The 72,089-nt window shown below is 38.8% G+C and overlaps 3 protein-coding genes and 1 pseudogene across 6 annotated transcripts; 2 read left to right on the forward strand and 2 right to left on the reverse strand.

Annotated features, from left to right (window-relative positions):
* Window positions 1-24,216: 24,216 nt before the first annotated feature.
* Window positions 24,217-29,102, forward strand: LOC148849064 (Basic-leucine zipper (bZIP) transcription factor family protein). The gene is made up of 4 exons (XM_088950428.1): window positions 24,217-26,129; window positions 26,212-26,344; window positions 26,425-26,509; window positions 28,585-29,102. The coding sequence occupies exons 1-4, from the start codon at window positions 24,838-24,840 to the stop codon at window positions 28,869-28,871; spliced, it is 1,797 nt and encodes a 598-aa protein (XP_088806554.1). The 5' UTR covers window positions 24,217-24,837; the 3' UTR covers window positions 28,872-29,102.
* A 3,611-nt stretch (window positions 29,103-32,713) lies between these two features.
* Window positions 32,714-33,949, reverse strand: LOC148849065 (ABC transporter G family member 10 pseudogene; annotated as a pseudogene).
* A 7,403-nt stretch (window positions 33,950-41,352) lies between these two features.
* Window positions 41,353-50,092, reverse strand: LOC148849066 (protein BASIC PENTACYSTEINE6-like). 4 transcript variants are annotated; one of them, XM_088950141.1, is made up of 3 exons: window positions 49,759-50,092; window positions 43,384-43,495; window positions 41,353-42,748 (listed from the first exon to the last, which is right to left on the reverse strand). In XM_088950141.1, exons 2-3 carry the CDS (start codon window positions 43,447-43,449, stop codon window positions 41,825-41,827), a joined length of 990 nt encoding a protein of 329 aa, XP_088806267.1. In that variant the 5' UTR covers window positions 43,450-43,495; window positions 49,759-50,092; the 3' UTR covers window positions 41,353-41,824. The 4 variants fall into 4 exon arrangements, with proteins under 4 accessions (XP_088806267.1, XP_088806266.1, XP_088806265.1 ...); XM_088950140.1 differs by having other exon boundaries at window positions 43,384-43,500; XM_088950139.1 differs by having other exon boundaries at window positions 43,384-43,543; window positions 49,759-50,090.
* Window positions 50,093-63,177: 13,085 nt separating this feature from the next.
* Window positions 63,178-64,295, forward strand: LOC148849067 (histone H1-like). The gene is made up of 2 exons (XM_088950142.1): window positions 63,178-63,432; window positions 63,680-64,295. The coding sequence occupies exons 1-2, from the start codon at window positions 63,247-63,249 to the stop codon at window positions 64,130-64,132; spliced, it is 639 nt and encodes a 212-aa protein (XP_088806268.1). The 5' UTR covers window positions 63,178-63,246; the 3' UTR covers window positions 64,133-64,295.
* The last annotated feature ends 7,794 nt before the right edge of the window (window positions 64,296-72,089 follow it).

Below are 72,089 nucleotides of genomic sequence, written 5' to 3' on the forward strand. Positions count from 1 at the left end.
GTAGGGTGTTGGAACATCGTTAGTTGTTATCAACCAACCAACCACAGCTATCAATTCAAAGGTTAATGATTTGTAAGTTGTTTGCACGTAAAAGCAAAACGAAGAAAAGTCCCTTTCGGCCTTGCCTTACATGATAAATAGCTCTCCACCGTCCACACTTTGAGCCGGAGAAGGAAGCTCCCGGCCCGGAAAAGAAATAAAAGATTGGTGGTTTCACTTCCACCGGAGTGAAGCGGCTCAACCACCAATCAGATACTCTGTTTTTAAGTCAACAGAATTTTGATCGGACGGTCTGACCCAATAATGATGAAAACCACCTAACCCCTGTACCATGAGAACCCACCGTATCATTTAGGTTGATTAATTATTGATAATGGTCAGAAGTTATATAAAGGTGATGATTCCAAGCGGACAGGAAGCCCGAAGCCCCTTGAGTAGGTGGTAGATGGACTACTTGGTCTAACCAATAAATAGACCAAATCTTATGGCTACGTGGATGGCAATAAGAAACGTGTGTTGTGGTCTTGTGGGTCTAGATTAGTTGAACCGTCGGAATAAATTTTTAACTGTTTGTGTTATGAAATTCTTCAGGTCGGTGCATGCTTATCAGAAAAGGAAAGATGGGGTCTATGACCAAACACAGAAATTTGAGAGCATCATATCTTAATATTGATTTAATTGCTTACATTTACTCCACTGGACCAGGTTAGAGGCGATTAATAGAAAATCAACCCTAAATACATCTGAACTGATGCCAACAACCCAAATTTATCAAACCAAATTTTTATTCAACCCATGCATTGCATGAATTTACGTGCTAGTATAATTTGATTTATGACAGAAATGTAAAATTGATAGAACTAAGAAACGAAATGGATTAGATTTTTTATGGGCTAGTTTGGACATCAAGCCAAGTATCAGCATTATATAGTAATTAAAGAGATGAAATGACTTCTTAGGAGTGTCTGACTTATAATTTGGATGATGTTTGGTAGAAGATTTATTAGGTCATGTTGAAGGGCATGGGCCATCATTATTTGTTCTAAAATTACCCTTAATACTTATTTATATAGAAAATAAAACTGACCAAATAAAATGGTTGTTAATATTTTATTAGGGGCAGAAATGGTATTCTTATTTTTATTTTCTTTAAATTTAAGGTTTTTTGATAAAACGAGAAAAAAGAAGAAGGTTTATACAACTTTGGGAATAATACGTCCCCAAAAATCTAAACAAGAAATTAACGTTAGAGGTCTTGGAATCAGCCCATTCGAAATAGAAACTTCATTACTAACCAATCTGCAGCTATATTTGCTTCTCTAAACACGTTGATACTGAATCCAAGCTATATCTCATGGCCCTACAGTCTTCAATGATAGGCTTTAAGCTCCACGGCGGTTTGGTTTTATCGTTGAGGTAGTCGATGACGAGAGGGAATCACCTTCGTACCTATTAAAGTTGCTTGTAATATTGTGGGCCTCCCAATCAACCCAAGTTTCAGCTAAACTAACAGTGACAAATCCGATCTTGTAAGCTTTTAGTCAAGAATATTTTCCAAATAGTCCCTTGCAACATAGCCTATAGAGCAGTGACCATTAACACACAAGGCATAGGAATTTATTTCAAGATCCATCAATCTTCATTCCTCTATTAAGCATGTTCATTTGCGATGGTACTTTATTACAAAGGAGGAGGTACATAAATGTATACACACATTTGCAATCTCACAAGGAGGAACACTATATAAACTACTTGCCTTTAAGTAGACAGTTTTAATTGTAAACTCCCCTTCTGTATTTGGTCCCCATATTAATCTATCTTCTTTAGGAGCTGAAGGAATGAAAATTGTCCTTATCTTTTCCCATACTTGGTGTAGCACCAAGTTCCATCCATACTCTTCTTACTATATCTATCACCTCACTCACTTTCGAGTTTTCATTAGATATGGCTTTCCTATTCACGCAATTTATTATTGGGGTACATCAGCCCAAACATTATTCCAAAATTTTATTTTCTTTTCATTGCCTACTTCCCATCTAATAATGCGTGATCTGGTAACTCCCACTTAGCAGGTGACTCCAATGCCGAGCTGGAGATTTTTTAGTCGTAAGGTGATTTGAAAGCCAAGCTAAGTAGGGTCGAGCTGGACATAGCTCAGATGCCGGGCTAGGTAGCGACGAGTTAAGCAGTCTTATTAGTAAACCCGCAAGGGGACAATATTAGAGTGCTTGGATTGTTTTACTTGGGTGGGCACTCCGATACTTAAGTCATTGATTTGAGAGTCTTAGAGAGTATTGGGATGCTAGAAGCTTAGAGTATGCGAGAGCTGAATCACACGTACCTTCTCTCAGGAGAATGATGCCTCTATATAGGTGTGAGGGACTTGAGGCCCCTTGTAATGGATTCGAGATTCTCGGGGAGCCACTTCCGCTAAGTTGGGAGAGAATATCTCTATTAGTTACGTGATCCGCGTAGAGGGCTAAGGTCTGTTCGGTCGACTTTGATGCGGATGGTGCTAGTGCTCGCTTAACGGTCGAGCACTATTACCCTAAAGAACTTGGTCTTGATAATGGATCTATAGGAAAGGTCGGCAAGCATGTCTCATACGTTGCCACTTGTACCCTACTTAGCTCGGCCGGTCCCTGAAAGAAGTTGCTCCTCACACAGAGATCCCTTAGGTCGGCTAGGCCAAGGTATTTCAGGTTGGCCTTAGACAAGGTGCTACCAGCCACCTTACCCAAGTGATCTGTTTATTGGTTCTACCACGTGTGGTAATGCCACTCGGAGAATCAAATTACCCTTCATCACCATCCAATGCCTTTCCTCAGACGATTTCTAGCTAAGAGGATTGCCAAGCCCAATAATTTTCCTCTCTTTTTGACTTCCCAAAAATTCTCTTTATTTAAGGTACATGCTTGTGACAACTTGGACCCACAAATTGTCCTTTTCCTTGACTATTTTCCGGCCAAGCTTAGCTAAACTAGAATTATTTACCCATTCAATGTTTTGGAGACCCAAACCACCCGATTTTTTGGCGGTACATACACGAGTCCAATTAACTAAGTGGAGGGGGTTTCTCACTATTATTTGCCCATAAGAATTGTCTTTGATATTTGTTGATGTCATCAATCACACTCTTAAGAATTTTATATGACATCATTATAAATTAAGGCATCATGTTAATTGATGAATTATGGGAGTTATTCTTCCAGCCAGGGAGAGAGAGTTCTTCTTCCACCCCTTAAGCTTTCCACTAATTTTCTCCTTGATGAATTCAAATGTATTTTTATTGATTTTACTATTAAAAAAATGGAGCTCCTAAGTGAAGGACAATATTCCTCTCTACCGGAATTTTGATGACTCTTGATAAAACTTTTTTCAATCTATGATGGTGGATATTTTTTAAGAAGAAAATATTAGATTTTGAAAAATTTGGAGATTGTTCAGAAGCTCGTGCAAACTTTTCTAGAAGATCCTTAATTGTGATACTAGCATATGCTTTTGCAAAGATGAGAAGCAATCGGATAAGAATTTTCCAATCTGTGAAGGATGTTTTTTAGAAGAAAATATTAGATTTTGAAAATTTTGGAGATTGTCTAGAAGCTCCTGCATACTTTTCTAGAAGAGCCCTAATTTTGAGATAGGCAAGAATTGATGTGCAAGCCATTAAACCTTCTTTGACTTTTTTGCTTTTCATGGTGTGAAACCAAATTTCATGGGAAAAAGGGTGTCAATCAATCGATTTTGGTTTGGATCCAAACCTTATCAAATTGAATTTGGACAGTCCATTATAATTATTGGATTGGGCCAATCCAAAATAAATTGGTCCATATTCTTATTGGTTTGAATTAGACCTTAACAAAATTTCCAATAATCCGATCATGATGCCAAACCCTTGTCCAATTTGAAATCAATCAAAAATGAAAACAACATAAAATCACTTTCACGAAAGCACTTGTCTGAAAACATTTTTGTAAAAGCACTTTTGTAAAAGTATTTTTACAAAAGCATTTTTATAAAAGTACTTTTACGAAAGCATTTTTACAAAAGTACTTTTATGAAAGCACTTTTACACGAAATACTTTTACGAAAGCACTTTTACAGAAGCACTTTATTGAAAAAGCGCTTTTATGGAAGCACTTTTAGAAAATCACTTTTACGAAAGAACTTTACAAAAGTACTTTTATGAAAACACTTTTATAAAAATACTTCTACGAAAGTACTATTAGAAAAGAACTTTTACAAAAGCACTTTTACGGAAGTACTTTATAAAAGTCTATGAAAGTACTTTTTGAAAAGTGCTTTTGTAAAAGTTCTTTCATAAAAGTGATTTTTGAATAAAGTGCTTTTGTAAAAGCACTTATGAAAATATTTTTATCAAAGTACTTTTATAAAAGTGCTTTTATATAATTTTTGACATTTCATTCGGTTTGTATTGGATCCAACCAATCCATTTACATTTTAATGGATTGGATTGGATTTGGACTGGATTGGGTCCAGTCCATTTATAAGTGGACTCACATTGGATTGGATCGGGTTGGACCAAATCCATCAAATTGACACCTTTAGCTATAAGGATATTATTATCAGTGATTTATCTATTTGGAACAAAAGCACTCTGGAATGGAAAAATGATGTCATCTAAGAAAGGCTTAATCCTATTTACTAGGATTTTTTAGATAATCTTATAAATAACATTACATAGGCTTATTAGCCTATAATTATTTGCAACCTCAGGATTCTAAATTTTGGGAATGAGAGCAAAGAAGGTCTTGTTAAGGATCCTATTCATTCTTCCTGAGTGAAAGAAAGCTTTAAGTGTATTACAAACAGACCTCCCAATAATAGGCCAGAATTTTTTAAAGAAAAGAACATTTAAACCATTTGAGTCATTTATACAGGGTTTAATATTTGCCATACACTCTTCAGTGCCATCAATGCCACCCGAACCGAATCTGGATTCAAAAGAATTACTCAAAAAATCAGCTGTTTCTTCTTGGTTGCTTAAGAAATTCCCCTCCTCATTTTTTATCCTGACTATTTTGCTCTTATTTTTCCTTATAGTGGTTGTGGTATGGAAAAAAGTATTGTCTTTATCTCCTAAATTAATCCATTCAATCCTAGCTTTTTTAGCCCAATAGACTTCTTCACGAGTCAAATTGCTTATATATGTCATGTACATTTGAGAAACTACTTATATAAGCCTACAACTTTCAAAATCTACTTATATATACATTATTGATTGGCCCCAAATGACATATCTAGGACATCTATCATCGTACTATTTAGAACCGTTAAAAGCTCAATCCAAATATTTTCTTAATACTAGTTTTGCTCCTGAATGCCTCAAATGAATCCCCTAAGTCCAGCTCCATTCGCCAGCAACAATTAATCAGAAAATGCCCGATTCTCTCCAATATTGAGCCTAAGTAGATTAAAGTCTGGTTTTAAAACCGAAGGTATTATTGAATTCTGCTGCTGGTTGCACTGATGTGTCTAGCAGAGAGAACAGTGAGCACTTTTTGTAGCATCGTTGTACTATTGGAGATCCCAACAGTAGTGTTTGCAATGTCAAAGAAGAGAAGGGGGAAGAGAAAAAAAAAAGAAAGAAAGAAAATGGCATATTTTGAAAATGATTAAGGATATATTTTGCCTTTTAAGTTTTAAACCGTTAGACTTAGGCTGCATTTAGCATTCCTTATTTTAAGGATTTATCTCCTTTTTGCAATTAAAATTCTTCTATAAACATTGAACTTTTAACGGCAAAAATCAGATAAGTCCTTAAAGTAAGGAATGCCAAATGTAGCCTTACTCTTTGAAAGGTCAATAAGGTATATATAAGGAGATTTGAAAGTTCATAGTTTCATACATAAACAGGGTATATATAACGAGTTCAGATCTCCTACACATCACATTGATACTGAACATATTCCTACACATCAAATCAGAAATCAGAGGATGCCATGTCAGCACCTTCTCATGTGCGAATTAGGCATGTGCAAGGGAAATTAACGGACATTTCAAATGTCCTCCCATCTTATTTTTTACATATTAAAATTTATATTAAATTTTAAATCAAATAAAAATAGAGGATAAGTTTTCTGCCTTTCTAAGAAAGGGTTTCTTCTGCCACTTTCCTTCATAGCTTTATCCAACGAACTAAATACGCCACAGGAAAAGCACCACAAACCATGGACAAAGAACCAAATGCCTAAGACGATTCTCACCTCTTTCTCTCAATTTCGTTAAATACCAATGAAACGACACCACTAAGATCAACAATCAAAAGTATTGAATTGGCCTCTTCTTATGATTTCAATAAGTATACATAAACAATAAAAAATTTGAAAATACAGGGGAAGAAGAAACCCTCATCCCCTATTTTGTATTGATGTATTTCGCCTCAAGCATTCGATTCTCTGTTGGTGGTACAAGGTGCTCAGGCATGTGGTTTTGCATTAATTCATCTCAAGCATGTTTAGTTCATTGGAGAAAGCTTTGAAGGAAAGAGGAAGAAGAAACCTTTTTTTCAAAAAGACAAACCCTTATCCTCTATCTTTTTATTTGATTTAAAATTTAATATAAACTAGTGGAGATCCGTGTGATACATGGGATTTATTAAGCGAAAGATAAATAATAGAATGGGTCATTTACTAAAATACCTTTATAGTATCATAGATTTATTAAAATCTATCCTATATTTAGCATTTTACTAAAACACCCTAATGTTCATTTAAATAAATTTAATCAAAAGAAAATAGAAATAAAAATACCATTCTTGCCTTTAATAAGACGCATGCAACCACTCTATTGGCTATAATTTGCCAATTTTTCTTTCTGTATAAAAAAGTGTTAAGGGTGTTTTTGGAATAAAAAATCATAGGCCTAATGGCAAAACAAACACTCCTTAACGAAAGTTTAATTAAGTAAATAAGTTGTAAAATATATGAGATGTTTTAATAAAATGAAAACTATAAGGTAGATTTAAGTAAATATGTAAAACTATAAGGTCTGTTTAGTAAATGACCATAATAGAAACACATAAGAGTATACAATTGTTTTATATTTTCAACTTTTTAAAAATTAACAATATTCATATTTTATATACTACTTTTAATAATTTTTTTATAATACAAAAATAACAATAATTAATTTCAGCTAAGTTTATTCATCAAACTTATGAAACCGACCAACCCGATCAACTCGACCCGAGTTGGTCGATTTTCTAGTAATTTAGGTCGGCTTTGGTTAAAAAATTTCTCAATTCGACCAAGTTGGATCAGCTTCACTTTGACCATTTGTAAACTGACCAAAATCAAACAACCTAAAATGTTTCTCATATTTCTTAGTCTAAAATGTTTTATTTCATAAATCTAATTTTTAAATTTATTTTTTTAATAATTGTACTATAATTTTTAAAATTAAATTAAATTTTTAATTTTAAATCTTTTGAACTGACTAACCTTTTGTGAAAACCGACCCAAACCGGTATAACTTGAGTGGGTCGGTTTTCACAAAAGGTCAATCGGTTTCAGCTGACGAACTCCCCAACCTGACCAGGTCAATTTTGTTGGCCAAATAGCCTACGAACGGACCAAACCAATTCACGGACACTCATAATTTTAGCTAAATTAATAATCTTATCTCTGATAAATAACAATAGTTTAATCTCCAATAACTATTATAAATTTATAGCGAAAATACATAATTATTGAAAATATATTGATAATGAAAAATACAATAATTACAAAATTACAATAAGTACTAAAAATATATTAACTTAGTCCATAAATAGTATAATCTCAAATAATAGTTTAATTTCTAATAAATATTAATTAATCAGTAAGTTATAATAAAATACAATAAATACAACAGGTACTGAAGGAGGGTGATTTGACTCGACCTCCTAAGAAGGCGACACATGGACGTGATTCAACGTAAGCAATAGCTCAGCATGACAGCCTGGCTACGACTGAGTAACAAGCTCGTTAAGGTCCTCGCATGACAGCTCGCTACATTACAGCTCGCTACTATGCGAGCTCAGAGACCCCGGTAAGTGGAAAGGGAATATTCCAAGTCAAGTCTATCCCAGATTGCAAGTTGAGAGAATCAACTCGCTCCAATACTTAGGCAAGAAGACTGCCCCAAAGGCAACCTCAGGCAGAATCACCTCGGGACACATCCAAGAGCTCGCTACAAGGCAGCTTGCTATGGGATAGCTCGCTACAAAGCAGCTCGCTGTTAAGCGACGCAGCGTTCTCAGGAAGCTTCTTATCTAACGAGACCATACCCATTAGATTGCATCACGTCTCCTGACTGACAGCGTAGTCCCTGCCAGTCCAGCAGACTGCACCCACGTCTCTCGACAAGTGGTGGTGTGTCTGTCCTTTCTGGGTCCTGTCTCTCATCCGATTGGGCAGTACCCTGCAACAGCCACCTGTGCAGCCCTGGAAAATAACGGCTGCAACAGAGGGACAGTGGCGGTTACGCCCGATTTGACAAGAACATCTGCATTTAAAGGCCCCAGGGTTGAAGGGGCGAAAGTAATCTTGAATTTTATTGATCTAGCGCTATCTGCACTCTTAGCTCTCTTTGCATCCCTTACAACTCTCCCAAGTATTCTAACTTAAGCATCGAAGTATTCCCACCGGTCGAGTTCCCCGGGAATCCTTCACCTTCCTCTCCTCAGGTACCATCCATCGCTAGCTAGGAGCCAAGCATCCGCCAGCTAGGAGTGTCTGGATTGCGTTGCATCATTTGGCACCGTCTGTGGCAACGCTTCAAAAAGCCTTGCAACTTTCTCTAAGAACTCAGCATTCATGGCTTCCTCTAGCAATGCCGGACGTGGTGCCGACCAAAACGCTTCTAGGGAACAAACTCAGCTCCCCACTGTCTGCATTGGACAGTTTACAGTCCCCCTCGTTGTGGACAAAGTTCCCAACTTGAACGTGCCTCACATAGTGGCACCTTTGAACGCTTCACTCCCTTCCACGGTTGGAGCAACCTTTACTAAACCTTCCGGTGTTCCCCTAGTGAGCAACCAAAACCAGCTTGAAGACCTGGAGCAATGCATGTGAGCCATGCAATCTCAAATGCAACAGTTCCAGCCACAAAGCAAGCCAAGCCCTCCCACCGGAGTGAACGTCCTCGTCGGGGAGAGGTCTCTCAAACCCAGAATCCTTCCAACAGCCAAGCCTCATCCCACGACAGTAAGGAGAGACTAGTCACCCCTACCTCGCAGCCTACAGGCAGGTCGGGGGCCTCCCAGCCGGTCAAGCCCGCATCGCCTCAACACTCTCAGTTCGAGCTCTCGCTCGCTGAAAACCAGTTTGAGGTCCTAGCCGCATATTACAGGCAAGGCCCTTCGGTTCACAACTATCACCAACCGTCCAAGCCCATCGAGCTCGGTAATACTGAAGCAAGCAGCACCAACTCTGAGCCGACAAGGCAGCAGTGGAGGCGCCGATGAGCTCGCCGAACTGCTACCCGCGTCCTGCCCGAGCTTAAGGCTCAGATAAAGTAAAAGCTACTCCCCTCCTTTCAGTCCCTTCCCCTCTGTTGTCAAAACTTCTTGCAGTCCCTATGCCAAAGGACTTCAAGCTTCCTCCCCTGGATAAGTACGACGAATCCTTCGATCCGAATGACCATGTGGATGCCTTCCAATCCCAGATGCACCTGGCAAGGGCCAGTGAATCCTGTATGTGCATGGCTTTCTCCAGCACCTTCAAAGGGGTGGCCCACACATTGTATCGAAACCTTGCACCCGGATCGATAAGAAGCTGGGCGCAGTTCGTGCAAGTCTTCACCTCCCATTTTTTCACCAGCAAGAGGTGTCCAAGAACTCAAGAGATCCTCCTTGGCATAGTCCAGAAGGAAGGGGAGTCCATTCGGAGTTATATCAAGTGGTTCAATGATGCTTGTTTGCAAATACCCAACCTGGAACCTGCAGTTCGGCTCACTGCGGCCAAGCGAGGCATTACCCACAAAGAATTCAAGTAGCATGTGGTTGTTAATCAGCCCAAGACTATGACCAAGTTCCTCAAGCTCGCGGATCAATTTATAGGGACAAAGGAGGAGATCAACCAGAAAGGTGAACAAGCCCTCGAGAAAAGAAAAAGGGAAACAGAGCCCTGAACCTAGGGTGATGGCAAGAAGCAGAAGGACCAAGCTCAAGGGGCAAGGCCGAGTCAGCCTTTATGAGCTCCAACAGTCGAAAAAATAGACTACACGCCCCTAAATGTGAAGCGGGCCGAGATCCTTATGGCGATCAAGGATGCCTCGTATGTGAAGTGGCCACCTCGGCTAAAGGCAGATCCTGGTGTAAGAAATAAAAATTTGTATTGTAATTTCCATAAAGACCACGGTCATAGCACCAAAAGTTGTAAAAACCTCCGCGATAAGATAGAGGAGCTCATTCGTCGCGGATACTTGAGAAATTTTGTACAAAATAATAATAATAATAATAAAGCAAGTAGGTAGGGGGAGCAGAGTAAAGATGCTCCTGAATCCAGCAAGCAGGCATAACAACCGCAAAGGCAGCCCCCGGAAGAGAGACCAGTTCGGGGGACTATCCACATGATCGTCGGAGGTTCGATTGTCGCGGGTTGTACCACAGTTGCAGCTCGGACATCATCTCGCGAGGCCGCCAGGGAAGAACAGAATCGCCCGAAACGGCCAAGGATGGAAGATCTAATCTTCTTCACAGAGGACGATGCGCACGGGTCCACTACCCCCATGATGATGCGCTCGTCATAAAGATAAAGATTACTGACTTTGAAGTCAAGAGTGTTCTCGTCAACTCTGGTAGCTCGATAGATATCCTCTTCAAAACAGCATTCGACCAGCTCCAGCTCCAAGAAAGCGACTTGAAGCCCACAAATACTCCCCTGATAGGCTTCAGTGGAGAGGAAGTCAGGCCCCTGGTAAGGATTACAGTACATGTGGAAGTCAGCACCTGGCCTAGCATTGTGAGGCTCAACCACGACTTCTTAGTGGTCGCAACCCCCTCCCCGTACAATGCCATAGTAGGTCGGCCGATCACCCATGCCCTACGTGCAGTGGTCTCCACTTACTATTTGGCAATGAAGTTCCCTACGGACTTCGGAATTGGGATAGCGCAAGGTGACCAACTTGAGTCTCGCAAGTGCTATATCGCCACCCTCAAAGGGAAAGCCAAGGTGGCCGACGACCTCGAGCTGGAGTGACCTACGGAGCAATGCGAGGAGCGAGCTACACCCACATGATACAATGCCATAGTAGGTCGGCCGATCACCCATACCCTACGTGCAGTGGTCTCCACTTACTATTTGGCAATGAAGTTCCATACGGACTTCGGAATTGGGATAGCGCAAGGTGACCAAGTTGAGTCCCGCAAGTGCTATATCGCCGCCCTCAAAGGGAAAGCCAAGGTGGCTGACAACCTCGAGCTGGAGTGACCTACGGAGCAATGCGAGGAGCGAGCTACACCCACATAAGAGAGTGTCTCTATCTCGGCATTGACGAAGGACCCAGCTCGAACACTTCAGATCGGTGCTTCCATTGAGGAGACTCTGCGATCTCAACTAGTACGCTTCTTACTTGAAAATTTAGATGTTTTTGCATGGTCTGAGGCAGAGATGCCCGACATAGACCCTAGCATCATAACTCACAAGCTTAATATTGATCCTGTAGTTAGGCCCGTTAGACAGAAGAAACACAACTTAGCCCCAAAGCGATGGAGGGCAGTCAACAAGGAGGTCGGGAAGTCCATTACCCGAGCTGGGTGGCCAACCCCGTTCTGGTAAAAAAGGATAACGGTAAATGGCGCATGTGCGTTGACTACACTGACCTGAATCGAGCTTGCCCAAAGGACTGCTACCCACTCCCCAGGATCGACCATCTGGTGAACGTGACCTCAGGGCATGAGTTGTTAAACTTCCTAGACGCCTATTCGGGCTACAACCAGATCAGGATGGACCCAACTGATGAAGAAAATGTTGCCTTCATAACCAAGCTTGGCCTGTACTGTTACAAGGTCATGCCCTTTGGGCTAAAGAATGCCGGGGCAACATTTCAGAGACTTGTAAATAAATTGTTTGAGCCATTGATTGGCAGAAAAATAGAATGCTATGTAGATGACATGGTCATCAAAACCCAATTTTTGCATAATTTAATACAAGACTTGCATTCAGTTTTTTGAATTTTGCGTAAATTTAACATGAAATTGAACCCCGATAAGTGTGTATTCGATGTCACATCGGGTAAATTCCTAGGGTACATCATTAATCGGCACGGAATTGAGGCCAACCCGGATAAAGTAAAGGCCATCTTAGACATGAGACCACCCCGGAAACTGAAGGAGGTTCAGAGGCTAAATGGCCGAATAGCTGCTCTGAGCCGCTTCATGTCCAAGCCGGCAGACCGTTGTCTGCCTTTCTTTAAGGTAATTAAAAGCAAAGGTTTTGAATGGACTGAAGAGTGCCAGCTCGCATTTGACGAGCTCGAAAGGTACCTCGCTAGTATATCGGTCTTAACCCGACCCGAGGAGGGTGATGTTTTAGAGTTGTATCTCTCGACAAGTGACGAGGTGGCCAGCTCAGTACTGATAAAAGAGGTAGATTGGGTCCAACGACCTATCTACTATGTTAGTAAAGTGTTGCAGGGAGCAAAGACGAGATATCCAGAGATAGAAAAGTTGGCCTATGCACTAGTTATTGCAGCCCGTAAGCTCCGTCCGTACTTTCAAGCTCACACTGTCATCGTCCTCACCAACAAACCTCTGAGGTAAGTTTTACTCAAGCCTGAAGTCTCCGGTAGACTGACGAAGTGGGCTATTGAGCTCAGCGAGTATGACCTCCAATACAAGCTGTGAACTACTATCAAGGCCTAAGCCTTGGCAGACTTCGTCGCAGAATGCACTTTCAGATCTGAAGTCCCCAAGCCGATTGAGCAAGAGGCCCCTAGCTCAGGCGAGCCCAAAGTTCCTAGGCCGATTGAGCTCGAGCACCGTGATGTAGCAACCAGTGTGACATCTCTCCTAGTTAGGCCAAGCGCGAACTGGGATGAGGAGCCCTATATCCTTCACGTAGATGGCTCATCAAACCGATAGGGTAGCGGAGCCGGAATCGTTCTGTATGGCCCAAGTGGCACAAAACTGGAGTACGCACTACACTTCGAGTTCACGAAATCCAACATTGAAGCGGAGTACGAGGCATTAATAGCCGAGCTGACTCTAGCCAAGGAAGTGAAAGCCAAGCATATCATCATCTATAGTGATTCCCAGCTCGTGGTCAATCAAGTCACAGGCGAAAGCTCGCGAACTAACCATGATCGCCTACTTAGCCAAAGTAAGAGAGGCTCCGCTCAACTTCTAGTCACACTTCGTCAAGCAAATCCTGAGATCGGAGAACGCTGAGGCCGACGCCCTGTCCCGATTAGCCAGCACCAATGATAATACCATGAGAACCATGTACATAGTGAACCTGCGTCGGTCTAGCATTCTCGAGGGGGGGGGGTAGAGGAGGTCGCAACTATCATACAAGCAGAGTCGAACTGGATTGATCCACTCACAAGCTTCCTGCTACACGGGACCCTCCCTACAAACCGCAAAGCTGCCAAGAGGGTGGAGCGTCAGGCGGCCAAATACGTCATAATAGACAAGCAGTTGTACTGAAGATCTTACACGCTCCCCTACCTGTGTTGCTTGCGACCTTTCGAATCTGAGCTCGTCCTCCGCAACACTCATGAGGGCCTATGCTGTGTACACTTGGGGGGTAGGGCCCTCGCCCAAAAAGCGCTACGACAGGGGTACTACTGGCCAACAATGAAAGCAGATGCGATCAAGCTTGTTAGAAAGTGTGACAAGTGTCAAAAGCATGCCAATATCCATCACCAACCTGCCGCCGACCTGAAGTATCTCACTAGCCTGTGGCCTTTTGCACAGTGGGGGATCGATATACTCGGACCGTTTCCACCAGCAGTAGGCTAGAGGAGGTTCTTAGTGGTAGCAGTTGATTATTTCACCAAGTGGGTAGAAGTCGAACCTCTCGTAGCAATCACAACTCGGAACGTATAGAACTTCTTTTGAAAAAGTATAGTGTGCCACTTCGGGCTACCTCAGGTACTGATCTGTGACAATGGTAAGCAGTTCTAGGACATTAAATTCTAGAACTGGTGCCAAGACATGGGAATTCGATAGAACTTTACCTCAGTTGCACACCTCAAGCAAACGGCCAAGCGGAAGTCACGAATAGAGCTATCCTCCGCAAAATAAAGGCACGCTTGGACCAAGCTAAAGGACTATGGGCAAACGAGCTACCCAGTGTTCTATGGGCTTATCGGACCACAGTGAAGATCGCTACAAGCGAGACCCCCTTTAACCTCACCTACGGTACTGAAGCAATCATCCCAGCCGAGATCGAGGTTCCCTCGCTACAACTAAAAGCGTATGATGACAAGGAAAATGAACACGAGCTACACACCAACCTCGACCTGCTTGACGAAGTACGGGACCTTGCATATATTAGAATTGTGGCCTACCAGTAGAGAGTAGCTCGGTACTATAACGTCAGGGTCAAGAGGCGAAACCTCCGTGTCGGCGACTTGGTCCTTCGTAAAGTTATGGTGCCTGAGCCCAGTGTTGGTAAGCTCGGGCCAACATGGGAAGGACCCTACCGAGTAAAGCGAATGCTCGGGTAAGGAACATACGAGCTCGAAACCCTAGAAGGGAAACAAGTACCTCGGGCATGGAATATTGTCAACTTAAGGCAATATTACCTATAAACTACTGAGTAGACCACGAGTCACTCCCAAAGCCTAAGGGTCAAAATGCCAAGCTAACGACGACCTCGGCGCGATAAGACCCAGTCGCCTCTATGGCATGGGCGAACTACTGAGTAGACCACGAGTGACTCCTAGAGCCTAAGGGCCAAAATGCCGAGCTAACAAAGACCTCGGCGCGATAAGACCCAGTCACCTCTATGGCATGGGCGAACTCTAAGAGTGGACTATAAGTCACTCCCTCGGCCTAAGGGCTAAAAACGCCGAGCTAACCAAGACCTCGGCACTGTGTAAGACCTAACCGCTTCATCGGTGAAGGCTAAGTATTAATACCGAAGGCATAGGCAGCTCGGGCGGGAACCCCATGAAGCGTAGCCCGCCTAAGGAACAACCCATGTCAACTTAACCTAGTTGCATATAGCTCGGGCTTACTATGATAACCACCTCGGGGTATACCATAAGACTACCCCAAGTATGGAGAAACAACTCGAGGTAACAACTACCGAAAGATCCTACTTCGTGTATGTAGCTCTAACAGCTCAAGTGATAAAGTCGCTTTGACAGAAAGTAAAGAGCACACAACACTTAGCAGGAAAAACAAAACTACTAGTTCTTATAAACAAAAAATCGGGGCTTAACAGCCCGAGAGAAGTTCATCAAAAAACAAATAAAAATCAGGGCCTAATAGCCCGAGAGAAGTCATCAAAAGAAGAAATATTTAAAATCGGGTCCAAACACCCAGGAACAACCACTTTAGAATACATCCGAGAAGAAAGAAAAACAAGAGCAACCAGCCTCAAGGATCCACCGCCTCCACGTTCTCATCATCCTCCGAAGAGTCAGGCTCCTCCTCCTCTGCCACGTCCGCTGTCTCTGGATCCAGGCCCTTCATCGTTATGCCCTCAAGGTTGAGCCCGAAGAACTTCTTCTAGACCAGCCAATGGCAGAGCTTGAATCCAGAACGATAGGAGCTCGAGCCATACTCCACCTGGAGATCATGGTACTCCTAGGAGTCCTTGAAGTCCCACATTGCCTTAGCTCGCTTAGCCTCCACCATGGCGTCGAAGTTCCGAGTTCGATCCTGAAGCGTGGACTTCAAGTCCTGGACCTACTGGCGAAGGAGCTCCCTCTCCGCTATCACCCTCGATGACTCCTCCCGGTAGCGAGCGCTCTCCACAGATAGTCGGGCGATTTGTGCTTCCTGGTCCCAGACGAGCAACTCCTGGGCCTTGCTCCCCTTGCGAGCTTGAAGGACTTCACCTCCGGCTTGGTCGAGCTCGCCCTGGTGGTAAGTGTCACCGGAGTGAATGTTGGTCTTGAGGGCCATGGCGTGAATGACGGAGTTCACCTACCAACAAAAGGTCGAGGTCAAAAAAAGAAAAAAGAAGGACAAGAAGGGAAAAAAAAAAAAAGAAAAAAGTAGCCACTTACCACCATGCAGTGAGCGGAGGCTAGCCTGTAGAGCTACTTGGGGTCCATCCCTCCCCAGCTGGCTACCTCCTCGTGGGTGACCCCCTTCGGGCTCCTTTGCGAAGCGGAAGTGGAAGCTTGGTCAGGGTGCGACCTCTTTGCCCTACACTTCTGGTTGCTTGACAGAAGGCGGCGTGCGTCTACACCAGACATGTTGGCTGCCAAAAATCACAACGCATTAGTCCAGCAAAAAAATTACAAGGCATTGTGTGACCCAAAAGGCAACCTACCGAGGCTCAGGCTGGCCTACGCGAGCTTGTCCTCGGTCAAGTAGTCCAACCAATGGAAGCCAACTGCTGCCCAGGATTGCAGCATTTCCTGAACTTTGGGATCCAAGTAAACACTCAAATCTTGGATGGTGGCCCTCCAGTGGGTTGGGAAGGGCCACCCTTCGGGGTTGCGAACTATAAAATATTCCTGTTTCCATGTCGGGATCCTGTTCAGCAGTTCGTGCAGGAGCTTGAAGCCGGGATGGGGAGAGAAATATTAGGGACGCCTTTCTGGAGGCACTTCGGGGGAAGCATTCTTGATAGAAAGGATGGTGGAGAAGATGTCGAGGTCAAGAGGAAGACAATATTCATAAACTAAAGAAATTGTCCCAACTACATTTCGGATTGAGTTGGGGTGAAGATGGTCTATGGTAACATTAAAGTGGTTTAAAACCTCCACTATTAGAGGATGTAGAGGAAGATGAAGGCCAGCGATGTGCTGTTCCTGGAAGATCACGATCTCATCGTGACCGTGTTCCCAAGGATAGTCACCGAATGAGAGACTATAGATGAGGTTTCTGGGAAGGTTGAATTGAAGGACCAAGGTCCTGAGTCTCTCCATCGACATGGAGGAAGGACCAAAGCTGTCCGGCTTCCTACCCCGGTAGGTGGAAGCCATTTCGTCGAAGGCCCCCCAAGCCTTCAGAGCCTGCCCCCAAGCTCTCCCTGAGCTTGAAGGAGCGTCATCTTGGTTACCACCCTGGGGAAAGACATTGTATGGGTACCCTGACATTGCTGACAAAGCGATAAGACTCACCAGGAAAAAGTTGAACTGAAAAGACGGTGTGAACAAGAGAAGAGCTCGAGCAGCTAGGTGAAGGTGCGACCTTAGAATTCGAAGGCAAGGCAAGTTGGCATGAAGGAAATGAGGCCTGAGGCCCTCCTATTTATAGCCTTTGTGCCCACAAACCGATGACTCAGATTAAGGCGAATCCGACGGTTCGCAGTCAAGCTAACCGCATGCCTTTTGAAACCGAAATGTGACTGGCTGCACATCTTCCATGATTAAGGTAATGCCGGATGCACGACTTCCGGAGGTGAGGGCCGTTTTGGTGCACTTTTTGGCATTTGAAAAATCCAGAAATCGCTTGACATCTGTATGTGTATTTAATGCGATTGGTCAATCAAGTTTGAGTTTCGGGTCAATTCCACTTGTCACACTCCATGAACTCCTCGCGCTAGGATAAAATCCTTAGCCCAAGGAGTGGGGGGCAATTGATGGAGGGTGATTTGACCCGACCTCCTAAGAAGGCGACACGTGGACATGATTCAACATAAGCAACAACTCAGCATGACAGCTTGGCTACGACTGAGTAACGAGCTTGTTAAGGTCCTCGCATGACAGCTCGCTACATTACAACTCGCCACAGAATGAGCTCGCTACAGCGCGAGCTCAGAGACCCGATATGTGGAAAGGGAATACTCCAAGTTAAGTCTATCCCATCTCACAAGCTGAGATAATCAGCTCGCTTCAATACTTAGACAAGAAGACTGCCCCGAAGGCAACCTCAGGCGGAATCACCTCGGGACGCATCCAGCAGCTCGCTACAGGGCAACTCGCTATGGGATAGCTTGCTACAAAGCAGCTCGCTGTTAAGCAACGCGACGTTCTCAGGAAGCTTTTTATCTAATGAGACCGTACCCATCAGACTGCATCACGTCTCCTGACTGACGGCGTAGTCCCTGCCAGCTTAGCAGACTGCACCCACATCTCTCGACAAGTGGTGGCGTGTCTATCCTTTCCGGGTTGTGTCTCTCATCCAATTGGGTAGTACCCTGCAACAGTCACCTACGCAACCCTGACAAATAACGGCTACGACAAAGGGCCAGTGGTGGTTACGCCCGATTTGACAAGAACATCTGCATTTAGAGGCTCCAGGGTTGAAGGGGCGAAGGTAATCTTGAATTTTACTGATCTAGCGCTATCTGCACTCTTAGCTCTCTTTGCATCCCTTACAGCTCTCCAAAGTATTCTAACTTAAGCATCGGAGTGTTCCAACCTGTCGAGTTCCCCGGGAATCCTTCACCTTCCTCTCCTCAGGTACCGTCCGTCGCCAACTAGGAGCCAAGCGTCCGCCAACTAGGAGTGTCCGGATTGCGCTGCATCAGGTACAATAAATTAAATTTAAAAAAATTCAATAATAGTAGTTTAATCTCCAATAATTATAGAAAGTTTTCTATTAAATGAAAAACAAAATAAATTTATACATAATCATTGAAAATATATTTATCACAAAAAATAATAAATAATTACTAAAATACAATAAATATTAATTTTAGTATATATAATTATATAATAAATACAAGTTAAGAGTTTAAAATTATTATTAATAAATATTAATTTTTTGATAGTTATTTTCTCAAATCATTACTTGATATAAGTGAAATTAGTTATTTACAATATTATGTAAAAATATTAAATTATTATTAATTTCAATATTATGTTATAATTATTTTTCTACTTTTTAGATTTTTTTTAAAGATCATTTAAAAGATAAATAGGAATTAGAGATAAATCTGAAGAAAGTGGGAGAGGTAGTTTACGATAAATTTTAAGAGAAGAGAGTATTTAGGTTATTGGGAAAGTGCATCTCATTGGTTGTTTCAAAAATGACAGAATAAAAAAACAAAAAAAAATCAGAAAATTCAAAAACTTTCTTGATCGCTTTATATATATATATATATATATATATATGTATGTATGTATGTATATACAGGTTTTAGGGTAAATTACAAAGACCCCTCTGTACTATGACAATGAGACAAAGACCCCCTTCTATTAACCTTCCATTCAAAAAGGCCTTTGCAATATTTTTTGATCCCCATACTACCCTTGTGATAACTATTCGAACAATTGGGAGAAAAACACTGTTCATCTTCATTGACCTCACGATACACAAAGAGCAATGACAGTAATCCTCTCTACCTCAGATTCCTTCACATTTCTCTCTCTCTCCCTCTCCCCCCCCCCCCCCCCCAATCTTTCTTCTTCCCCTTCCCCGATCACCATCTCCATATATATAACTCTGAACCATATCAAGTATTGCCTTCCAAATGGGGATCGTGGGATCATCAAGACCCTTGATGTCCCAATATTCATTACCAAGATTTTTGTATAACACCATATTTTGCTTGGATCGGGACAGAAAGAACCACGCAATAGTAATTGATGCAATAGAGTATGTTTTCAAGCTCTTCCTTTTAAAGAAGAGATATGATCAGGTTATGAGCAAGATCAGGAGCTCACAGCTCTATGTGCAGGCCATGATTGCCTATTTTCTACAGAAAGGTTTCCTAGAAGTTGCTCTTCATTTTGTAAAAGATGAGAGAACTCAATTCAACTTGGCACTTGAGAATGGTAACATTCAGATTGTTGTTGCTTCAGCTAAGAAGATTGATGAGAAAGACCACTGGTATAAGTTGGGGGTAGAGGCCTTGCACCAGTGCAATGCGAGTGTTGTAGAATATGTGTGCCAGAGAGGACAAAGAACTTTGAGAGGTTATCCTTCCTGTATTTGGTAACAGGGAATATGGACAAACTATCTAAAATGCTGAGAATTGCTGAAATAAAAAATGATGTGATGGGCCAAATTTCATAATACCCTATACTTGGGTGATGTCAAGGAGTGTGTCAAGATTTTGGAGAATGATGGTCATTTGCCCCTTGCATATGTTACTGCTTCTGTCCATAGTCTCCAAGATGTTGCTGAACATCTTGTAGCTGAATTGGGAGATAATGTTCCAACCTTGCCAGAGGGGAGAGTATCATCGCTTCTGATGCCTCCATCACCTATTCTCTATGGAGGAGATTGGCCCTTGTTGAGGGTTATGAAAGGTATCTTTGAGGGTGGGCTGGATAATGCAGGGAGGGGTGCAGAGGAAGATGATGAAGAGGCTGTTGATGGTGATTGGGGTGAGGACTTGGATATTATTGATGCAAATGACATGCAGAATGGTGACATTACTATGGTGGTAGATGATGGAGAAGGGGAAGAAGAGAGATCCGGGGGGGGGGGGGGGGGGGAGAGAGAGAGAAAAGGAGAAATGTGAAGGAATCTGAAGTAGAGGGGATTATCGCCGCTACTGTTCGTGTATCGTGAGGCCGGGGAAGATGAATAGTGTTTTTATCCCAATTGTCCGAATAGTTATTACAAGGGCAATATAGGGATTAATAAATATTGCAACAACCTTTTTGGACAAAAGGCTAACAGAAGGGGGTCTTTGTCTCACAGTCATAATACAGGGGGTCTTTGTCGCAAAATAAAGTACAGGGTCTTTGTCAAAAACCCCATAGTACAGGGGGGTCATTGTAATTTCCCTAAATTTTAATATGTAAAAAAATAAGATGGGAGGACATTTGAAACATTCGTTACTCTCTCACATGAGAGGGTATTGTCATAGCACCCTCTGATTTGATGTAAATGAATATGTTAGGATCAATGTGCAAGAGATCCGGACTCATGTACAAGTAATTAATCATGAACATTAAGGTCAACACACTGTCATTTTCTATTATCATTTAATAGATCAACATCAAGTAAATAAATGGATTATAAACTATAAGGGTGTTTTAATAAAACACTAACTATAAGGTAATTTTTAGTAAATGACCCCTTCTTTTTCTTATTGCATGTCTTCATATTGTTTGGTGTAATTAGCATCGGAGTCATGATCGGACAACCAACACAGCAGCCAACATGATCCATAGCTGCATAAAACTTTAATCTTTAAGTTTTAATGCATAAACATCATTATACCTAAGGTTTTTAAAACTAAACCAGACAACGGACCTGTCAAGGGTCAAGTTTCCAGGTTAAACGGTCCAATCATTCGAACCGAATGAATGACCCGGCCCATTCTGACAAAAAAATAAAAAATTAAAAACAAGACCAAAATCATTGGACGATTCGAATGATTTAACCACCTAGGTCAACAAGATATGGCCAAATAGTAGTTCTGGAGTAAAATAAAGCCTGGTCCAATCCAATTTCGAAAACCATAATTATACCAATAAAACAAATTTCATGTCAAAATGGCTATATTAACATTTTGACAACGATATCAAACATGGAGGAACCTAGATGCTTCGTAATGATCGAATACCAGATTTTCTTAACCATAGATACAACTTATAAAGTAACACAAACGCAAATTTGGATTACTTGTAAGTTTCAACGATAGGGACAAGGAGACGATCAATCAATTCATTAACTATAGAACGATCAATGCATAACCGAATAACACACGGAGAATATGCAAAATCGTTTTAAATCAGGGTCCATTTTCACGTCGGCATCTTACAGTGTAAACAATATTTTTAAAATATATAATATTTATTTTGTCGATTTTATTACAAAATCCAAAGTTTGGGGTAAAATAAATGGATAAAGTCCACTGTAGGGAATATTCAAAATTTTCGTCCCAACAAATGCATGCTGAAGGAAAAAGTGTTGGATCCCACCGTCGTCGGACATTGACGCGAAATAAATAATGCTATGAAACAAATTAAATTATCACCAAATATTAAAAAGTCACATTGACAGGTTCAAATCATGACGAGGATAGAATTATTACTCTATTTGAATTTGTCCATGTAAATTCATGTAAGGTTATGTAAGGCACTGGCTTGTCTTAATTCATTTTATAATATTATAATATTTTGATCATTTTTGTTTAATTCATGAGGCTAAATACAAATATATAGTTTAAAAATATAAAATATAAGGTTTTACACTATGCATATTTTTGTACTTGTATTCTTTTCCAGTACAAATATAAACATGTATAAAGCAAAACCTTATATACTTTATTTTACACTTTGTATTTGTATTGTATATATTTCGTATTTATATTTTCCAGAATTAAGGCTCAATGTGCAAAATCAGTTCAAATGATTATAATTCAATTAAAACCAAATATTAGCATATCACATTTTTTTTTTGAGGATTTTATAAATTTCTCCACTTCATAAATTTTTTATTGGTTTGTATCTATTACAATACAGAATGTACTATAACATAGATAAAAATTTTGGAAAATACATTCAAAAAATCAATAAAATTTTGTGAAAAGAGTAAACCATAATTCCCCCCACCAACCACCATTTATATATCCCCCAATCGCCAAATATATTTCCAAACACAATCAATTAGACTTGGCAATTGAGTTGGGTGGGTCGGGTTTGGGTTAGGTCAAGACACTTTGGGTTGATTACGGGTCGGATTAAACTTTGGGTTGGGTTGTCAAATGCTAGACCCTAACCCTAAATGTTTGGGTTAGGGTTGACCTATGGGTCAATTCGGGTCATCCCAAAAAATAAATGAAATTTAAAAAATAAAGAAAAACTACATCAAAATGCCAAAATTTAAAGAATTAATCTTAAAATTTCAAATATAAAATAAAAAAACTTGAACATTTAACAATTTAAAGAGTAAACAATAAAGAGTAAAGACTAAATTAGACTTGGCAATAGGGTCAGTAGGTTGACCCATGACCCAACCCAGTTTTTCCGAGTTGGGTCGGGTCATTCTCACATTCAAGTAGCTAAATATGAGACCACTAACCCTATTTTTTCTGGTTGGATTGGATCAGATTCGCAGGGTGGGTCAACTTTTTGCCAGAATTGTATATCAAGAAAAAACTTGGGGGGGGGGGGGGCTCAAACTCTAAGACGAAATCAATCTAACTCGCAATTTTAAAGTATACATTTATATTAAAATTTAGTACATGCTTGCCTTGAATTGATAGATCAAACTTGACTTGGAGCTCAATTTAGGGTTTGACCTTAGGGGTGGCCACGAGCCGAGCTTCTCACAAGTTATTCGAGTTCGGCTTGATTTAAACCAAATTTCGAGTCAAGCTTGAGAATGATATATGGGCTCGTTTGCTAATTGAGCCCAGTGAAGCTTGGCTCGTGAGGCTTGCAAGCCTAATCGAGCCTAGTATAATAAATTAATATTTCTTTTATATACATACACATACATATACATATAAAAATATTTAATAAATAATTTTATTATATACATTATAATATTTTTTTATGTATAATAGTAAATAACTTTTATAATTCTTTTTTTTTGTATGTAAAATAAAATAATTTTTTATATGTATATATTTATTTTTATATGTATAATAATAAATAATTGTTATAATTCTTAATTTTTATATATAAAATAAAAAATATATTTTTATATTTATAATTTTTATTATTTAAAAAAAAAACTTAACTTGTAATCGAGCTCGAGTCAAACCAAACTCAAACTCATAAACTTTGAACCGAACCGAACTCGAACTCAAATATCTAGCTCCAATCGATTTTGAACTCAAGCTCGAACCTAACACAATTTCAACAAAGCGAGCACGAATAGCCACTCGAATCCACCCCTAGTTCGGCCTAACTTCCAATTCATTCTTAACATTGAACTAAAGCCGGTCCAATTCATTGTTGGATCGGAATGACCGAGCAGCTCTCTGCAATCGAGGGTTCGATCGGGTTTCAACACATTGCTTTGCTTAGCTGCTACAGGTGATGAAATGAACACACATGTCAATGCTCTAAAAGCGGGAGTCATTTCAGACACAAGAATCGAAACTTCCGGTTTAGAATCCTAGATAATCTGCGGAAAAGAAGGCGATGATTGGACCGGATGGGGGCGAAAATTGGAAATATATGAAAATAAATCAATAAATGCCAGTCGGAATGAAACTCAAATTCGGCTCAAATTTAAATCGAAATTGGGGTCAAATGAAATTCTACTTAAATTTACGCGGAATCTAGATAGGAAACTCGGTGAGGGAAAGAAAAAAATAGGGAAAAGAAAAATATTGTGTAGTTCTTTGAGACAAGTTTTCGTGTGGGCGAGCGCCGGCGACCTCGGCTTCTCCGTCCGAAAAATTTCTCATATTTGGACGGTCCTTGTTTTGCTGGATAGCCTGGATTGAAAGAGGAACCCTCCTGCAATCTGGCTTGAATTTCGCGTTTACTTGCGCTGATCTGCCGGCATTGTTCTGCTTCGGCTTGAAATGTTGGACCCACGATGAGGTAGGGACCTTATGTTTCTTCCGCTGGATAATCTAGGGCTGCTAATCAGGTGATGAATCCTGAGTGGTGTAGTTTTATTTAAATCTATTTATTGAGGGATTCTGGTTATATGATCTTCAGCATTTTAGGGTTTAGTCATCAGGATTCCCTTTTCATGAGGTTCTGAAAGAGAAAGAAAAGGAACTCACTTTGAACTGAAGTGGAGTTGTAAGTTGTAACTGCTTTGATTCTGGTCCCAACTAGTATTCAAGTTTTCTATCCTTCCTTCGTTTTAGTATCGTAGTAGTTAGAGAGAGCAAAATGGAAGATACCGAAGAAGCTCGTAATGATACGTCGCAACGGCTTCAATCCTCGTTCGGAGCTTCGTCTTCCTCTGTTCCGAAACAACACTTATCGACCAATCGACTGGATATTCCTCAGTTAAATGCTTCGCAAATCCGTGCTCCCATGAGGTCACTTCCCCAGAATTCTAGCCCGGATAGCAACAAGCGCCCGGGTATACCTCCATCACACCCAAATATTCCTCCCGCCTCACCTTATTCGCAGATCCCAGTCTCTCGATCCAATGCTCAACCACTGGGTTCGCAAAATTTTAGCCCGGCACCTTCGCATTCTAGATCTCTATCTCAGCCTGCATTTTTCTCGTTTGATTCTTTACCCCCACTGAGTCCTTCGCCTTACCGAGACTCTCCGTCTACCTCGCTCTCCGATACAGCTTCTGCTGATGTTTCCATGGAAGATCGTGACGGCAGCTCAAACACACCAATGCCTCCTTCATCCTCACCTTTCTCGAGAGGTAATTCCGTGAGGATGGGCGAGAGCCTGCCTCCTCGTAAAACGCACAGACGGTCTAGCAGTGATATTCCGTTTGGGTTCTCGACTGTCATGCAATCTTCTCCGCCACTAATCCCGCTCAGGGGCCCTGGCGTTTTGGAACGATCGGCATCTGCAAGAGACAATTCGGGAATAGCTAAGCCAATTCAGTTGGTGAAACGGGAATCCGAGTGGGATAGAGATGGTGATATCAATGCAGAAGGGATGGGTGAGAGGAAATCTGAAGGGGAGGTGGTAGATGACTTGTTCTCCGCATACATGAATCTTGATAACATGGATACCTTGAACTCATCTGGGACTGAAGAGAAGAACTGTAACGCGAACCGCGAGGATTTAGATAGCAGAGCCAGTGGCACAAAGACGAACGGAGCGGATAGCAGTGACAATGAAGCGGAGAGCAGCATAAATGAAAGTGGCAGCAGTGTACATCGAACAAACAGTTCCTCAACTGAGAGAAAGGAAGGCCATAAAAGGAGTGCGGGAGGAGATATTGCTCCAACCACCCGTCACTGTAGAAGTGTTTCTATGGATAGTTTCATGGGCAAGATGCATAGTTTGAGTGATGAATCACCAAAGTTGCCACCTTCTCCGGGAACTCGGCCAGGTCAACATTCGCACAGCAATTCAATGGACGGCAACTCAGCTACATTCAGTTTGGATTTTGGGAATGGGGAGTTCAGTGGTGCTGAGCTTAAGAAGATTATGGGAAACGAGAAACTTGCTGAGATCGCAATGGCAGATCCCAAACGTGCCAAAAGGTACAGTACCTTGCTTTGTTATAGTTGTTTTATCACCAATGATGACTGAGATATACTCTATTGCATGATGATGTCACCTTAGGATTTTGGCTAATCGGCAGTCAGCTGCACGGTCCAAGGAACGGAAAATGCGATACATTTCAGAATTGGAACACAAGGTACAAACGCTACAGACAGAAGCCACCACATTGTCTGCACAGCTGACACTTTTACAGGTGAGTGTCTAGAGCCAGTTGGTATTCTTTTTTGTTTTTCTATTACTGCGGCTTCCACTTCTCTCATTTTTTTCATTCAGAGAGATTCTGCTGGGCTTACCAGTCAGAACAATGAGTTGAAATTCCGTCTTCAAGCCATGGAGCAGCAAGCTCAACTTAGGGATGGTAATGCTTTTTGTCCTTTTGTAGCTTCTCATGCATGTATAAACACATTTTACCAGCATATTAATGCATAATAGGCTTTCAATACATGCTTGCTGAGTTGGGAAAGAGAAATTACTGCTGCAGAGTGTTCAATTTACAGAACCAATGATCCTTCAAAATAAAAAATATTTTATTATTTGCTAACACAATATATTTAGAAAAGAAAAGGTGCATTACTTCTGGGTGAACTGCTTGGCACCATTTTTCTCTTTATAGACCTAATGCCACTGTACTAGTGTTATCTTTGCTGTCTGGTTGTTTATTTGTTATAGTAAACCAACTTAATGTTCTTTAATTTCCATTAATCTAGACTTGGAGCTCTATAGCAGGTAAGCAGGATCCCCCCTCCCCCCTGTACTAGTGTTATCTTTTTTGTCTGGTTGTTTATTTGTTATAGTAAACCAACTTAATGTTCTTTAATTTCCATTAATCTAGACTTGGAGCTCTATAGCTGGTAAGCAGGATCCCCCCTCCCCCCTGCAGTGTGTAAGTGCCTAGATTGAGCCCTATACCTTATGTTTCGAAAATGTGGAATGCTGCGTTGCGTGACTTCCTCACTATGGATTTTGCATTTTAAGTGTCCCTCACATGCATGAATCTGATTTCAAGTACTCTGAAAAGGCAACTTTTTTTGTTTTGATAAATTCTGAAAAGGTGACTTTTGCAGCAAGAAAATTTCAAATTACTAGATTATTGTTGTATTTCTATATTCTTTTCAGCACATCTTCAAAATTTGTATTCTGTGGAGTCCTCCTTGGAAGTAGCCTTAATTATAAGAAGCTCCAGAGTGGCTAAGATTCATCACATGAGCCCTAAAATGAAGGTGCTTAAAGGAATTGCAGCCTTCAGTCAGGTTAAAAGAATGACAACTTAATTAGAGTATGTCATGCCTAGTCTTGATTCATGGATTAAGTACACTGATTATGAAAGAAATTCATGTGTTCTTCAACTGATTATGAAAGAAGCTTCTAATTGATTATAAAATAAATAAATATGTGCGTGTATTTGAATAGAGAGGCTGTTGGGGTGGTGATCAGGTCATGTTTGGATATTGTTTCAAACTTTTAACTCTTGTGTAGGATTAGGAGGAGGGGGGAGGGATACATGAACTACTGGATACCCCACCTTCTATTGGTGGTTTTGACAACTAATAATTTTAACTAATGTTACACAACTTAAAGTAGGCTTTCTTGCATACATGACAAGGTTTGTGCCAATTCTTTTTCGATAAACACAGGGTGGGGAGAGAAAGTTGGTCCAACTCCTTTTGAGCTCCAAACTAATTTGTCATGTCTAAGATTGCTTGGCTGTTTCTATATGTATAAGAGAAATTATGTTAATAGATCTAGTTCAGTTCTCCAATTGCTATACCACCTCAGAAAATCATTCTTTTCTTAGTACAATAAAATACCTATATTTAAGAAAGCACAGTCATGTCTTACCAAAAAGTAAAATACTAAAATTAAAACAACTGAGCAGTAATCATGAAATCTTGGACAGGAAGAGCCGCTACTTGTCTTGGCCTGGCTTTCTGTTCTAGAGAGCCATTTCATCTAGCTATACACCTCCAGCTCCAGTGCAACAGGATAACCACCATTATGAATCTTCCTAAATGTTTTATTTCTTTAAAAATCACTTTCTACCTTATTGTTTAAAAAATGTTTCCCTTGTTTATTTTCAGCCTAGTAATGGCTCCATCTGCTATAGGTTAGATGCAAGTCATGCGAGACTGCGAGTTGATAGTCCTGTAGCTTTCTAGTATATGTAATTAGATTCATTTTTCCAGCATCAAGAAATAGGACCAAACTGATTAATGTGGAAGATGCATGCATATGAGAAAATGGTAAAATTGTAGGTAACTTAAATATATTGGTTCTAGCCGTGGAAATGCCATCTGAAAATTTCTTCCTGTTTGCTTGACGTTTTGTCATTGGTTCTGGTTCTTCTATGTATGCTCATCAACATGGGTAAATGCATTTTGAATGGGTTATATTTAGAAAAAAAGTATCTATATTTATTTTGGGTGAACATGGCAGCTTTAAATGAGGCACTGACTGCGGAAGTTCAGCGGTTGAAGTTAGTCACTCAAGAGTTGAGTGGCGATGTGTCCAGTTGTTTGGCTCAACAGTTATCCATGAATCCTCAAATGTTCCAGCTGCAGCACCAGCAGCCTCCCCAGATGAACATTTATCAGTTGCAACAGCAGCAGCAGCAACCACAGCAAGACCAAGCACAGCAGCAACCACAGCCACCAGGCCCACAACCAACACAGACACAGCAGCAGCAGAATAGTTCAGCCACTAAGCACGAGCTGAACCAATAGGTTTTGGTGGTTGGTGATGTCTTGCATGTCCAAGTGATTATAATCATTTATGAATTGTGGGTGCAGTCTGGTTTCTTTGTTCAACTTACCTATACTTCGTGTCGAAGGTATATGTCTGTCGCCGACCAATTCAACTTACATTACGCATCCACTCCCGAACTGATGGTGGTACAAAGTGTAGGCTATAAATATTTTATATATATATATATATAATTTTTCTTTTGGTATGCATGTTTAATCTGGAATATAAGCATTATTTCATCTACAGCTTTTGTTGATTCCTTTTTTTCCCTCTTTTTGGGTGTCACAAAAGAGTCAAACAACTAATCTCTTTGGTTTTGGAAAAGATCAACGTACAGTTAATTGTATTCGTTCTTTTGTTAGTTGGATACTTGGATATTGATGCCTGCCAGTAAAAAAAAGGCATAAAATGCCATGAAAAGACGATTTTAACCGACAGGAAAAAGGATGCACAATAACGACACATAGCTCTTCCTGCAATTAAGGTGATTATTGATTGTTGCATTGGAAGGGATGTTATCATTCGATCACGGCTGTAAAAATCCATCCCATGTGTGGACAGATAATTTGATGGCTTGGAGGCAAGATAGATCTGATAAAGTGTTTATATCTTCAACTCGTATTTGTAGGGTTAAGCCTTAGATCTATTAATATGTTTACTTTCTATTAGATCCGTTAACCAGAATAATTAAGCTCTAATATCATTAAGTGATTAACAAAAGTACCTTCTCTTTTTTCCTCTTGGCCTTTGCCTTTGCCTTAAACGTTAGGCTTTGAGGTCAATGAGGATGACGGTTTTAACCAGTGTTTAGAAAACTGAATTGGACTGGCCGGTTCAGTTATACCTCCAAAATTGTTTTGTCCCGTCACTCTGTCCGTTCTCACTGTTTCTAAAAAACCTGAAAAGTAGCATATGAACTCTCTCCTAGGCCACATAAACGGTGATCTCCAAACCCACTTCATTTCTACATTTAGAACAGGCTAAACAAATCAGGTAAAATAAGGTCTTTGGCCAAATTAAAGCTGGAGATGAAAGAAACTAGTGAGAACAAAGTTTTGGATTGGAAATTATGGTATATATGGAATTGGAAGTCATAGATTACATTTCAATTTATGCAGAAAAAGTTGATGGATTCCAGTGAGAGTGAAAAGTTGTTCAAACTAACAAGAAAGCCACTACCCAAACCAAGTTTTAAAACCCAATCGGATAACAAACCGTTCAGGGGTCCGGTTCCAGGGTCAAACGGTCCGATCATTCGAACTGAATGGATGGCCTGTTCTGAATGGTTCGACCACCCAGGTCAGTTCATTGACCAAATCAACGTTTTTTTTGCCAAAAGATAGTTCTGGGGTGAAACGAAATCAGTCAGGTGACTGGTTCCCAAATTTTCTGGTCCTGTCCGGTTTTGAAAACATTGACCCAAACAAAGATACCGTATCCTACAACTATTACTTAAATTGATAAAATATTTAACCAAAATTGGAATAGACAAACTAAGCAACTAAGAAACATATATCAGCAAAAGTTCAAGAAAAAAAGGGGGCTCTCAAATGAAAACTAATATTCCCTTAAGATTCTATACATCATGAACACTCAAAATTGAAGAACAATGCCTCTCTCTTTCTTCCCCACCCTCCCCCCTTGTACTCCTTCTTTCCCTCCCTTTAACCATGGTTGTGAATATAGTATTGTGTGCAATCAAAAAAAGAAATTAGAGATTAGGGATGCAAAATCGGATTCGAATCAGAGTATGTCTGAATCCAATCAGACACTGTTTATGTTGAACCGATCCGATCCAAAGATCTGATTGGATTTGATAGGAGTTGATTTGAATTCAAATCTTATCAGTGAGTCAGATCTTTGGATCTGATCCAATCTGACTTATTTTCTTTAAAAATTAATAAATTATTAAAAGAAAATTTTAAATAAAGTAAAAACAAAAAATAGAAGTATTCTTTTAATTATTTTCATCATATATATACATGTTTTTTTATAAAAAAATAAATAATATAACATATTTATAAAAAATAAACAATATATATATATATATGTATTATATATATTTATATTTATAAATATAAAATATATCAAATCGGATAGGGAGTGATCCAAATAGGATCGGATCTCAGATCGGATTGGATCATGATCCGATCCATTTACACCCCATGTAGAGATTTCCCAAGTGGGCTAATTTATCTACTGTCACCTAATTATTTCTGTATTAATTAACTTGTATTATTGTCTTATTTTAACACAGATGAAACAACATAACAACACTCCTATCCTTGGGACTAGTAGAAGTTTGAACCATCCCTTTTCTATGCCCCTACTAACAACTTTTCTCCAGGTGGAGGTGTGGGTCACCTTAGCCGGCTAATAACAACTCAAAACTTCAATTTTTATAAAGCAAGTTTTTAACCAAAACTAATTATCTGATGTATTGTCTATCAAACTCACCCTTGACACAGAATAAAACAAAAATTACATGAAAACCGGGAAACCTTTATATATTTTTAACTACATAATCAGTCCTGATCTTGATCAATACAGAACATAAATAACAGGTCCCAATCCATTTATTAATCGGGACAAAATCACATAACCAGAATCAACACAATTGGTTTGGTCAGATAGATTAAACCATTGACAAACCCTTCCCAACAAACTAAAAAAAAATGGTACAATTACATTCATAATGTAAAAATGCTTCTAAAAAATTGGCAAGGCAAGGCCAAAATGGGCCTAAGATTTAGTGGATACCAAAGTTAGAAAAAGAATACATCTGTGGGACTATTTATTACCTGATCTATAACAAACACCATATAGAAATTCGAAACCTGTAAACAATCCATCAGTTATGCCACCTTGAGCACCAATAATGGGACCGTTCATGGCTTGAGAGGCAATCCCAATTCAATCCTAAGGAAATATTCGTAATTTTAATCAATAGCAAATGAAAGAAACCCATATTCAAATATTAACCTAAAAGGAAATGTTCATCAAATGGACAAAGTTGCACATACCAAGCATTTAGTAAAAGACAAACTTATCACGTTGTTCCCATATGATAAAACACATGCCAGTATGCCATAGCTCTCCCTGAAAAAACAACTCATATGAGAAAAACACATTAAATCATGGTTTTCAAAATGGGACCGGACCGGATGATCAGACCGGAAAAACTAGGAATCGGTTAGGTGATCGATTCCGTTTTATCCCAAAACCGTTATTTCACCAAAAAACTATTGATTTAGTCAGTAACCATTGATCTGGGTATTCGAACCATCCAAACCATTTGGATCGTTTAATGGTTTTTTGTCGTTTTTTATTTTTTTATTTTTAAATTTTTGTCAAAATGGACCATCCATTCGGTTCGAAAGGTCAGACCGTTCGACCCGGGAACCGGACTCCTAACCTATTCATTCTCCAATTCGGTTTTAAAAACCTTGCGTTAAACAAAACCCATAAGAAGAACAAAAAAATCAAATGGAAAGAGGAATAAATGACCAAAACAAAGTTTAAGACAAAAATTCACTAAAAATCCCTTACCTCTAAGGTTAAGCATAGAACTCTCTCTCTCTCTCTCCTTCCTATTTGTATCCCTCACTTTCTAAGAGGAAAAAATACACTTTCCAACAAATATTATAAAATCATAAATTAATAACAAAACAACTCAAAAATTAAGTAAAAAAATTACTTAACTAATCTAAAATCAAATAAATAGAGAAAAAGTTGGACATTCCTAAGTGGCTCTCTCAACTTCTTGTTTGAACAACCTATGAAAAAAAGTCTTGAATCAGAACTTTATTTTAAGGAAAAATTTCCAATAGGTACCTTGTACTTTAAACTGAGTGCCAATTTATCATTGTACTTTAAAGTGTTACAATCTAGCACCTGAAATTTTAATCTGGGACAATTTGGTACCCGACTTAGATTTCCGTCCGTTAGAGGATAAAAAGTCTTAAATACCCCCAATGCTATTTCGACGGATTAAAATTATTAAAATAACCCATCGAGCAATGCAAGTAGTAAACACTGTTCTTGCATTTACAGAGAACCAGCTCCCTCACGCCCATGGTGTCAGGCGAATTGCCACTGGGAAAATTAATTTGTCACCGAAAAATTATTGCACCGCCGAGAATCCGAGAAGCAGTGCCATTTTCTGAGGGGAGGAGAGCACTGAAACATGGCACAAATGAATTCGACATCAACACCACCAGACAGAAGTATAGAAACCCATCGATTTCTCTTCTCAAACCCACTAGCCAATATACGGGAACGCTGTAGAGAAGAGCAAACAGTAGAAGGAAGTGGAGGAATACCGGGGTGTTGGCTATTACGTAGGACAAGACTCTGTAAGCTTTTCTGGAGGTCTCTCTCATCGAAATTCTTCTCTCCTGTAAGAAAATCGGTAGCCCTTCTGTTGTTGAAGAGAGCAAGAAAGTGAGACTGAAAGCGAAGAACCCGAGTCGCGTCTGCAACCTGACCCAGGCGGTGTCATTGTTAACATTCATGAAACTGGTTCCCAGCACAACTCCGACCACCTAGGCTTGGATCATTCGGGCCGCAAATAGTTGCTTGGTTCTGAATATGTTGCTGCAGAATCTCTGGCTTAGAATTAAGACCTCTCGAAATCGAGAATTTGGGTAGAAAATATGCTTTTCTACGATAAAATCAGATGCCGAAGTTATCGTCAACCGCTTTTCTTGTTGCTCGTCTTCTTCATGATGATTTTCAGCAGCTTTATCCTCAATCGACAATTGGCCTTCAAGAGCCAACGAGGTTTGTATACCCAGAGTCTCTGTAACCCAAAGACCTTGCGCTTCTCACCGCTTGAGATCCCAGGAGCTGAATCCCCGCCAATCCTCGAATCCTTCACATGATCCAACCCCAGCTCTTTCAGCAGCTCTCTCACTCTCGCTGCAGCCACACTACGCCCACCACATCCCCTCAGACGGGCGCTGTAGATGAGTGTTTCTTCGACTGTAAGCAGCGGGAAGAGCGCATCGCGTTGGTTGACGTAGCCCGACACTCTCCGAAGATGTGCAGCATCCATGGGCTGATCATTGACAAAAGCTGACCGGAAATTCTACCCGGTGGAATCATCCCGACAAGATTTCCATCGGAAGCAGTGCTATTTTTGATCGAACTAAGAAGGGTTTTTCATTCATTCAATCCAGAACGCAGACAAGAGGATTAGAGAAATAAGAAGGTAATTTTAACCCGCATGTGAGTTTCTAACCAACGGAAATCTAACGTCGGGTATCAAATTGTCGCAAATTAAAAATTTGGATACTAAATTGTCACGATTTTTAAAGTAGGGGTATTAAATTGGCACTCGGCTAAATTACAGGGTACCTATGGGAAATCTTCCCTTGTTTTAAAGACTTGAAAAAATCAGAATTATGCTTGTGATTTAGACATTAGAAAAACAAATATTTTTTTCGAGATTTAAAAAGAAATTGTAGATCTGAGTTGTGCTTATGATTTAGCCATTTTCTTCTACTTTAGTCTCAATGTGTCTTTGTCTTTTGCTTTTTTCCGTTTGTTTACCATGTGCAGCTCAGTTCCCATAGTGTGACCATGTTTCTTTCATACTGTACAATGATGTACCTAGGTTTCTTCTTCCTTGCAGCTTCTGTTTTTTACTTTAAAAGATGTGATTTATTGTAGTAAAAAAGTTGTATATTGCAGTATTGGTTCACCATTTAATTTGGAAAATATCATCATAATTTTGATTTCCTAGGTTTTCTATTCTGACATCATCATAATGGTAATAATGGTAATAAGAGAATGGTAAGTGGAAAGTGGAGTTGAGGTTTAAACTACCTTGACGTAGTCTAAGTTGTAAAAATACTCAACAGTGTGTACTTGAATCATTAAAATTTTCATTTCTCTTGACAGATTTGATTCATGGAAAAATTTCAGATCTAAATTTGGCCTGTACTTAAAAAAATTCCAATGTAACTATAGACTTGAACAGTGCCTATGTTTTGGACATCTCAAAAGACAGTACAGACTTGAATTCATGGTTTTCAAAACCGGATCGGACCGGATGGTCGGACCAGAAAAACCGGGAACTGGTAATTTGATCGGTTCCGTTTTTCCCCAAAACCAGATTTTTGCCAAAAAAATGTTGATTTAATCAGAAAAATTCTGACCCGAGCAATTGAACCATTCAAACTGTTTAACGGTTTTGACTGCTTTTTATTTTTTATATTTTTGTCCGAGCGGGCCAACTGTTCGATTTGAACGGACAGACCATTCGACCCGAGAACCGAACCCCTAATCGGTTCGTTGTCCGGGTCGGTTTTAAAAACCTTGCTTGAATCAGACCTTTATTTTAAAGACTTAAAAAAATAACCCCAAATTAAATCTGTATTTTAGAGATTTAAAAAAATATACATATTTGAATTGTGATTGTGATTTAGCCATTTCAAAGGCAAAATTCCAGACCCCAATCGGGTATGTATTAAAAAGAAAAAAAAAACCCAAGATAAATATACCTAAGTTATTTCTTTTTCTTCAAATACAGATTGGCTTAAAAAAATCAGCCCCAAATTAAATATAAAAATCTCGATACCATTGTTGATTTGGGAAATTCAATAAAAAATCTTCATACCTGAAGCTTGTGATTTTCAAACTTAAAATCATGGTTGTATTTTGTCTAAGGCTGTTACTATGACTTCTTATTAGCTTTTTATAATTTGAAAAGAGCATAATTATCTTTATTAGTGACCATTTTACATTTTTACTTTTTTTACCTAACATCTTTACTTTTGATAAACAAAACTATAAAATACCAGTAAAACCAAAGCATATTCTAAAACGTTGCACTTGTCTTATAATACCTAACTAGCGGGGACCCGTGCGATGCACGGGACTTATCAAGGAAAGTGAAATAACCAACACTTATAACTAAAGAAATAATGTAATATTGTTTAAAATAATTAAATCTTTACCTTAATAATTTATTACAGAAAATTTTTAGTAATTTAGTAATTTGGATTAATTATATTAATAATTTTCGAAAAAAAATAATAATCATTGCTAATTACTTAATAAAATAATTATTTTTCCACATTATTTGTTAGTGTTCTATTTTATTTATTTTACTTTATTAATGATTAAATGTTTTAATTTTTGGAAAATATCACTTAAATATTTAAAATAATTAAACACCAGTAAATATATAAAATTAGGCTATATCATAATTAAATTAATCTATAGTTAACTTTTTTAGTCATTAACTAAATTAATCTAAGCCAAAACTCAGGGTTTAAGACTTTGGATTAGGCTTGGATTGATCCTCATCCTGACCCAACCAACCCAAGTTGCATGCACGTAACACTCGTAATTGAACTAGATCAAAGTCACCAAACCAAGTGCAACCCATGCATGCATTATTTTTAGGTTTTTTTAACTATTTTTAGATAATATTGATGCAAAAATAACTATGAGGGATGGGCCACCCACATTGTTTAGCCTGATGAACAAAAAATTAAAAATTTCGGGCTAAATTTTGATAGTGTATTAGGAGTTTTTAAGATTGCTTGGCCTAGCCTAGCCCACACCTTAAGTGTAATAATATTTGTATAGGCTTATAGGATTGCCCGTGTAATTATAAAACTGTGACTTTTTTTACAAATTAAAATTTTTATTTACTTCTAGTCTAGTATAAAAAATATATAACATTTCTATATATATTAATATAAAATTTGTTACATAATAATATTTACCATCTATATATATATTAAAACAAGGAAGTCTAGAAATTTTATCCCTTTTTTGAATTTTTTATTTTTTTTAATTCTGTCATTTTTTAAACAACCGCACTTTCCCAATAACCTAAATAATCTCTTCTATTAAAATTTCTCCTAAACTACCCCCCACACTATCCCCCACTTTCTCTAAAGTTATCTCTAATTCCTATTTATCTCCAAAAATATCTTTAATTTAGTAGAGAGTTTCTCTCCTAAATTATCTCTAATCCTTATTTATCCTCTCCCCTAATTTTTATCTATATCTATCTAAAGAAAGTTTTGATTAAAATTTTAAGAATTATTTAAATATTCTAACAAAATTATATAATAACTTTAAAATATCTATTAAAAACACAAAAAAATAATCTTATATTTTTACAAATGATATCAAAAAATCATGTACTAACAATTTAAATTATGTTTTTCCAGATTACCAATTTAAATATTTTTCAAATATTTAATAATATGTAATAGATTTAAATAAATAAAATTCAAATAACTAAATATTTATCATAACAAGATTTTAAATAGTTAAAATAATAAAATTATGTAATAAATTTAAAAAAAATTCTTCAAAGTACAAAAATAATTACAACATAATATTGAAATTAATAATAATTTAATATATTAAAAATTAATAATGAAATTATGTAAAAATAGTATAAATTATGATTTTATGGACAATTAAATTTAATAAATAATTAATATTTTACATATTATTTAAGTATTTTTATAACTAAATATTTTAAATAACAAAATATTTAACATAACTAGAATTTAAATAGTTCAAATAAAGAAATTATGTAATAAATATAAAACAATTCTAAAAAGTAGAAAAATAATTATAACATAATATTATGAATAACTAATTTCACTTATATCAAGTAATAATTTGAGAAAATAACTTTCAAAGAAATTAATATTTTTTAATAATGATTTTAAACTCTTAATCTGTATTTATTATATAATTATATATACTAAAATTAATATTTATTGTATTTCAGTAATTATTTATTGTTTTTTGCGATAAATGATTTTCCAATGATTTTGTATAATTTTTTTGTTATTTAGAAAACTTTCAATAATTATTGGAGATTAAACTACTATTATTGATATTTTTAAATTTAACCTATGGTACTTATTGTATTAATTGTATTTTTGTTATAACTTATTGATAAATATTTATTAGAGATTATACTATTTATTGACTACGTTAATCTATTTTTAGTACTTATTTTATTTTTGTAATTATTGTATTTTTTCATTATCAATATATTTTCAATAATTGTGTATTTACGCTATAAATTTTAATAATTATTGGAGATTAAACTATTGTTATTTATCAGAGATGAGACTATTGTTATTTATCAAAAGAAAATAGTTGCTTGAGCTTGGAAATTTATAGATCTAATTGGGTTAGGATAAGTTATAAATGATTTGTTATTTTTTATTATTAACTTTAATTATCTTATCAATACTAATTTTTAATAGTTGCTAGATAAAACCCAGGGGTGAGCATTTGGTTTATTAGGTCAAAAATCGAATCAAATAAACCAAAATTTTAAAAACTGAACAACAAAAATAAAAATCAAAACCAAAATTTTTGGTTATTTCGGTTAAAACTGAATTTAATAATATATACTTTATTATATATATTATAACATATAATATATATTATGAAATCAAATTTCATTATATTATATATTAATATGTATAATATTTTTATATTTAAATTTCTTTTTTTTATTAGTGTTCATTAAGTTGGATTTTTAAGTGGAATTGAAACACATTTTTAATATTTGCTAAGCTTTGTTAATATTTATTTTTAGTGAAAGTTTAGTGGATTTTTAAATTAATAATCTTTTGATTGTTTAACCTTAACCTATTTATATTATTTGATTTATATCATAGTTTTCAAAATCAGATAGGATCGGAAAAACGAGGAATTAGTTAGGTGACTAGTTCCATTTTATCGCAAAACCATTATTTCGCAAAAAACCGTTGATTTGATCAACAAACCACTGGTCCAAGCGGTCAAACCATTTGAACCGTCCAACGGTTTTGGCCATTTTTATTTATTTTTTATTTTTTTCAAAACGGGTCATCCATTCGATTTGAATGGTCAGACCGTTCGACCCGAGAATTGGACCTTTGACTGGTTCGTTGTTCGATTCAATTTTAAAAACCTTGATTTATAACATGCAAAATAAGAAGCCTTGAAAAACCCAAAGGTCTCTCTCTAATAGTGTGCAACTTTATTAATCTAATCAAGATAAACAATGATTACTGTCCTATATTTTTAGAACAAAAGAAAATAAGAAAAAATGCAAAAAATGGAGAAAATAGATAAAAAGCTTCTCTCAAAGGTAGGGTTGTTCATGGGTCGGGTTGGGTTGGTTTACTAGTTTTTTTTTTTTCAACTGACCCGACTTGGTCAGGTTACCTAAAGAGTAAATCAAAACCGACCCTCTATTAAGCAAAACCGACCTAGTCGGTTTGGGTCGGTTCTGGAAATATATTTAAAACTGAAATATACATTTCAGAAAATATATATATATATATATATATATATATATATATATATATATATATATATATATATATATATATATATATATATATATATATATATATTTTAAAACCTTTAAAACTGAAATATACATATTATATATAATATTTCAGAATATATTTTCTGGAAAAATATTCAAAACAAAAATATATATTTGAAACCAAAATATATATACAAATATATCAGAATATATATTTTCTGGAAATATATATCTGATATATTTCAGAATATATATTTTATAGATATATTTTTTCAAATATTTTGGTTTTTATGCAAAATTGAAATATTTATATTTAACCGTTTTAAATATAAAATATATATTTAAATTAAAATCGAAATATATATTTAAATAGATTAGGTTTTTCATATAAAACTGAAGTTTTTGGTGCAGATATATCATAAATAACCTGATTTTCTTTTCAAAGCTTAAACAAAACACAAATAAAATATATCAACTTTTAAGATGCATTAAATTTTAAAAATATTAAATAAAAAATACTAACTTGTGAATGTGATGCTTGAGTCTTGAGAAATTGAAATTTGAGAGTTGAGATTTGAGAAGATGGAAGAACCAAGTGAATGAGTGATGTTGAAATTTGAAAATTTTGAGAATGTTTGAGCCTTGAGGAGACGAACCAGGAAAGAAAGAGTCAAAGAATAATGAAATTTAGAAAAAGACTAGGACTTGCAATGTTTAGAGAGTAGAGAACTCTTTTAATCTTTCAAAAAATGCAAGAAGCCAATCTTTCTAAAAGTGTAGGGATTAGGGATTTTGCTTGTCTTGCAATGCTTGCCATTAATGCCAATCATAAAAATTATAAAGAATAGATAACTAAGTTAGTAAGTAACTAAAAAATTAATGCTAAAAATAAGTAACTAAGTTAGTAAGTAAGTAGGAAGAAGTAGGATAGAGATAATCTAGTTAAATAACTTGGTTTGGTTTAATTTACCCATCTTTACAACCCCGAATTATCGGTTTACCCATCTTTACAACCCCGAAACCGACCAATGTTGAAACTGGCCAAATCAGATTGGGTCGGGCCGAGTTGGTCGATTTGGTCAATTTGACATTGTTGAATGGACCCCTAATCTTGCATCATTTATACCATCCCTTACAAACGTGTTTTAAATAGTATGATTGCTCGTCTAGACCATTCGTGTGAATTCCCCAACACCACGATTATGGCTTCGAGGCTGTAGTTACTGTAAATGTTTGTAGGAGAAATTTTTTTTTTTTCTTTTTGATCTCTGAATCATTGCTAAGGGAATCGGAAGAGCTTGCAGCCTAGGATGCAATGATAATATGCTCAAGGAAGTTTATGGTGTTGGCGCAGAGGATGTTAATTATGACGAGCGCATTCCTGATGGCTTTGTCAGCGACTTGATAAGATTGTTTAGACTTTCAAGTGTCGAATTGATAGGTTAAGAGCACATATTCAAAGGCTCCGTGAGAATCCTGATGCAGACTTGCCTAGCATGGACTCTTGCTCCGAATAGCTTATCTTGATTTTTTTCATTTTTGTGTTACAGTGACTTTTTTTCTTCTTTTACTTGAAAATATTTTCTACAGTCTAGTTCTGCCAAATTGAAATTTATCATAGTTTTCTAAAATACAGAAGTGACTTTTTGCATAAATACTTTTTGGTTAGCTTTCTCAACTTTTTATAAACATCCAAGGAAGAAACCGCCTCCTCCAGCCTTGAAACAAAATAGCTCCTTGCAATGCAAGCATTGTGGGCTGGGTTTGATATGGTTTTGTGACAAATTTCTTTATGGCATGTTCATTTTTTGGTAAAGAGAGCAAAAGTTAATTAATCTTTAAATAACTTCCACAATTGAGAAAAAATTTAGAGTGACAATTCATCCCAGGATAAGAAATTTTAGGCCCAAAGTATAGTTGAGGTGGATGCCAGCTTAGAATTGATGCCAATTCACAGGCGAGCATTGGTGTATAAAGTAGGGGGTTTTTGACATTTTGAAAGTTTATAGACCTGCAGTGAAATTCAGAAATCTGCATTGAGCCTGTCCATACTTATCCGAAAAATTTATCAACCAAAATTTCTCATGAATAAAACTAGTCAATTGTTTAACTTAATAAAATTTATGACCAAAAAGAACACAAGTATATGCACTTTTAAGTGTTTCCATCAAATTAAAATTTGAACAATCGGAATATCGGATACCACATTGAGCAGTGTCTGGCAACCCAAATATTCACTCACTTTAGGAACTCAAAAGGGAAAAAGGCAACTGTGAGTTCGTAAAAGCTAATAAGAACTATTATATTTGTACATATTCACTCGTCCTTTTCATTTACATGTGCATCTTCTTCCACGGGTTCTGATGCGTTTTTAAGAACAAGTAGAAACAAGGCAGGCTACTGGCTACTTTTGAGTGACCATGTTTTCCCAACTTGAAATTGAAACGCGCACACACAAACAGAGAGAGGGGGGAGAGAGTGTGTGCCAAGGAAGAGAATGTCCGCCAGATTCATCTACCCTAGTTTGATCTATGGACATTATAAATAATTAAGCTCTTGTATATGCTCCATATTTTCATTTTCCCCGGTCAAAAAAAAAAGGCTTAATCTGTTTGCCAACTATTTGATGGTTACGTACCGATTTGTCCCATGTTTGGCCCAGTGGTCCTTGAGATCAACTGGAGTAGAAAGATCATGGCCTTGTGCAGCCAGCCGGCTAAGCAATTTAGTAAATGCACTACCACTCATCTTTCTACCACCAATGCGGGCATGACGCTTGTTTGGCATCACGGGCAGTGGATACGATGACAAGGTGGTGGTGCAGCAGGCAGACTGCCATCCCCCATTCCCCCACTTATAGCACTGCTGGAGGACCCCCGTGCATGAACAAACTGGGACCGGCATGGTTGATTCATCAAAGTTTACCTGGTTCAAGCCAAGGTCTTGGCCCTTCCAGTCGGGCTTTGACACTGCCAGCTGCTTTTTCAATTCTTCACCACTTCCATTTGCGTCCTGTCCACTCCTCCAGTCATGTAACTTGGCCACAGTAACCAGTTTGTTCAAGTCCTCTCCCCCTTTCTTACCCTTGCTTGAGGGTTGTTGGGACCTCTTAAGTGGCACTGCCTTGCTCTCTTTCTTGGTTCGCTTAGCTCTCCGAGGCTTGTGAGCCTCAGCAGGAGATGATGATAAAGGGTAGGCTTCAGTTATGTGCATATCCCTCGCATGGTAAGGAGCTTCTGCCAAATGGGTTGGATGGTGTACATGCTTTGTCCCACGCGGGACTCCACATCCAGGTGGGCATGTTGGTACACCACTACCACTCAAGGCATTTTCCCGGTACTCTAGGGCTGCAATGGCATTGTCCCTTTCCATTAAGGCATTGTTCCGCTCAGCAATGGCAGCATCTCGCTGTAGGAATGCCATGTCTCGTTCTGCCAATGCTGCCTTTTTCTCTGCTAGGGCCACATTCCTTTCTTGAATTGCAGCATCCCTCTCAGCCATGAGGGCCATCACCTGCTTCATCTGATGTTGGGGAATCATCCACTGTAATAATCACATAACAGGAAAGATTATCAACAGTTGCATATGGTAAGAAACTAGCAAGTAAGCCCATGAGGTTCAATTGAAATTCGGTTAGGTTTGGGTTGGCAACTTTGGGTTTTGGCTCCAGTCTAGGTTTCATATTTAGGGTTAGGGTTAGTCTTGGTTTGGTCGTTAACCTAATCCGATCCATCTAACTTATATGCCTCTACTTTATTAGATAGAGCCAAAAAGGGATGAGAGACTTAAAGAGGAAAGGAGGAATCTAATGGGTTAAAGGAGATGTTCCAAACACTATTTAAGAATGATCTTATCGAGGAAGGTAATGATGGGTTTTATTAGAGATAATTAAAACCTAAAAGAATTTTATTTTAACTTCTTATATTTTTAATAATTTAATTTAAAAATAAATAACCACATCTGTGAGAAATGGAAGGATATAAGGACCATGAGAACATTGAAGTGAGACGACTCTTGACCTCCCCTTTCCTCTACAAATATAGATATAGATGGCTTAGAAACTTCCAGTGCAATGTTTTTTTTTTTTTTCAAATTGGCCCCAAATTAAGAACTATAATAAGAATCCAACTTAACCATAGATTAAACGTCATCTACAAAGATTTTTCATAGCTTGATACCTGACTGTGAACTGTCTTGTACTGATCTTTGTGTCTCCCATTTTCACGTTGGCTACCATCGTCCATGTTGCATCCACTTTCAGGAGTAATGGCAGTGACTAATTTCTGGTGTCTGCCCTAGGATTAACATCGAGTATATTCAAAAAGACAGATCTCCAATCTGGAAGCCCACCATCTAAAATTAACATAGGGCAATGAAATTTCATTTTCTGAGTAAAGATAATTTAAATCAGGATAACTTTTTTATTTTTATTTTTCAGGAAACAGTATAATTACAAGAACAGAACTTGAACACAATCAACACATACTTTGCCCAGAATTAGATGAACAATGGGTCTCAGAGACATCACTATTCAGTTAACCGTTGTATACTTGTATCCAATAGACAGACATACTAGGCCGGAAGCTAAAAGAAATAAAAAGGGGAAAATGGCATAACACGAGCACGACTGAGAAAGTTTGCCCCTTCTTATGAAGAATTCCAAGCTGCCAAAAAGTAGAAATCCTCAAATATTTTTTTATCTATAACAAAATTTTATTAATAAAGATTAAACAGGGAAAAATATTACATAAAAAACGTGGAGGGGCATCAAAACAAAAGGATGACAGTCCAACCAACGCAGCACAAAGATTACAGAATACACAATTATCTATGGTCATGCTAGCCCACTGTGCGTTTACACTGTTAACCCCTGACCTAGCCAGACCATCCACAATCTCATTGTGGTCCTTGGAATCCATCTCAGTTGCAACTTAAACCCAAATGGCCACTCTAGACCCCTTCTTGATTAATATGCAGGAATTAACCAGCGGTTATCAAACTAGTAAGAATTTGTTTGGCAGCAAAACATATTCAATTCAGAATGCAATTATTACCAATTATTACCAGAACTATGATACCACACCAATCCATCATGTGATAAAATATGCCTTCAGGTTATCTATATCCCATTTATGCAACTGCACTGGAGATAAATAAAAGGAAAAGCAATCATCTTAATAAACAGAAAAAAAAATGCATCTTTTAAATAGAGGGAAAATGCTAATAAGCATTAAATTTTGTCTAAGGTTGTGAATAACCCCTTGAAAAGTAATTCATCAAAAAAAAAAACCCTTGAAAAGTAGTGATTATGGAAATTCCCTCTTGAACCCAAACTATTTAGTATTAGTTAAAAGCAATTTTTGGTCTTGAATCCTATGGATCTCTAATGAGCCTTTTAGCACCACAACTGAGGTCTATCATGGAGATGCTTTTTTACTCTATATAGATTTAGTAGGATTATTAGTCAGCAGCTGAAGTTGTTTTGGGAGTCCAAATCCATATTGGAATGTCCTAATGGGTATATGGGTTTACCCATCTTCTACTGCATTAAAAATCATTTCTGGTTAGCTTCTTAGTCTAATTTTGAGTATGAAATGGGAGATCCAAGCTCGAGACATTGTAGGTAGAAAATTTAGAGCTAATTTGATGACCAAAAATTACGTTTCTATTAATTGTATGGGAGCTTGTGCCATCCAGTTACCTCTACCCTCTTCCTTGTGTTTTTTTCTCTTCTTCTAGTCTCACTTAAACTCTATTGCTTTTCTCTTCTTTATTGCCGCAACAATTCTATGATATAATCTCTGATTATTTTTCTATAACAGTGTAACTCATCTCATTCTTCTCTAATTTCTATTTGAATCTTCCTGCAATTATTTCTTTATCTCACAGTAGCCGTTCCCTCAAACAAACACAGACTTTAGGCTGATGAAGTATCACAAGTATGGTGAATAGGTTTTAACAAGTTCATGAAGAAAAAACTGGTCAGAACTGAAATGCAAATATAAACAATTGAGAAAAATTATGAACTCAAAACAATAAACAAGAGATGGAAAATTAGAGGAGTCAGACTGTCAGTGTCTTCCTAAGTCAAAGTCATACTTCTCTTCCTGAGCCAAATATGAAGTCACACTAAACTCAGTATGAGACCTTGAATGGAGCAACACCAAATAATAGAATTCTTTAGAATCACAACCAAAGAAAACTAACACAAGCTAAAGCTTTATTCAATTTTCAAAAACCAACTTGTTTCATGTGCTGACATATTTACCATTTGCCCACCACTAGTAAGATACCAAGCATTCTTTGAACACCCAGAAACTCAAACTTAGAATTAAATACAACTATTCGCTTCCCAATTCCTGAACAACTCCTATTTTGACAACTGAAAAATATATTTATACGCATATATCTTTAAGAATTCAAACTCCAAGGGAAATCTAATCTAAAAGTACCTAAGTACAGTTCTCAAGTACAAAAACAAATAATTTTTAGAACTAGTTTTTTTAGTGTGAATGATCTTGAAGCCCCTAAATTAATTTGCGCCAGACTTGCATCTTGACCATACTTATACAAATCATAGCCAAATTGCATGAATTTGCACTTATTATATAAGTAAATAGTCTTATAAAAATCACCAATATTAACATGTTTAGATACTTCTAGGCACATCAAATTTCGCCCCTCAGAAAAGTGACAGAATTTTGATTAAAAAATGTACAGATTCCACTCTTTGTATCTTATCATAGACCATCCACTTTTTTGCTTCCATTCATGTCCTATGCTATGTGTTACCCACCATCATATTGTGGCTTAAAAAGTAAGAATGAACTAAAATCTTCAACAGTTGTGCTCTAAGCATCTATACTCTCATCAGAAACACTTGCTACTAATTACTTTAAGTTATAAATTCTGAAATCTTTTTAATACTTTATCATGTAAATCAATATTATCATTACCACTAATATATAAAATTCGGTGTCCTTATTGGCATAGTTTGCACTATGGAATTGTACAATATTACATTCCTAGAAAAGAATTACCAGAGAAATTGGTCTTTGTTGGACATATTGTAAGTCATTATTTAAAAGCTTCATGAAGTTTATAACCCACGCAGGTAACAAACTCAAAAGATTGTACAATTCCATAGTTTATGGACAATCTCAAAAGATTGATAGGAAGAAGAACTAATGCATAAACATGGGATGGAGCGGAAGAAGAACTAATGCATAAACATTTAACACACAAATACCAAGCATGGGATGGAGAGGAAGCATTATGGACAATCTCAAAAGATTGATAGGAAACAGAAGTTCATCTTTTTATAAGTCAAGAGAATAGATATCTATGAGTTCTCAACTTCCTATTGCTCCACAAGTAATTTATCTACATCGTTGCATGTAACTGACACAAAAAACTCCAAGAAGATAAAACCACATAGAAACATTTTTGGAAGAGCTACATTCTACATTCTGATTTATAATCCACGCAGGTAACAAACTTCACTTATTCTGTTCACTCAATTATGACATCCTTATAGCAATATCCTGATGCAAGCAGTTCCCCTCAAGTGTGTAAAGGTCCAAGAAGTGTTTTCAACTTGTCATGGACCTGGCCATTCAAACTATTCAAACCCATCACCCAGTCATAATGCCAGTTCGGATTAACCCTCACCAAGTCAAAGACCTAGTGACCCAGGTTATTGAACCATCAACCTAGACAACAGGCCATGGGTTATCCACTTTCAAATCAATTCAGTACTTTATTTATATATCTAAGATTTATAAATTATAATATATTAAATTTGGATTTGTTGAATATCAATACTTTCAAAATATATATATATATATATATATATATATATATATCCCATCTTAATTACTTTTGGATGAGAGAGGGAGATGGAGGAAAGAGAGTGGGCAGATGGGATCCAACTATCCCGAGCAATGATGGAGAGAGAGAGAGAGGTCACAGCAGTAATGGTATTCTTGTTCTTCTTCAGCCTTTCTTTCTGTCTAAAGATAATAAATAAATGAAACCTAACTAACATAATATTCTGATCTAAGGGCTATTGTTGTTTTTAATGGATTGATCTGTTCAGCCCAGACGCTCAAGCCAGTGACCCATCACCTGGACAGGAAACTAGGCAGACCTCCAGGTCAGTTTTTAAAACACTATGTCGAAGAGTCCCTTTGATGCTCACTGCCTATATAGCAATTAATTGTCTCCATACACAACTCAGTCCAATATGGCATCTCTGGAAGCACCACCACAATTGACCCAATGAAAAGCCTTCATCCCAACCCTTTATTTTGTTCATGGAAATAGACACAACAAACCCTTTATATTGAATTGGTAATATGAAGGCCAATCTTCTGTAGGCAAGATATCCATTACTTTGTTTTCAAACACAATAAGGAAACCAATCATTATATATTCATTTGTTTCCCACATTTCAACTAGCTTTTTTATCAGTAACAAGATAAAAAGTTATAATGAAAAGAGAAGACTTCTAACCAGAAAATGGAAAGAAATACCAACAGCGCTAGTGGCTGCCCATGACCACTTTGAGTAATGAAGTACTTTTCTACTATCCATGCACCAGAATTTTCATTTTCTTTTTTCCATGAAACTCCTAAAACTCAGAAGATGGTTGCGAAATCCAGTCAAGTAACATGAAATAACAGACTTCTAAAACACTTCTAACTTTCTAACTTAGAGGATGCTATATTTTTCATCCATTGTCAATATGCTAACATGGTTAGTCTTTCTTTATTCCTTAACATTCTCTGAAATGTTATTTATCCAAAAAAAAAATCTCTGAAATGCTCAAGATGTCCTCCAGAAGAAATAGAAAAAAGAAGGATCAAGGATGGCACTACATAGAATAGCAAATAATTCTAATTTTCAATATCTTGTTCTGATGAAAATTGATCTTATTTGCACCTTTAGATTTCAAGCCTTTCTCACCCAAATAACCCTTCCTGAAATCTCTAAGACAGCTTCATAATCAATTATCAATCAAAAAATATATTGTGCGTGGAAAACAGGCTATTTTTTCAATAAGGACATGGAAAACAGAAATGACATGACATCCTGAAGAAGCATATGGGAAACCAGTCAAGTAGCCCATATGACTTATGAAGGAAGAGGCGAAGAGCAACAAAGAATGTTCCCCAAGTTGCTACTGATGCTTTATCATCTCAGATCTATGTATTGATACTCTTTCTTTACTTCTTTTTCTTTTTGTAAGTACTGGTATTCTTGAACTTAAGTTTTCCTTGAAACAATGTATTAGTATCAAATCAACTAAACTAAATTAAAGTTGCATAACATAATGCAGAAAATGACCCCTTGTTGCAGTAGTAAATGGCACCATCACTTCCTTTTGAAGGTTCTAAGTTCAAACCATAAACTACAGGCAGAAGTCCCCATTTTAAAATATTCAGTTGCCAACTTGCAGTCAATCCTTCAGTGATCAGTGATCCCTACTGGCACAAAATGGCAAAAGCCAGTCTAGCACTCTAGCCAGTATGTTCCATACCAGACACATTCTTATATAGTAGCCTATTGAAATGATTCCTTTTCTGGAAACAGAGGTGAAGACACAAGAAAAGACAAATGTTTGGGGGTATCCATCAGATAACTTTAAGAAATTCAGATATATGACATAATTGTATATTGACATCATTCACATTGAAAGGCGTAGATTAATGCCTCCCTATTCTCGTGCAGTTTACTTTGGTGAAAGATCAGTAGGATGAGGAGAATCAACACCGAAGAAGAACATGAACAAGAAACTTTAACACAATAAAGGACATAATGATATAGAAGCTTTTTCTCCAGGATGCCAACGAGAAAAGTTGTTCTCAGTTGCAATAAAACAGGTCTAGACAGAGAGAATTTTTCTCCCGCGGTATTGGGCATCTTTCAATGAGCTATAGGCATTTTGTCTACTATGTTGTGAAAAAACAAATTGAGAGAAGTACAGAGAAACCGGAATCACGGGGGCATCTGCTATAGCAATGACTGAACTTCGAAGGCATGCTTCCCGGATGCTTGGAATGAAAGTCTAGTAATCGCTATACCAAAACTCAAGAATTAGGGTTCACGGACATATTTAAATTCCTAGACAAAACTCATATTTCAGAAACACCAATCAGACATCAGAGCTTGTAATGTCGTATAACAATATAGATCAAATTATACGAACATGGAATGAATTGCTCCAAAAAGGAAATTTCTCGATAATGACAAAAAAAAAAACAGAAAAAAAACGAAACCTACCAAAAAATCAAAAATTCAAGGGAGGAGATATGGAAGTGAAAAAGATCGAGTTCAAGGCAAACGAGCTCTACTCAATCAAATATTAAAATCAATCCGATCCAGACAACAGAGATAACAAAGAAATGGTTGACTGGAAGCCTAGAAATCAATTAGAGAAACGCCTGCCGATGCTAGGGTTTTTCATTAAACGAAAAACAACAGAAAAAAAGACGAAGAATCCGCTTTAAGGAACATTAACAGGGAAGAGATGCAGAGAAACAGAAACTTACTGCAGACGATGGAAGGCGATGGAGAAAATTGCAAAGATTTTTCAATCGAATCCTCGCTAGTCCAATAAACAGTTCAAGAGGGGAAGCTATTTATATGTCTCTTTCTATTATTCTACCGTATTGTCGTCTTTTACTCCTGCTAATGTTTCCCTCGTTTTCTTCTATTAAAGTAGCCTTAACGTCACGAGCCCCATGGGCGTTTAAAATTTTGGGAGCTTAGGGCCTAGATTCTGTATTCCTCCAACTACCACGTTAAAATGTAGCGAAATGCCGATCTACCGTACACTTTTTATCTATGGTATGATCCCACTGTGGTGTCTGCTCCGAGAAGATTCGACTGTCTTGGGTTTTCGTCGGGGAACCACTAGAGAGCGTCTGGTTTGATGAAGAGTGTCGTGAAATGCAATGATCAATTTACGGGTGTGTGAAGATTGGAAACATGTAGAATCCAACGGTTCAAAAGAGGCCTGATATGAGGACGATGACGACTCACCCATTGACTTTCATAGAAAAAAGACGATCAGCCTCGAACAGTGCCACGTCACCAAAAGCGCATGCCAGTTCGGATTCAGTGCGTTTGGACTCGAAGGGATTTTCTCTTCGATTCCACTAAAATTTTGTCGTCTTTCGGTGCTAGATCGGTAATCACCGGCGACCGGTTGAAGTTTTGCTGCGGATTATGATTCATAAAAATATTTTTAAATAAAAATTGATAAATATAAAATTTTTGTAAAGAAACCTAATTAAATATTGACAGAAAGTTCGAAACCCTCATGTTCTCGTACTCGAACCCTTCTCCCCCAACCATTGACCGGAAGACAAAACCTTCCTCACGGTTGTGGTTTTGGATTTGCAAGACAAATCCTTACATTCTCAATCCAAACGCAACTCAAGCCTTGTTCCTCCAACCAGTAATGGGAAGACAAACCCGGTTTTGGCTTTGGTTTTGCAAGACACGAAACATCTTTTTCTTCCTCCATACTAAGCTTTTGAAAGTAAAAACAATAGCTCAAATTCTTTAAAGATATCTGATGGAGGGTGATTTAGCCCGACCTCATAATATAAGGACACAGGTACGTGACTCCACATGGGCGACAACTTAGCATAACCAGCTCGCTTCAAAGTAGTACTTCACTACCCCGAGCTAGGGATCCTTCGAGCTGAAATCATCCCGAGCTAAGAGCACCCCAATACTCATCCCGAGCTAAGGGCACCTCGGCATCAGGTCGCGGCATGAGTATAATTCAGTTTGGGGTATACAACTCTTAGCTCGAGAACATTAGTTCGAGGTAGATACAAGCTCGTATACACCGATCTACCCTCAACATAATCCCGATAATCATTATAACGGTCCCCGAATTCCAAGGGATCACGTCTCGTGACAACTAAGCACTATCTCCCCGTCCGATTCGGGCAGAAGTGATATTAGCCTTATCAACTTGATAACGTTATCTCCAGATAACGCGGAAACGAACTCTATCATGACGATAATCTCATAACTACTATGCAAAGCTTGCGAGGATTCCATTATATAAAGCCCCCCCTCCCGGCCCCAAGGTACGCATAATCTTTGCCATCTAACTCACATTCTGAATTTCTATCAGCTCATTGACTTAAGCATTGGAGCGACCTCGCCGAGTAAATACCCCCGGGTTCTTTGATTTTTCTTGCAGATCCGCCGCCTCCACCGTCAACTAGAAGCCACTTCATTGCCAACTAGGAGCAGCCAGATTGCGCAAGATCAATTGGCGTCGTCTATGGGATTACGCTTCAAAAAGCCTCTTTCCACCAAGCATTCTTACTCAAGTTTCCATGGCTTCTTCCAGCAATGTCGGACGCAGCGCTGATATGAACACCTCCGGGGAGCAACCTCTGATCCCAACAGTATGCATCGGTCAGTTCACCGTACCTCTTTCTGGGATGGGGTTCCTACTCTAAACGTGCCCCAGATCATGGCACCAGTGAATGCTCCTCTCCCCTCCACGGTAGGTACAAACTTTGTTGAACCGTTCGTTCCCCCGGTGGCCGGACAGAACCAACTTGAAGATCTGGTACACTACAAGCGAGCTATGCAAGCTCAAATGCAACAGGTCCAACAGTTCTAATTGTATCAGCAACAGTTACTGCACCATGTTTATCAACAGCAGTACCAGCAGCAGTTTCCGCCACTACCTCAGAACCAACAGTCGCTGCCACCTCAGCATCCAGCTACGCAGCGAACTAAGTCTTGTCGTCGTAGCGAACGCCCTCCTCGCCGGGGAGAGACCTCCCAGATCCGGAACCTTCAAGGGAGTCAAGTCTCATCTCGCGACAAGAGAGAGAGACAGATTACTCCTCCCACCTCGCAACAAGTAAATAGGTCAGGAGACACTCGGCCCGCCAGGCTCGTTTCACCTCGGCCTTCACAATTCGAAGTTCCACTCGCAGAAAACCGGTTTGGCACTCTAGTCACGGACTCCAGACAAAACCCTTTAGTCCACAGCAACCGTCATCAACAGTCCAAGCAGTTGCTAGTGAGAACAATCCCTGATAGTACTGAGGCTAGCAGCACCAACGCAGAGCTGATAAGGAAGCAGCAAAGGCGACGCCACAGAGCTCGCCAAGCAGTAGTCCAGAACTCCACCGAACTGCCAAAGGGAAAAGAAGAGGCGAGCTCAGGGACCGTGAAGACCACTCCGCTTTTTACTGTGTCGTCTCCTCTATCTTCTGAACTCCTGGCCACTCCAATGCCAAAGGATTTCAAGGTACCTCTCTTAGACAAATATGATGGGTCGTTCGATCAAAAGGACTATGTAGACTCCTTGCAGTCTCAAATGCACTTAGCCGGAGTAGATGAACCTTGCATGTGCGTTGCTTTCTCCACAACTTTTAAGGGAGTAGCTCGCCGCAGAGCTCGCCAAGCAGTAGTCCAGAACTCCACCGAACTGCCAAAGGGAAAAGAAGAGGAGAGCTCAGGGACCGTGAAGACCACTCCGCTTTTTACTGCGTCGTCTCCCCTATCTTCCGAACTCCTGGCCACTCCAATGTCAAAGGATTTCAAGGTACCTCTCTTAGACAAATATGATGGGTCGTTCGATCCAAACGACTATGTAGACTCCTTGCAGTCTCAAATGCACTTAGCTGGAGCAGATGAACCTTGCATGTGCATTGCTTTATCCACAACTTTTAAGGGAGTAGCTCGCACATGGTACAGAAACCTTGCGCCCGGGACAATCAAAAGTTGGGCATAGTTCGTGCAAATCTTTACCTCACATTTCATTATTAGTAAGAGATGCCCAAGGTCCCAGGAAAGCCTCTTTGGCATGGTCCAAAGAGAAGGAGAATCTATCCGCAGCTACATCAAAAGGTTCAATGATGCATGCCTGCAGATACCTGACCTAGACCCCGCAATGAGGCTCACAACAGTTAAAAAAGGCATCACACACAAAGAATTAAAGTGGCACGTGGTTGCCAACAAGCCTAAAGATGTAACTGAATTCCTCAAGCTCGCTGACCAGTTCATCAGAACAGAGGAAGAGATAAACCAGAAGAGCGAGAATCCACCAGAGAAGAGGAAAAGAGAAGGTGAGGCCTCAACTAACGGGAACAACAAGAAGAAAAAGGAAGGGCCAGCTCGAGGATGAAAGCCATATCATCTTTCCCGAACTCCCCAAGCTGAAAGGAATTACATTCCCTTGAATGCGAAGCGAGCAGAAATCCTCCTGGCAGTCAATGATGCTTCTTACATGAAATGGCCACCTCAGCTAAGAGGAGACTCGAATACTAGAAATAGAAATGTATATTGTTATTTTCATAGAGATCATGGTCATAGCACCGATAATTGTAAAAACCTCCACGATGAGATAGAAGAACTCATCCGTCGTGAATATTTGAAAAAAAATTGTACTAAATGATAATAAAAATTAGGCAGGTCGGCAGGGGGTGCAAAATAGAGATGCTCCCTAGTCCAGCAGTAGGCAAAACGAGCAACTGTAGAGACAACTGCCTGAAGAGAGGCTGGTTCATGGAATAATACATATGATCATCGGCGGATCGATTGTTGCAGGTTGCACCTCAGCCGCAGCAAAGACATCAGCTCGCAAGATTGAAAAAGAAGAACAGAATCCTCCGAAACGGTCGAGGATAGAAGAACCAATTTTCTTCACTGAAGACGACGCACGCGGAGTCTAGTACCCTCACGATGACGCGCTCGTCATAAAGATGAGAATAAATGACTTCGAGGTGAAGTGCATCCTAGTCAACTCCGATAGCTTGGCGAACATTCTCTTCAAAGATGTATTCGACAAGATGCAACTCCAGGAGAGCGACATCAAGCTCGCAAATACTCCATTGGTAGGTTTCAACGGAGAGGAAGTCTGGCCCCTAGGAAGAGTTACAGTACCTATGGAGGTCGGTACATGGCCTAGCATAGTGAGATTCAATCACACTTTCTTAGTGGTCACCACTCTCTCCCCATACAATGCCATAATAGGTTGGCCTATCACCCACGCTCTACCTGCAGTGGTGTCCACCTATTACTTGGCCATGAAGTTCCCTACGGACTTCGGAGTTGGGGTAGCACGAGGTAACCAACTCGAGTCTCGCAAATGCTACGTCGCCGCCCTCAAAGGGAAAGCCAAGGCTGCAAATGACCTCGAGTTGAAGCGACCTACAGAGCACCACGAGGAGCGAGCTTCACCCATAGAAGAGACGACTTCCATATCCATTTCAGCGGAAGATCCCACCAGGATTCTCTAGATCGGCGCTTCGATTGAGGAGCCTATGCGATCCCAACTGATAAGTTTTCTACTTCAAAATTTAGATGTTTTTGCATGGTCCGTGGCAAAAATGTCCGGCATAGACCCTAGCATAATCACTCACAAATTGCACACTGATCCTGTAATTAGGCCTGTTAAACAAAAGAAATGCAACTTAGCCCCAAAGCACTAGAGAATAGTTGACGAGGAGGTCGGGAAACTCCTTGCAGCCGATTTCATCAGGGAGGTCCATTACCCGAGCTGGGTGGCTAACCCCGTTCTGGTAAAAAAGGCTAACGGTAAGTGGCGCATGTGCGTTGACTATACCGACCTGAATCGAGCTTACCCAAAGGACTACTTCCCACTTCCCAAGATCGACCGTTTGGTGGACGCGACCTCAGGGCACGAGTTGTTGAGCTTCTTGGATTCTTATTTGGGCTACAACCAGATCAGAATGGACCCTACCGATGAGGAAAAAATGGCCTTTGTAACCGAGTTAGGCCTGCACTGTTACAAGGTCATGCCCTTCGAACTGAAAATGCAAGGCCAACTTTTCAAAGACTTGTAAACCAATTGCTTGAGTTGTTGATCGGCATAAAAGTAGAGTGCTATGTAGATGACATGGTTGTCAAAACTCAATTTTCAAACGATTTAATAAAAGATTTGCATTTTGTTTTCGAAGTTTTGTGCAAATTTAATATGAAGTTAAACCCTAATAAGTGCGTCTTTGGTGTCACCTCGGGTAAGTTCCTGGGTTACATTGTTAATCGACGCGGTATCGATGCCAACCCCGATAAAATCAAGGCCATTCTAGACATGAGACCACCCAAAAAATCAAGGCCATTCTAGACATGAGATAACCTAAGGTAATACTAACTATAATTGTCGAACTAGGGACTGGACTGCGAGTCACTCCCCCACCCTAAGGGCCAAAGCGTCGAGCTAACAAGAGGCCCTCGGCAACATAAGACCCAGTCGCCTCCTCGGCATGGGCAAACTCCAAAGGAGAGTGGACTATGAGTCGCTCCCTTAGCCTAAGGGCTAAAAGCACCGAGCTCACGAAAGACCTCGGCACCATATAAGACCTAGTCGCCTCATCAGCATAAGCAAAATACTTTTAAGTAGCCCGTGTGCAGACAAGTCAGGCATATACCCTACTATGTCGCTCACCTCGGCGTATACCATAAAATTGCCCCAAAGTACTAGGTGACAGTTCGGAGCAATGACAAAGTGAGGAACCCCCCATTTCGGTTATCTAGCTCGATAGCTCAATAGTTTGGGGAAAAATCACTATGGTCAGAAGATTAATTGCACAGTACTTAGCAAAAATGTATTTCATTATAAAGAAATCGTTACAAAAGGGGGAGAGAAGAAAAAGAAGCCGAGCTCGCAGGCTCAAAGTTCAAAAAACTATTCGGCGCACTCATCACCCTTGCCCGAAGTCTCAACAGAGGAACCGATCTTGTCGGCAGCATCGGCCTCCTCAGTGTCAAGTAGCCCATCATTGCTCTCCGCTTCGGAGTCCGGGTCTCCAGCAACTTCAAGGGCCATCTCATTTGTGATCCGTGAAGTAGTGATGGCACTCATATCAAGCTGTGGGAACTCGTGCTTGGTCAGTCACCTACTGAGCTTGAAGCCTTTACGGTAGCCCTTTGATCTGCTCCGATTAGCTCTCCCTCAAACTCCTCCGAGCTCTTATAATCCGCAATGACCTTGACTTTGGCTTCCTCTACGGCCTAGAGAAGAATTTCAGTTTGCTCCTTGACGTCGGCCTCAAGGTTCTCCACCTAGGGCTTCAAATCCGCCTTCTCCGACATCAGTGACTCGATAAGCTCTTTTTGAGCTCGCACACTGTTCTCCAGATGATGGATCTTGCCGTGAGCTAAATTCAGCTTTGTATGAGTCTCGCGGGATGAACTCTCAGTAGCTAAAGCCCGCTTCAAATGCTGCTCAGACTGGTAGGTCAAGGTGTGCACGACGGTGTTCACCTGCCAAGAGCATAGATTAGTACCAGCGAAGTTACAAATACAAAAATCAAAGTAGAACAAGACTTACCACCATGCAATGGGTAGCTGCCCGAGCTCCGAGCTGAGCAGGCATTAATTCAGCCCAGCTCACCACTTCCTCGGAATACATAGCCCCTTTGCTCTTTTGCAGGCTACATTGCAGAGCCAAGATACTCCGAGCTGATCCTTCACTCCCCGAAGAAGCGACGGTCGTTGTAGGGGCAAGTCCCGAAGATGTCTCGGGAGCATAAGGTGGGACCTTCTTCGACTCCAAGTCAATCACCGAAGGCGCACTAGAAGGCTGTTCGGGCCCAAGGATGGCAAGCTCTAGGGACTCAGTACGAGCTCTTTTAGTAGCTCGCTTCTTCTTCTTCTTCCCTTTCATCCGCCCAAGAAGCTTGTCCGCGTTGAGATTCATGGGAGCTGCAACAAAACCTAGTGTTAGCAACATCGACAAGAATAAAATACCAACTGTCAAAAATAACTCTAAACCAAAGATGGCCTACCAGGACTCAAGCCGACTTGCACGAGCTTATCTTTGGCTAGGTAGTCCTTATAGTGGAAGCCGAGCTCTGCCAATAATGGAGCGTCTCCCTTGTCTTCAGGTCCAGCCTAACACCGAAGTTCTGAATGGCAGCCCTCCAATGGGTAGGAAAAGGCCACACTGTGGGATTACGAACTACGAAATAACTTCGCTTCCGGGGAGAGATCCTATTAGGTAGCTCGTGTAAAAGTTTATAGCCCGAGCGAGGAGACAAGTAATAGGTTCGCCTATGCTCGGGAAGGACGCAGGAAGAATTCCTCTTGATTGATAAAATAGAAGAAAAAATGTCGAAGTTGAGAGGTAGACAGTACTCATAAAAAAGAGAGATCGCCTCTACTACATTTCGAATTGAGTTCAGGTGTAATTGGTCTATAGTGATGTTGAAGAACTTCAGGACCTCTATGATCAAGGGGTGCAAAGGTAAGCGAAGACCAGCCATGAGCTGCTATTCAAAGATTACGATCATGCTCCCAAGGGAAGTTAGTTATGGGGAGACTGTAGGTGTACTCTTCCGGGAGGTGGTATCGACCTATCAAAGCCCTAAGTTTATCCACAATCAACATCGAGGGACCGAACCTGTCCGGTGCCTGACCTCGATGAGAAGTAGACGCTGGATTATTCACGGCCTCTCGTGCCTCCCAAGAAGACTCCACCTCGGGAGGACCGACCTGAGCCAAGGTACCTTCCTCAGGCTCATCCAAAAGACTATCAAAACTAAGTTGCGACATAACTACGAACTGAACTAAATTGAAAAAGAAGCTAAGAAGGACTCACCCAGAAGAAACGACCGAGCTGAGAAAACAATGAACCGGGAAACTTGAGCTAAGGAGTCTAAACGCGACCTCCGAGTGAAGGCTAGTGAACTTATGGTGTGGAAAAATGTCTCGGGTCCCCCTATTTATAGCCGCTATGTCCAAGAATCAACGGTCGAGATCGAGGCGATCCAGCGGCTCTCAAGAAAACCAGCTGCATGACCCCCGAGGTTGAAATCAGTTTAGCACATTTTTTGGTGTCCACGAAGTCTATAGATCACGTGATGTCCGCGCGTAAACCGTACGCAACCCGGGTTACCCTTGATTGAGCCAAGCAGCGAACTGGTCCGACCGACGAACTATCTGACTGGATGACCTAGACTTCAAACAAAATCCACCCGTCATGTCATGAACTCCCCACACCAGGTTGAGACCCCTGGCTTAGGGAATGGGGGCAATTGATGGAGGGTGAATTTGGCCCGACCTCATAATAAGGGGACACATGTACATGACTCCACACGGGCGACAACTCAGCATAGCCAGCTCGCTTCAAAGTAGTACTTCAGTACCCCGAGCTAGGGATCCTTTGAGCTGAAATCGTCCCGAGCTAAGAGCACCCCGGTACTCATCCCGAGCTAAGGGCACCTCGGCATCAGGTAACGACATGAGTTTATAATTCAGTTTGGGGTATACGACTCTTAGCTCGAGAACATCAGTTCGAGGTAGACACCAGCTCGTGTACACCGATCTACCCTCAATATAATCCCGATAATCACTATAACGGTCCCCGAATTCCACGGGATCACGTCTTGTGACAACTAAGCACTATCTCCCCGTTCGATTCGAGCGGAAGTGATTAGCCTTATCAACTTGATAACATTATCTCCAGATAACGTGGAAATGAACTCTATCATGACGATAATCTTGGAACTACTCTGCAAAGCTCGTAAATACTCCATTATATAAAGGCCCCCCTCTCGAGGCCCAAGGTACGCATAATCTTTACCTTCTAGCTCACATTCTGAATTTCTATCAGCTCGCTAAGTACTAACTTAAGCATCGGAGCGACCTCGCCGGGTAAATACCCCGGGTTCTCTGATTTTCCCTACAGATCAGCCGCCTCCACCGTCTACTGGAAGCCACTTCATTGCCATCTAGGAGTAGCCAGATTGCACAGGATCAATATCTTTTCAAGAAAAATATATTCAAGCAGTCACGCACAGGGTTTTCTTTCATGATAGGCTCTAAAAAATTTCTATTTTCAAAGGATTCTTGGGTTTTAGATTTTAATATGGAAAAGTGCTTTTAGGGATTTTCGGACAAAAATCACTGAGTTCATTAACTTGGTCAGTGTTGATGACTTGCCAAAATGAGTTAGAGTTAGGATCTTCAGTCTTACAAAGAATTCTTGGACACAAATCAACGGATTCATTAGCTTTTTTGTTATCAGTTTCTACCTTCTATATTTTGGGGTTTCATTCACCTTTGAATACTTTGATGTTTGTAACTTTTTGTTAATACCATTGTTATCATCGCTAAAATCTACAGTTGTCGTTTTGTTGCAGTTTGAACGCCATTGATAAGGCTTGTTGTTGTTATTGGTTGGGGGGAGAGAAGGTTTGAGTCACAAGGCTTTGCAGAGACTGCTCTGCAAGTCTTTTTCGCAAATTGTAGAATGTAGTTTTCTTTTATATCTTTTATCAATTTTGATTTAAGCTCCAACCAATGGTAAGTGATGGCCAGTCAAGCATGAAATGATGTGTCAAAATGTTAGTGGACTCGAAGAGAAAATCCTTTCGAGTCCAAACGCACTGAATCCTAACTGAGCTCTTGCTTGTCCACTTAGATTTTGTTCAAGACGTGTAGAGTACGTGCCAAGCCTGAAGCCACATTTACGACGATTCGTTTCACTATTTGCTACTAATAATAATATTATATAATATGTAATATATATTATATTTTTTGTTTTATATATATATACTAGTAATTAAGCACACGTTACACGTGAGAAATTTTTCTTCATATTTATTATTTGAATTTTAGATATATCATAGTAAAGATAGAAATTGAAAATTAACAAAAGTAACAATATGATTAAAAATAAACTTTAAATTCTTGTAATAAATAACAATTATTATTATTATTATTAAATTATGTATTGCATTTTTGTCATAAATAAAAATAAATTTTATTTTAACAATTATTTTATTTAATACGATGAATATATAACATTAGAAATGTTCTCAGATGTTTTCAACAAAATTTTGTACATTTTCATTTTTGGTGTTCTATCATTTTTAAATATTTATTATTCAATTATGACATCATGGGTTTCCTTGAAAAGTTGGATCATTGATCCAACATCTAGATAAGAAAATAGCTTTACTTTTGGATTAGTTTTAAATTAGGGAAAAATATAGTCGGAAACAGCTGTACATTTAAAATTAAAATATTGCCCTTTTAATGTTGGGTGATTGGAAAAATAAAAAAGGGTTTTTAGTTTCTCTCTCTCTCTCAATCTCCCCTCACACTCTCTCACTCTCACAATCATCTTTATTTTCTCAACGACTGTGATATTTGAAAATAAATAAAAATAGTTTTTGGTTTCTATATTTATGTTTTCTATATCAAATTCTCTTATTCTCTCTCTCTCTCCATTTCTCTCTCTCTCTCTCTTTATACCTATCATTCTCCCTAAATTTCTCTCATTCTCTTTCTCAGTTGATCTCTCTTTATTCCTTAATTTTGATCATTCTCCCACAGTTTCCCTTCCACTCCCTCTTTCATTTTTTTTTTATTTATTTTCTTACACACTTATATGGTATTAATCATATTGTATGAAAGAACATGAGACCAACTTGGTATGGTTAAAAAATCATTACACCAATTTAAGGGAGAATGATTGAGAGAGAGAGAGAGAGAGCTTTTGATTTGGTTATAGACCAAAGTTAAATGAGTGGGAGAGATAGAGGGAGCAAGAGATCAAGAGATGACTATGAAAGTGAGAGAGAAGGGAAGGAGATCACGAGACAGATGGAGTGGGAGAGAAACTAAAAACCTATTTTTGATATAGGCTTTTTGTTGTGTCCAACATGGACTAAAAGTTCGATATTGGCAACAACCATATAAGCCTCCGATGACATGGAGGGGGTTTTTTATAATTTGAAATGTAGAGCTAGTTGTCAAAGTTATGTTGGTTTTTAGACCAACCTGCAACCTAATTTTAAATGTACAATTGACTTTGACTATAATTTTCCTTTCAAATTATATATTTCATTTACATTATATAAAATATTTTTTACTTATCGCACTTAATTTTTGTTTGTCCGTGGTATCATTTGACTCAATACACTAAACCACCATCTAGAGAGAAAAATAGTTTGATTTTTAGGTTGACATTTAATTTTGTATTACATTTCCATCATTGATAAAATTATTTCTTATGCATAAAACTTATTTTTCTTCAATATAATGAATACATAATATTAGTGATGTACCCAATATTTTATTTTTTATAAATATATGCCCAAAATTTCTTTATCTTTTTTCTGTGATTCTTTGTATTTTATATTATTAATTTTTTTTATTTGATTATGACATCATTTCATTTCTAAGTAGATTTTAAATTTAGAATTCCATTTTTATCATTAATATAAATACTTATTACATTTTATAGTTATTTATTTTAATTTTTTATTATTTAATTATGACATTATTTATTAATCCATTTGACCCCAAGTGGTCGAATTGCTTGCCCACCACAGGGTGAGAAGGAAATGGTTTTGTTTTCAAAATATTTATTTGTATACTACTAAAATTAATATTGTGGATTTAACTACAAGAATTTAAGGATGAGAAAAATATATCTTAAATATAGGATTTAATGAGTAGAATATGAAAATATTTTTATTTCTAATTGGTTTTAAATTTACATTCCATTTCCATCATTAATAAAAATATTTCTTATTTATCATACTTATTATTGTTTAATATGCATGTTAAAAATGATCCCAATTTTTTAATTTCTATTTTTTTTTCATTTTATTATTTAATCATGACAACATGGATCGACCCATTTGACCCAAAATGATTTAAGTTCTTACCATCACCTAGATGAAGACACTATTTTTGTTAGGTAGATTTTAAAAGTGCTTTTATATTATTGAAATTATTAATTTATGTGAAATTATCTAAAACTCACCATGAGTTTTCAACATTTCTCTTAAACTCACAACCACTTTTCAAAATGTCTAAAACTCACGGTATCAGTAAGTTTTTATTTTCCAAAGCTCACATTCCATTAGTGCACCATTAATGCTTCTTAATAGAGGTGTTCATATCAGCATAAATAACAAATTTCGTGACCAAATTACCCTTGAATGGTGAGTTAGAGGAAAAATGGTCTTTTTCAGTTTTTAATTTTCTTGTTTTTAATTTTCTTTAATTTTTAGTGTTTTGTTATAATTTCTTTTTTTTTTTACATTTTTCTATTTTCTACAATCTATAAAATTTCCTGTATTTTTTGTTATTTATTTGCAATTTCTAGGTTTTTTCTATAATTTTTGATGTTTTTTTACAATTTTTATTTTCTGATTTTGTTTTTCAATACCTATAGTTTCTATAATTTGAAAATAATTTTTATTTTATTTGCAATTTCTATCTTTTCTAATTCAAGAAATGTTGTTAAGACTTTTAATTGCTAGATATTTTGGTTGTGCTACTCTAGTTTGACCCCTTCTATCTTTAGAATGTCCCTGGAATGACAGTCTGAAAGTGCGGTATCTTTTTTTCTGTTTCTTTTTGTGTTTGGTTTTCTTGTGTTAGTATGCTTGTATAGGCTATACCATAAGTGTATAACCACCAAGGAAGAAACCAACAAAACAATGGGCGTCAGGCGTCTCTTACTTTCCTAGACTCCACTATTAGTTAACAATCTGGTTTTATTTGAAGCCCCAAAATGATGCTCAAATGGTAACCATTTTAACCCATTAAGGTTTCATTAGAATCCTTGGTTTCTCCTCTTTATTCCAGTAAAAACAACATCGAGAGAAACCAACCAGACACTGAGAAATTTGGGCTAAAAGATGAGAAGGAAGCACAGAATGACACACTCTAGAAGGAACAAATGGAAACCCTTTGTCAAGTCATCTCTGTGTTTGCTTCGGATGAGAAGGGAAAGACAATGCAGATATCTATCATGCAGTTAAAAGCTAATAATATAACGTTTAGATAAATGTCCACATGGACGGTCAAGATCGGTTCTTAGAAAAGATTGCGATCCGTGTGACCTGAAACCAGCCAATTAGAGTTTAGCTTTGTTTTCGAGACCAGAACCAGAGTCTGCTATAAAATGTGATTGCTCGTGATTTTGAATTTCGTCAGAGTAAAATATTTTCGCATTATTCCTTCATATCTTCAGCGTTCATATCCGTGGTTATTGTTCTCTAGTGATGTCGTCGGCCGGTGAAGGTGAGGCTACGACGGTGGCGGTGGAGCAACCGCCGGCTGAGGCTCCAGTGGCGGAGAAGCCTGTTCATTCCGAGAAGCCTGTGAAGGAGAAGAAGGTGAAGGCTCCCAAGGAGAAGAAGGCGAAGGCGTCCAAGGCTTCTCATCCGGCTCATCCTCCTTACTTCCAGGTAACGTCCCTCATTCAGTTTCTTTTTCCTTTGTGACGTTGTTTTAGCATCTCTGAAACTAAATTGTGTTTTCCATAAAAGCACTGAATGGTTTGAAGTTCTCTTGTTTGTTTTTTTGTTTCTTCCCTTTTCCTTTTAATTTGCATTTTTGTTTTTAAAATTTGTGTGGTTTTACTTCATTTATGTACGCCTTTTGGGGTTTCTAAATGGATCTTTCAATCTAAATGGGTGGATTGTGGTTCTGCAGATGATCAAGGAAGCGTTGTTGGCTCTGCACGAGAAGAGCGGATCAAGCCCTTACGCCATTGCCAAGTATATGGAAGAAAAGCACAAGGATGTTCTTCCAGCAAATTTCAGGAAAATATTGGCCCTCCAGTTGAAAAACTGTGTGGCTAAGGGCAAACTGATCAAAATTAAAGCTTCTTTCAAGTTATCTGAGTCGGGTAAAAAGGAAAAGGTTGTGAAGGGCTCTAAAGTTTCTGTAGAGAAAAAATCCAAGAAGCCCAAAACCGCTTCTGCCGCTCCGAAGGCAAAATCCGTAAAGAAATCTGATACTACACCAAAGAAGGCCGCCAAGCCCGCGAAGAAGATTGGTGTGAAGAAGGCAAAGAAGGCAAAGAAGGCAACTCCGGCGAGGCCGAAGCAACCCAAATCGATCAAGTCCCCGGCTGCGAAGAAATTTAGGAAGGCCGCCGCCTGATTGAACATAGTAGAAATGATGCCTCTTTTCTTGTTTTCTTAGTTGGTTCCTGTAAATACATGGATCGATCAACCAAATCTCCTTTCTGGGCTTAGGAGTTGTTCAGTTTGCAAATTTAGGGTTAATGAATGTAAATATTTAGCTTTTCTCTGCGCTTTGGCAAGTCTTGTTGTGGCGGTTTTCTTCGCTCTCTGTCTCACTTGTTGTGCGTGTGTGATCGTGAGAATGTTCTTGTTTTTGAGGAAAATTAATTCGGTGAATGATTTCGGACGGGCTTCATCGTTATTGGGCCAAGGCATCATTTGACGTCAATCTATCAATGATCCGGTTTTGGGTTGGGCCGTCCAAATCAAAATCAATTTGGGCGGATTGGATCCACTGATGGAAGATAATAATACTTTGAATTGGACCGGTCCAAAAGTGATCCAGGGTATTCATACCCGATTTGATCAAATCCGGTCCAATTGATACCTTCTGTGACATCTATCGATTCAGAGTTTTGGCTATATAATGATGGGGAGAAGTAATATTTACAGTTTGTGAAGTGGTGGTCGGTATGACCAAAGAGGGTTCCACTAGTTGGTTTGATCTATTTAAAGTGAGAAGTTGACCAGGTAGATGCATGGGTTAAATACCGGCAGTGGTCATCATCTCATCGATGCAAGTGCTATTGCCCATTTGCTTAACAGGGTGTCAGATTTTTAAGATTTTAAGATGTTATGTGATAAATTGGATATGTACGTGTTTTGCATGCAATCGATGGTGATAACATATAATGTGTTTTTAAAATTTTAATATTATCTATAATTTGGGATTGTAGTCAACTTATCCCAAATTTTTATTATTTATTATATTTGTTTTTGTTTAATATATAATATTAGAAATGTGTTTAAAATGTTTTTTACAATTTTTTGTATTTTCATATATTTTTTTCATTATTGTTATTGTTTAATTATAACTTATACGGTTCACTTATTTAATGTTAAAGGTTGAATTGTTAGTTTGTCACCAAAGACCCGTTCATGGGGCCTGGTTTGGGTTGGGTTTTTATTCTTCATAAATATGATTTTGTTAGGCCTAAGCTTGACTTAACAACAAAAGAAATGATTCATTGTTGGTGATTGTGTTTGTCGAGTTGGTCTGTGGGAGTTTATTAGTTGCATTGGTGAGTGTTTATTTGGGAGTGTGAGGTTGTGAGTCATTGTTGAAACTAAGAGGTTCGGTTAAGCCAACTTAGACAAGAAAGAGATGAATGAGAAGAAGGGTTAGGATATTAGGGTTTTTTAATTTAACTTATAGGTTGGGTTAGGCTTTTTTAACAAATCCCGAGTCTGGCTTGTAACATAGTTGGGCTTAGGCTTTTAGGCCCGAGGTTAAGTCTGTGGGTTCAAATTTGTGATCAAGCCCGTCCAAAGGCCAAGTTGGGCTATTTGGCTATTTGATCCTTTGTCATATTTTTTTTCTTTAAAATGGTTAATTAATGTAGAATTCAATAAAAGAATGGAGTTAATACCCTAAATATAAGATTTAATAAGAGGGAAGTGACTGACGAATGAGAGTGACCAAATTCAAAGATAGCGTGTTTTGGTCAAGGATTAATGGAAGTTAATAACTTAAATATAAGACAATGTAAGATTCAAAATATCATATTGGCTTGTAAAATTGATATGTACCATATCATAAGCTTCCTAATATGCCCCTATAGAAGGTGTATTAGGGTTTTGACCAATTTGGGGTGGATGTACCTTAAATGGCCTCTTTGAACTAAATTTGAAAAAAAAACTATTAATATTGCCTACTATGCTTTTATGGTTTGAAACTTGATGAGAGGGATTTTTGTTTGAAGTAAAGCATATTTCATTCCATCAAGAAACTTGCATGAATACAAAGAATTGGTAATAGTATCAAACAAGAAAGTGAAATAAATTCTTAGAAAGAACAAAATACACATAATTACTTGTGGATAAAAGAGAAGATAAATGACTTTTGTAATTGACAAACGGTGAGAATCACCGATAGAAGAAGCATCATTCCAGAGAATCTCCATCCACCAAAATCTCCACCCATCAAAACTGAGGGAAAAAGACAGGAGGGGCCTTCAAAGGAAAGAACAAAGTAGCACAATAAGAGAAAACCGTAAAGAATGATAAATCCCTAAATAACGACTCCTGCTACCAAATGCAACAGCACCAAGAAACCGCAACCACCACGAAAAAACCACAACCGCTACCAAGAATTGCAACCGGTGGTGGAAAATAGTCAGGGAACAGACATGGGTGGCAAATCAAAGCAGTGATTGTGGCTCCCACCAACACCAAATGCATGAAGAGTTAGCCCCCTGTACCAAAATCCCTGCACAACAGAAACAAAGGAAAAACAAAATAAGAGAGAAAGGAGGAAAAAAGAAAAGGAAAAGGGGGGGGGGGGACTCCCAGGGGGAGCCACCCTAGTGGATTGATGGAAGAAGATGAAAACAATGAAAGTTACATGTGTGCTGGATATATCATACACCGACGAGGCCTAGAACCAGTGCACATCTCTCTTTGGAGTTTCTAGAGGTTTCTTCTCTCTTTGTTTAGAGAGCTTCTCTTTCAAAGTTTCCTCGAGTTTTTTTTTTCTTTTTTTTTTCCTTTAATGAGAGGGATTTCAATGAAGAGAAAATGGTTATTTGAATTACAATTTGGCCTTAAAATTAAAGAGGAACCAAATTAAAAAATTGGAGCATTTTAGTCAAATAGAAGTTCTACAACCATTGTCCTTCCGTTTTTAGTAACCTAGGTATTAATTTAGTTAATAACTTGGTTGATGATCATTATCCAACTATTATCTTTTATTGTTGTAGACCCTAGTTGAGAGGATGTCACCTTGGCTAAAGATGATTGATGAGGTGTCACCTTGGGTTGGTACTTTGGCTGTTGCATAGAATTTGTGAGTTGTGATTATAAGAGTGTTAGAGGCCTCGTGGTAAATACTCTAGGGTGTGGACTTTGATGGTTAAGTTAGTAATGTGAAAAATAAAGATTAATTGAAGAACTCACTGAGACATGCTATGAGGTGAAATGAGAAGAATTGAGATGTGTTAGGGTAGGAGGGTGTACAGGAGTTTATGAAAGCATGAAATAATTGCCTTTTGTTGCCTTGCCTATTTATAGGTGAGATGACCATTTTTGTAATGATTTTCCATGTAGATTACATTTATTGTTTGCATCACCTAAGGTGGCACCATGTGGTTAGGCATTACCTAGGCATTGAATGAGGAATGCCACATGTGACTTGTTGCTCCCTTGGTTGACCATATGCACATGCCATGAGTTGGTATTAGGCCAGTTTGACTAGTCCAGGTTGGTTCAACCAAGTTGACTGGCTTAGGTGAGCTCGGTTGGGTTAGCTCAACTAGGTAATCTAGCCTTTGGTAAGCTTGGTTAGATTGGCTAAGCCTTCTAAGGTAGTGTGAGGCCAATTAGTCACTTTACCCCTAGCTTTAGGTTTCTATAGTTCTTAATGTCGTGGCCTATATTGCAGTGGAAATGATAGTACTTATTGGGGTTTCTGTTAGCGGGGTTGCCTCTCATCTTGGGTGGCCATCTCACGTATTTGGATGTCTTTATTTGCATTAAAATTTCCTCTCTCTTAGCATTAAGGGCAGTGTAATTCCTGTTTTGAATTGGTGGGGATTTGGATCGCCGACCTGATATGGAACTCCAGTGGGGAGACCTGCTCCTTGTTCTTAGTGATCTGCTTCGCTTGTTGCGGAGTGACCAACTTCTCTTTGGCGACTTACTCTTATGGCATTGCTTGCTGCTCCTCGCTTCTTCTTCTATCCTTTTCTGCTTGTCGTTCATCTCTAACCAAGATCCCAGTGCCTCTTCAGCCATCGTGAACTTGGCAGCTTCCTAGCGCAAGTCTGGATGTTGGACGTCGTTGACCATTGCGGTGAGCTGAACAATGTTTAGCAAACAGGTCACTGATTTTGGGCACCTCCTGTTGGTTGCGAAATGCGTAGTAAATAGGTCAGCGAATTGGTTCTTGCTTCTTATGGAACATGTGGCCAATCCTGAGTACCAATCTGAGTTGTGCCTCGGAAAGTCATCAGGATGACCATACACAGGCTTGTGTCATTTACCCCGTGCAATTTCATTTGGGCTTGGAAACTATTGAGATGGTCGATGGGGTCTGTTGTTCCATCAGAAGATTCCAAACTCAAGGCCTTAAAGTCTTTAGGTTGCAGGGCCGTGAGGATCTTGGCAGCTAGCGGTGAGGTGCAAGATACCTGTTGTGCCGGTGAGTTGCCAATCTGGCTGACCTCCTTCTAGTGTTTCTTCTCCACCTCACTTACAGACGGGGCGAGTTGACTCTTTCTTGAAGCGTAGTGTGTGCATCTGTGGCGCCTCCTTTGGGACCTTTTAGTCGAGTTGGTGGTTTCGGTCCCAATGGGTGTTGTAGCTCGGCTCAACTCTTCTATTGGGGCTCAATTCATGTTTTGATCAGGGACCTGATTCTGGTTCTGGTTCTGGTTAGGGTTCAACCTAGCATTTTGATTCTACTATGGTTGCTGTTGAGGTTGCTGCTGTATCCCTACCAGGGCAGTAAATCGATCTTCCCATGTTCTCATCTGTAGATTCATCCCCCGGACATACTGCACCAACTCATGGAATTGGTGCACATCAATCCTAGTAGGAGCCATAGGGGTCACAACTAAAGGGAGAGGCGCATCCACATGAGGTAGTGGAAAAGCCGGGTTTAGTACAGGTGGGATGCCTGGTGGGGTCAGGGGCACGGTGAATTCTCTGATGGTCACAGAGGGGACTTCTGGAGGTGCTACAGGTTGGTCCTGCCCCCCGTGGTCTGATTGTCATTGTTGTTATTGGCAAGTTGGTTGCTTGAAGAAGCCATTGGTACTAGTGAGGTAATGATGAAAGGTGGGAACTTAGCTTTTAAGTAGCAGTTCCCACAAACGACGCCAATTGAATTGGTAGTGCACGATTTAACAACTCCTTGTTGGATGATAACTCGAATGTCGAGCTAGAGGATTTCCTATTGGAAAGTGATTCAGATGCCGAGCTGAGTGGGGTCGAGCTAGGAGGTGGCTCAGATGCTAAGCTAGTTTGATTGGCGAACTATGTGGTTCTCTAGAAAGACTTGCAAGGAAATAGTATTAGAGTGCCCGAGTTGCTTTTACCTGGGGTGGGCACTCCGATGCTTAAGTTAGCAAATTAGGATTTTTAAAAGGAATTAGAATGCTAGATCAAAGTGTACGAGAGCTGAATCATGTGTTATTTCTCTCAGGAAAGTGATGCCTTTATATAGGTGTGAGGGGCTAGAGGCCCTTCGTAATGTGTTCGAGATTCCTAGAGATCCACTCTCGCTATGTTCGGAGAGAATCTCTATGTCAGTTACATGACCTATGTAGAGGGCTAAGGTCCGTTCGATCAACTCTGAGGCAGGCAATGTGAGTAGGCGGGCTTAACGGTCAAGCACTGTTACTCCCGGAGAATTCGGTCTTGATAATGGGCCCAAAGAGTAAATCCGTGAGCACGTCTCGTAGGTCACTACTTGTACCAAAGTCAGCTCGACCGTTCCTCAGAGGAGGTTGCTCCCTACACTGAGGTACTTTAGGTTGATTGGGCCGAGGTACTATAGGTCAGCCCTGGACAAGGTGCTGCTAGTTGCTCTAACGAGGTGGTCTGCTTACTCAGTGCTGAAGCGTCATCTAGGTTTTTAGGGATGTCGTGTGTCGTGATGTCAATCGGACTACCAAATTACCCCTCATCAACAACCATTGTCTATGATCAAAGTATAAAGTAGGTTAAAGTGATAGATTTGTCTTTTTTTAAAAAGCTCAGAATGTTTTTCTTTTTGCCATGATATGCATTAAAGGCTTGGTTTTAACCCACTTCGTAATGTAGTTGGTGGCCACTATTAGGAACTTTCTTTGACCCAAGACCTAGGGGAATGGTCCAAGAATGTCCATTCTATACTATGCAAAAGGCCATGGGTTGCTAATGGATGTGAGGGAGGTCGCATGCTGGTGTGGTAGCAATATCTCTATCATCGGTCAAATTTTTTGCCGAGCTGAACTACTTCCTTCATAGTGGGCAAAAGTAGTTGTTTTAGAGCCTTTTGTGCAAAGGCCTTGCCCCCAAATTATTTACATAGAGGTTTTCATGCATTTCCTTAAGGACATAGTCTCCATTGGGCCTCAAACATCTCAGGTATGGCAAGGTGAATGACCTCCTATACAACTTGTCACCAATTAACATTTACCAAGCCTCAACTTTACTTTTAATCAGGCAGTTGTGGTGTAGGTAGTCCATGATAGGATGCATCCAACTCTATTCAAATTGTGTTGGACATACTACATTTTAAATGTGTCAATGCTCAGATAGGGCTTCATATTTAGCTTTGTTGTTGGATCTTAGGAAGTTGAACCAATGTGCACCATCTATTCTTGTTTTGTTTTGGCTAAAAAGGATGGGGCCTGCTCCACACCCCTTAAGATTAGTGAATCCATCTACATGTAGGGTGCATGCTGGTTGAAGGTCTTATAATTGCATCATGCTATTACTGCCAAAGGTAAACATGACCAAGGTGTCTATAAGAGCTTGAGCTTTGGTGGCTAGCCTCGGTCTATATGTGATGTCAAATTCTCCAAGCTTAATGGTCCATTTCATCAGCCAACTAGAGGTCTTAGGATTTTGAAAGATTTTCCTTGGGGGTTGGTTAGTGATGACAACTATAATATGGCTATAGAAATAGGTCTCAACTTCTAGGACAAGGTCACTAATGCAAATTCTATCTTCTCCACATTAGACTACTTGATCTCAACATCATGGAGGGCCTTACTAGCATAATAGACTGGTTTTTGCTCCCCTACCTCTTCTTAGATCTGAACTGAATTGATTGTCATGTCTCCTATTGAGAGGTATAAGTATAGTTATTCTCCTAGCTTTGACTTGGACAATAATTGTAGGGAGGTTAAGTATATCTTTACCTTGTCGAAGGCCCTTTGGCACTCTTTCATCTATTGGAAGTTCTTTAATTTCTTAATTGCCCAAAATAAAAGTAGTCTTTGAGCCATTGATCAAGAAATGAACTTGCTAAGAGATTTTACATGGACTGTGAGTCTTTATACCTCCTTGATCGACCTCATAGGTTTCATGTCAAAGATGGCTCCAATCTTCTTGTGGTTTTATTTAATGTGTCATTGTGTCATCATGGTGCCAAGAAATTTTCTTGAGATCATGCCAAATACAGATTTATTAGATTTATTGTCAGCCGATATTTGAGTTAGACATTGAAGACCTCATTGAGGTCAACAATGTGCTGGTTGACTTATAGCATCTTTATGATGATGTCATCTACGTACGCTTCAACATTGCAACTGATCCGATCCTTGAAAACCTTGTTGACCAGGCTCTACTAGGTTGCCTTGACATTCTTAACTTAAATGACATGGTTTTTTGATAATATAAGTTGATCTTCAAGATGAAAGTTGTATTTTCTTCATCGTCTAAGTGAATTATGATCTGATTATAACTGGAGAAGGCATTCACGAGGCTGAGAAAATTGTCTTTAGGGTTGGCCTTGTTTTGATCAATATTGGGCAAGGGAAATCTTTCTTTAGGGTAAGATTTATTTAAATCCATGAAATTAATGTAGATATGTTATTTCTTGTTAGTCTTTCTTAGCATAACCATGTTATCTATCCAAGTTAGGGTAATGTACCTCTTGGGTGAAGTTAACTTTGAGTAGTTTATCCACTTATTCACTGATCACATCTCATCACTCCAGTGCAGAGTTCCTCTTTTATTATCAAACTAACTTATAGTTCGGGTTCACACTTAGCCTGTGAGTAATGACCAAGGGATAAATTTGTAGTATATTAGTGGCAAGTCAAGCAAATGAGTTAGTGTTGGATTTAAGCAAACTTACTAGTTTAGAACACAAGTTATCTAGG

Source organism: Nelumbo lutea, chromosome 6, assembly GCF_056320005.1.
Source record: "Nelumbo lutea isolate HS-2025 chromosome 6, American lotus-T2T, whole genome shotgun sequence".
Classification (NCBI taxonomy): domain Eukaryota; kingdom Viridiplantae; phylum Streptophyta; class Magnoliopsida; order Proteales; family Nelumbonaceae; genus Nelumbo; species Nelumbo lutea.

Bases quoted from the DNA above. Each gene is read 5' to 3' on its own strand.
- LOC148849064 (XM_088950428.1), top strand. From the start codon at position 24,838: ATGGAAGATACCGAAGAAGCTCGTAATGATACGTCGCAACGGCTTCAA. The intron at 26,130-26,211 runs GTACAGTACCTT...ATGTCACCTTAG, and splicing joins GATCCCAAACGTGCCAAAAG to GATTTTGGCTAATCGGCAGT. The intron at 26,345-26,424 runs GTGAGTGTCTAG...TTTTTCATTCAG, and splicing joins CACAGCTGACACTTTTACAG to AGAGATTCTGCTGGGCTTAC.
- LOC148849066 (XM_088950141.1), bottom strand. From the start codon at position 43,449: ATGGACGATGGTAGCCAACGTGAAAATGGGAGACACAAAGATCAGTAC. The intron at 42,749-43,383 runs GTATCAAGCTAT...TGATTATTACAG, and splicing joins ACAAGACAGTTCACAGTCAG to TGGATGATTCCCCAACATCA.
- LOC148849067 (XM_088950142.1), top strand. From the start codon at position 63,247: ATGTCGTCGGCCGGTGAAGGTGAGGCTACGACGGTGGCGGTGGAGCAA. The intron at 63,433-63,679 runs GTAACGTCCCTC...GTGGTTCTGCAG, and splicing joins CTCATCCTCCTTACTTCCAG to ATGATCAAGGAAGCGTTGTT.